Raw genomic sequence first — 72,089 nt, forward strand, 5'->3', positions numbered from 1 at the left:
GCGCGATATACAATGCACCGTGTAGGAGAATTAATGCTTATACTCGGGTACTTCATCCGAGCTATCGATTTTCCGAAATGCAGAATATGGTACGGATGACTCGTTTAGTGCCTTTCGAGCGAGTGGAAGAGCGGCTCCCCCGTGTCATTTCTCTCCCCGTTCTCTCTCCCAAACGGATCTGACATTTAATTATCGGAAATGATCGGCCGACGGTCCGCGACGCGACCAAGTGCATTCGTTTTCAACCCGCCCTTTAGCTGTAATGTGTAATGCATTCGCGCGATTTGACGACGCGCGACAAATGCTTTTCGAGTGCGTTTTATTCTGAAAAACATGCTTCACATGCAATACATTTATTTTTTCCTACAAATAAATTTATATCCAAAATATTTGTTACTACGCTCTGCATTACCTTATCTACGTTAAAAAGAAAATATAGAAAAAAATAGAGCACATCTGAGAAAGTTCAGTTTATGTTGGAAAAATGTTTAAAGTAAATTTAAAGTAAGTTTTCAATGCTCTCAATATTCGGAAAACAACGTAGTGATAATATCATATCAATATGAGATTATGATGAAAACTAGATGAAATAACGACATTGTAATCTCTTTTTATAACACAGATGTACCTTGTGTTCCCGACATTTATTTTTACAAAAAGAAGGAAAAAGCTGAATAACGCGTTCACCTATTCTGCACCCGTCATTACCCACACTAATTTCCCCTTAATTAACTCCGTATAATTACGCGCAAGCTAGACTTATCTCGTGAATTCGTAATTCCGCGCGAGATGTCCTCGAGGGGAGTTAATTAGAGAATTTCAAGCACCTTTCTTTCAGAGGCAGAGGAAAAGATATTCTAGACCAAGTCGCTTGTTGTTCCGAGGATGCTCTGGCCGACATAGGATTCGTTAACAGACTCTCAAGACTTAATGTAGGGTCATTAAAGAGAATGCGTTGCTCTAGTACCATTCTAGTATACTTTACGATGTCATATATATAAGTAACCGTGGTCTTTTGGTACACACAATAGTCGACATCCCCGCGTATTTCCTGTACGCTATTCAAGCGAGTAAGACTCAATTCTATTGAAACGAACCTGTAACCATAGTTGCTCACAAAGTTCCTTTCAGTAAATGAGCACCGACGTAAATTTTTTAACATTGGAATTGGGAAACCTTTTACCGGTTTATCGTGAGAGTTATAAATAAGTTCGAGGAACATTGAGCACGTTTTCAATCGCGCTGAACAAAAAAAGATAAATGGGGATTGCATTTCAATGAAATATTATTGATTAAAATCCTAAAACGTAAAAAAATGAAAATTAGGAACTTTTAGCGATTTGTAGTAAACATCAAGAGCGAAGAAAAAATATTTAAGAATCAATTTTTCGAATTTTTTACAATTCCGTTTATATATTTTTTTCTTTCGAATATTTTAAATTCTGTAAAAAAATTACAATAAAAATTGATGTTTAAAAATTCTGTTAAAAAATATTGTTGACGGAATGGAGTTATTTGTAGAGCTAAAATGAATTTTTACTATTTTGTGTTTAATTTGCTAAAAACAGTGTGTTTTCTGTTTGAATAAAACGAGTTACTAACCAACAGATTAATGGGTTTTTCTCCGTTACTGTGCCGTGGAAATTGGATTACCTCGGAAGCAGTAGTCAAGGAGGAAAGCTTGGGAAATATAGGATTAAAGGCACGTCCATCCATGGGTACTGTAAACAGAATGAAAGAGATGCATCGAAAATTTTCAGTTTTCCAAAAAAAAATGGGAAGAATATAATGAAATTGTTTGAAATAGATATAACTTCATGAAATAATTTAGCATTAATACAGAGTAAATCTCGTATCATAAAATGTTGAAATGTTACATCGAAAAATATAAGTATAAATATATGTACATATTACGTCATAGAGTTTATATATTCAAAATATAGTAAATTTCATATTACGATATATTTATACGACATAGAGAATTTTTTGTAGAAGCTCAATTCTAGACATTTACACTTTTTTGATAATTTTTAAAAAGTAAACAACAACTTATAAAATAAAATCTTATGTATCTTGACTATATCTTCGTCAACTTCTTATAGTCATATTTCTGATTAGTGCCGGATGTATGGGCGGATGTTGTGATTTAAAACGTCGGTCATCTTCTGCATTCCGGAATATGTTCTAAAGAGAACAGGAGATTCCTTGTCGGTGCCAGGATGTCTGGAGCCATCCTCGACATCGACCCGCCTTTCTCTCGAGAACCAAGGTTATTAAAATCAAACTGACCTATAATCTACTTTTCGACTCGTGCATGATCATATGTTCATATTGTCATCACGTATTACTTTTACTTTTATACCGCTGACATCTCACTTGAAACACCTATTCTTCGACAGACGTCCAATCCTCTGATAGAAGATGACAAACAGTTCTCTCTTTATATAGAGTAACGAGCAATTAGTTATTCCTATGGCCTCGGTATTCTTCATTAGAAATTCATGTAGTATTAAAAGAACTCAGTTTAGAAAGCTAATGTAAAATAATTAATCTTTTTCTCCTTCAAATTTCACATTTCTCATTGAACTTTGCTAGATTTAATCCTCAATCCTAAAATTTACTTTAACTTTAGGATCAAGCTAAGAAATTTTATCCTGTCGTTCGCGCAACTTATTTATGTAAGTTTAAAAACAACTTAGCTTCGTCCAAGAGATCTTGCGCGAAATTTCTGCAGTCTACAGCTTTCCTCTTTTTTTTCTTATTCTATGTTATCCCGGCGAAGCACTTGAAGAGTAACAATAATTATTATTTGTGCGTTGGTGTATCAGCAGTAATTCCGGTAAAGTGCCCTTTTATCTGGCATGAGGGTTTTCGTTTCGTTTCGTGTTTCCGAGAATAGAAACAATTAGTTTTCCTGTCGATGAAATACGTTTCTCCCAGAATAGTTACGGTGCATTTTGTTCTCCAAGCTTTCGTTGGTGCGTCATGCCTGGAAATCGCGCTGCAGAAAATAACAGGTGGTTTTCTCGAGCACTTGAATGTTGGCGTATCCGATTGCGTTCAACCACCATCTGTGCGCTAAAATCTGATAAATAATACAACGCTTTATTTCTACGGTCGTAGTTACAGTAAGAAAGGTTGGAAGCTTCTCCATATTTTTGGAGCATTTCATGAAATGACGTATAAATTTTTAATCACATATTTACTCTACCAATTTTACTGTGGACGTATAACGAAATGTTTCGTTCTCGTTTTGAAAATATTTATGGAACAGTTTCTTTTCCATGTTTGTAAAAACTATAATAGACGTCTTTTAATGTTAATATGACATACGATATAAAAAATATTTCTTTTTATGATAACGTATTTATTAATAAATCGTAATAATGTATGAAAAAGTATAACGTGTGTCATACAATCAAATTTATTATAGGATCATAGGATTTCTTTGGAAAATAAAAATTCTTTATTATTATGATGTGCTGAAACTAAGAAAAAAAATCGATAAACGACAACTAACAATACCGATAAACACGAAAGTATTTCGTCGGTGAGACGCCATAAATTTCAGGACAGTTACGTTCTTTTATCTCATCGCACCATTAAAAAGGGATTTATTGCAAAGAAAGTAATATTTCAATGTTGACCAATGCAACGCAACATGGAATACCGCGGTATCAAGTATCGCACAACGCTGCGCAGTATAAAACCCTTTATAGCCATCCGTATTGCTGGCAGAATTTTTATTTGTGCCCATGTCAACAACACGCGATGAAATATGTATATTGTACTTTACAACGAAAATTCTTTATTTTTTTTTCTTTAACGGTACTATTGTATCGCGGTAACAGCGATTGTAACTATTATATATAATCTCCACTCTCTTGAGAAATTGGAAATTCATGTATTTTACCCCGCAAGCATAACGTTCTTCTCCGTTAAACCGAGTGTACGGAAGTGTAAGAGAGGGGTACCGCAGACAATTATTCTCGTACGCAGCTGCCACAACTTCTGTATTTTATTAAGTCTCGCAATATGTCCCGCTTGCACAATGAAAACTCCCTCAAGGCTGCGTTAAATTATCTGCTGCCTTTATGACTTCAGTCGAAAATTATGAAAGGGAGAACTCAAAAAGCTCCCAACTCTCCATAAGATCATAAATTTAAAGCGAAAATTACAAGTATCGGGTTGACGCGTTACTCTACGATATTGATTGTTATTATTATCAAATGTGAGAAAAGTAATATACCGAAAAAATTATTTATTTTTACATAAATTATGATGAAAGATACTATATTCAACTGCTTCTTTAACTTCGCTTATGGCAGCGCAATTCAATATACATAAAGTAGATGATAGATCAGCAGCTTCAACAATATCAGGCGTCCTTCACTTTTCGCGTAATACGTATAAATCTTCTCTTTCATCCTCTCAGAGAAGGTTTGTTCTTTTTAGCTAAACTTTTGCACCGGTTCATCTTTTTTCTTTTTCTCTCCAGGATGAGAGAAAAGGAAAGAAGATGAACCGATGCAAAAGTTCAGCTAAAAAGAACAAGTCTAGAGATTCATAATTTACGCATTTTTTTCCGTGCAAAATATAATTGCTAGAAATGAGAAAAAGTTATCTAACCGAACGACGAAGCAACAAAAGATAAATAAAAAATACAGAAGTGTGATCGACGAGGAGATAGTTAAGAAAAGATAGGAAAAGGAGAGATCTCATGGGAAGCGAAACACGTGCAAACGAGTTAAGAAGATCAGCAATATAAATGCACGGAATATAGAGAGGTCGGCACAATGGCGGGCAATGTGTGCTTTACATCGCGTCACTCACTCTGTGCAATTCAAATTGGCACTCATGGATAGCTCAGTGGTAGAAAAGTTCAAGTATTTCTCAAAAGAAAAGCTTAAGCTTCTTGCAAACCCTTTTTTTCTATTCGGGCTGTAAACAATCACAGTTTAAAGTATTCATAATTCGCTAAAACATTTTTGAAAAATCAATTTTTTTAATTCCAGGTATATTCCTTAATGAAAGATAATCGAAACTACTATTTTTTCGAAACATTAAGTCGTAATATTTTCGCAACAATATCAGAGAAAAAATAACTCTGTATTTAACTTGATAATTAATAACTTAGTTGTGACGTAGTTATGAATATATATGCTATATTATTAATTGTTTTATAATAAATAATTATTAAATGTATTACCCATTAATTAAAGCGCGAAACATTAAGAGACCTTCAATTATTGTTCGTTAACAATAGAATATTTTCTTCAATCGTTTTCCGTTTAATTAAGTTTTTAAATGTTAACTGTTACTACATGTATATTAATACAAGGTGTTAAAAAAATTATTCAGCATTTAAATGGTGGATAGAACACACCATACTGAGTAAAAAAGCTTAGTGAACACAGGTCGAAAGCTCAATCGTTTCTGAGATATATAAAATTTTGTATATTAGTATCGTAACTTATAATTTTTTCTACTCTTTGCGTAAAATATGAAAAGAGAAATCGAAGTAAGTAACACTGATAGCTTATTTGGGAGAATTACAGATCCAATGAAGTAATCTCCTATAATGTTCATCCATAATGGCCGATATCAGCTTACTGATTTCCGGTGAAATTTTTCGTTATAAAGCGTGTTAGAAAATTGAATTGGAGCATTCAGAACGCGATTTGTAAACACAGAGATAAATCTTCACGTCGCATACAATGTAACTTATAGAAACCAATAAGTCAGTTATATGATAATAACAAAATTGTTTATCTTAGAAACAATTAAGTTTCCGATCTATGTTTACTCAATACAGTGTGTATTATCTATCATACGATGAATGTTTTTTTTGATACTCTGTACACATAAAATTAAATATTTTATATATCAATCTTAACCCTTACCGTACCATCTACAATTTGGTGCCTCATCCATATCATCAAGGGTCACTTCAAATCTCTTCATTTTTTCACCTCTTCAAAATAATTCAAAAAATCTCTAAAAATTCACCAACATACTTTCAACTTTCTAGAATAAATATTAACTCTTTATTTTGGAAAATAATAAAACGTAGTATAATTTATAATTACTGAAAGACTCAAAGAAACTTGCACGAACAGGAATCGCTAGTTACCCATATTAGTACGGTAAGGGTTAATACTGTTAACATATTATTCGACTAGAATACAGCACAATAAAGTAATTAGGAATTAAAAATCTTTTTTTATAAATAAAATTACAAGCATAATAAACGAATAAATCAACAAGTTTGCAAACTTACACTTGCAAACCATTAAAAGCGACATGCTTATATCTGGCTTTCACTATCAACAAAGCTTTGTTGTTTGATAGTGGTAGCATTAATCGCCGTGTGATTTCAATCTACCGAGCTCGGCGACAGCATTGTACACAATCGGATACTATTGTCAGTGTTTTATTCGTTGACGGCTGTCTTGATTCAAAGACTCCAGTCTCAAACACGAATGCTAAAGCAAGCAAAGACCTGCGCCCAGCTTGGTAGCTCGGTTGAATTAACAATAAGCAAGCAGCCTGAGGGACTTACCGTGTTTGACTTCGAGTGTCCTACCTTATGACGTTTACTAAAATCTTGCAATTTACGTCCGCGTGCAACTCTCCTTTGATAATCTTTCGAGCTCTTCTTTTTCCACTTTCCGAGGACTCAAAGCGTACGTGACACGTGAAATATGAATGTGCTCTAAGTAATCGCGAACGCAAATATTCATGATGGATGCGTATGAATTGTTTATCTTACATAGAAGTGCCGTTAAAGCTTTTTTTAAAAATTCTCTGCTTAAACCAACGCAGTATTTTAATTATTACTACGCAGCATACGCGATTTTATATTTTAAAATATATCCTGAGTCTCTCTGCTTCAATCGTCACTTCATGCAATGAACATAAACCTCACTGACAATATCGCACGTGCCATCTCGTTTATGGAGTCAGCACGATATCCGTAACGGTGAATCGATGTTTCGGAATCGCGACACGGCGACCTCATAAAATTCGCTATCGCAATTCGGACGTGAAAATCCTTTGATTCTAAAGTGGCAGTTTACATTCGTAAAAATAACATACGTATGGCGAAACGTTATGACATTTTAGAAAAATATCATTTCTTCCAATTATACTTTAATATTTGGTTTTTTTTTTATTGTAAAGAGCTTGACACATACACGAGTAATTAAGATGATATTATAAGTATTATAAATGGAAAATAAGGCTAAAAGAATACTCCGTGTAATGGGGCTCTTATTTAACATAATAATTATTTAAACAGATAGATAGATTTATTATTAATTCAAAATTTTATTTGTCATTGTTAATAATTGATTCTTTGATAAATGACACACTTGTCTCAAATTTTATATACATACTTTACACTCTAGAATTTTAATATAAATTAGGCTATAAATTAGGATATTAAAATTCTAAAGTGTAAAGTAAGGATATTAAAATTCTTAAGTGTAAAGTAAGGATATTAAAAGTCTAAAGTGTAAAGTGTAGGATAGGATCAAGAGATTTTCCAATACCTATTTCTAACTAAATCTGTTAATAATACGCTTCAGTGTACCACTAGGATACCGTATACTATTGGGTACGACAATGCAAAGTGTTCTAGGCGATGTAACAATTGTAATGTTTGACATAAAGAAATACTTCTACGATTTTAATTTCGTAATTAAACTGAGAAGTTAAAATGGGTTATACAGGGAAGAAAACCGCGCGTCTGTAAAAAGTTTTTATGGCACGATAAAAACATATATAGCGTCCTCAGTGCATCGAAAAGCGGCAGCTTTTGTCACATATCGCTAGGACGAAATAGGATTCGTTACGCGTCGAAAATCCATTTTATTGGAAAGATTCAATAAAAACGCGGATGAAGCTCGATTTTTTTAAATCTGTGCAAATAAATCTCGAAATTCTGAAAGCCATGTGACTTTTTTTTTGTTCGTCATACGTGATAAAACATTCGAAAAGTCAGGAAAAATTGCCTTCGGTGACATATATGAAGCGAGAAGAACGATATGGTCTTGACAAAAGTAGGATATATATATATATATATATAACAAGACATAAATTCAATATAATTAGAAATTTTTCACAAAAGTGGAAATGGCGTAATTCAACCGCAATGTAACTGACATAGTTATAGCAGAAAAAGAAGAATAGCTTTAGGAATGAAATATATAACTTTTGTGAAAAATATACTTTCTTTTAACTAACTTTTATGTCAGAAACTGTAAAGAAAAACAATGTAAATTATTATTATTTTATTTAAAATTAATCTAGTAAAAATTACAACAAAAAATGACAAAGTATTACTCTGTTTCTGTGACATATTATTTGTTAAATAATCTTTATTCAACGAATTCTCTTTTATTTAAGCATTCACGACAACACATTCTTTTTGAAACTGCACGTGAATGAAATATAATTGATTATTACAATATATTATCAGCATAGAAACAAAGAAGCGAACGAATTTATAAATTTGATGAATTGCAAATGTAGTAAATATGATTATTTAATTAGTTCGCGAATATATATTCAATTTTCACTCGTATACGAGAATGCATTCATTATACGCGTCGATGCAATTACATATTCCTTTTAGCAGGTCCTCAGGAAAAATAATGAGAATCTTGCATTTCCGCGTGAGATACGTTAGATATAATTATTTTACAAGACAATTTGCGAGAAGACAAATCAATTTTACAAAATTCTACTTTTCGTTATATTGTTTAAAAAAACATTGTTTAACAAAGTAATAGAATTTTTATTTCAAGAGATCTGTTTCTTCAAGTCTATTTTTCTCAAGTGCAATGCATTATTCCTTCAATGATAAAATTTTTATTAACGTTGAAATATTAAGATTAAAACTCTCCACTATCTCGCGTGATTCGTATGAAAGGAAACTCCGATACGGCATGTCAACATGTTCCCGCGAGGACATACGTGTTCCGACGTATTCTCATTACATATTACGACTGCATATGTTCCATATGCTCACTGTACACTCCTTCCGCACCGGAGGTGCTCTCGTCGCAATTTCCTCGTCGCATAACTAAATGGTTCTAACGTGTTCAGTCTGACGCCAGTCATTTACGAATGTCCCAACTGCTACAGAACAATGACGGCAACATATAGGACTTAACGAAGATTGAGGAAGCTATTCAAAATTTTGTCAAAGCAACTGTATAGAAAGCGGCATGTACGCCATAATAATATTTTAAATGACACCTTTTAAATTGTTTTTTTATCTAAAAATGCAAAATGAAAGCATAAAATAATATTTAATGATAACAATATATCGCAACATTCGAATCATGATGATGAAAAATTTATCAACTTTCTAAAAATAAAAAGAAAGCTGTATGTATCTCCAATAAATATATTTTATATTTATTGATAAAACTGTATGTATAATATATGCAAATTTGAAAACAAAAAGTATAATATTTTACGTTCTCAGTATAGTATTTCTTTGTTAGTAAATTCTGGTGCTAGTATGTTCTGTTGCTCGCGGGTATGGTTTCATTTCTAAAAAACATTGCATACAAAAATATTATGTGTTATTTATATTATAGATTTTCGTATACGATATAAATACAAGAATAGGCCCCATGGTTTAATTTAATACACCAGTGTCACCTGGTAATCGAGATACGAAACCGCAAGATGCTTATCGACTGCAAGTATGCTATATACGATTTTTCAATTTAAATTATCTTGTAAACTCACACTTCTGCAAATAATTATATCACGCTAAAACTATTATTTTTGCAAAATAGATATTTTATTTATTTAGTTGTCGTTGCTGGGTATAAGGAATTTTTTATGCGAAAAATTTTCGCGAATAAGAAGAAACTACGTAGAAACTTACTATAATAATTACAATATTTATTATCACAAACTATGAATTAGATCGTACACAGTAATGTAAGAAAAACCGTTTGACAATAATTCATTCCAGTCTCCTCCGTTAGCTCCGTCGCGTGGTAAAATCGCAATCGATATATGCAATACGATATCGCAATATGAATATCTATTAATATTAATAGATTATAGATATTCATAATACTAAATCTTTACTGCATAAAAAATTCGACTTCGCGCAAACAGGATCGAAACAATCTTTTGGGAATAGTGATTTACAATGTGAGATTTTCCCTCAGGCCTCTCCGTCGCTTATTTATTATTATACACGATATGTCGTCTGAAAATTTCACGAAGAAGGCACCCTTTGACAGTGAAAATTATACACTTAAAAATAGATAAAAATTATATTGTTTTCATAGAACTACTATATACACTCACAAACTAATGAAATTGTAGATGCTATAAAATCTTTATCTCGTGCTATCCTTTTTTCTCTTACAATTAGTTCATTTATCGTTTTACGCGCTTTATAAGTGCTCATGTGATCTTCGAAAAATTCCGTCGTAAAATATATTTTTGTATATAAAAAAACCTATATATATTTATATAGTTGTAACTATACATATAATTATACAGTTAAAACTACATAATTATAGAGCATACGTAACCATTTATATATATATATATATACTTTTCATTAATACATACATAAACAATTATATGCATATATGTAACATTATTAATACATATAATTGTATAATTATTTATATATATTTACGTGTGCTTTGTGTGATAATTTGGGACAATAAAACTACAGTTCGTACGTGCTTTGTAATTCACTTTTGAGAAACGTGTATATGCTTTGGAATGTGATGATATTAATGCAAATGATTCTAAGACGCATTTTCGTAAGCTGAAGCATAAATAATTTATAAGTATTCCCCTCTCTTTCTCTCTTTCTCTTTCTTTGTTGACTGGTCGAACAGCCTACCGAACTGTAGCATAAGCCCATCAAATTTCACGCTAGATCGAAATTTTCAATTTATTTTTAATTCTTTCTCTTCCTTTTCTTTCCTTTTTTAAAACGTTGCTCTCTTCTTACCGTCAATATTACGTATATATAAAACAATTACTTCAATTTGTCTAACGATAAAAAAAAAAGAAAACGAATTCTCAAACAATAACAAGGTATACCACGTGCTGCTAAGAATCACATAAATGCTCGGCGTTGCCGGTCGTCATCGTGTCTCGATATTACGATCATTTTCTTCCGACATTGCGAGAAACCGTGAACGCATTCTCCAGAGCATTGGTCTGTCAGAACAATATCGGTTCTCGTGTCCGCAGTTTGTGTCATCGGTCGTGTTTCAAAGCATGGTTTAATACCGGTGTCATTTCGCCGAGTACGATTTCCAACGTCATTGATATGCGAGAAAGGATCTTGTATCGAACGTCGCACTTCCATCTATTCACGAATAAGCATAAGACTAATAATTCTGTACGAGTTTGATATTTAAATAAACTCAACGAAATTGTACCGATTGTTAACCATTGTTTTGAAGACGTGTCGCAAACGATACGGTTCACAATGTCTCCAAAAACCTTCTCTGTTTGGTACAATCATAAGGAGCGGTCTTTCCATTTGTAAGAATGAATTTGTATGTACATGTTACACCGAATTGATAGAGATTATTCGTAAACTCGTCATAAGTAAATAGAAGTTTTAAAATTTCCAGCGGAATAGATTTTTTCTAAGCTAATCTTAATTATTGTCAACTATAAGCAATTTGTTTCGTATATCGTTAATATACTTATACGATAGATTTTCGTATATAATAAAATTGTTTAAATACCACGATATGGTCTCTCAATATATGGTCGCTTGTCAATTAATCGATTCCGCGTGGAATTCGTTGCATGAGAAAAGCGATTTTTCGTGTTGACGCGATTGAGTGCAAACCTGACGAGCAACGGGTCATCGTGAGTAGACATTCTGCATCGCATTTTGCAGATTTACTCGACATGTTCGACTACAATTAATAGGAAATTTACTCGACAGTTTCGCATTGACTGGATCTCCATCGACATTTCATCACATGTGAATAGTCGCGGCTGTGTAACGGGCTTCGCCTCTTCGCCAGCTCCATTGGCTCGGACGATACTGAAAGATCAATTCCGTGATTGATGAGATCAGTAAACGTAAAATTAACATCCGGTATTAAGAAACCAATAAAATCGATAGGCAAAAAATCCATATTTAATAGTCAATTAAAACGAAAAATATGTAATTATCAATATTTCAGTGATTATACGGTATATTATATATATAAAATTAGATAAATAAATAATCAATATTTAATTGTCAATAAGTAACAATAAAGAATCAATAAGAGGCAATAAGCAATAAATAACATTTTAATTAATAATGTAAATGAAATCGATGATAGTGAAAAAGAATTAATAACAGAGAGAAAAATCGATAATTATTTATTTATATAATGCTACTATAATTTAATGTTATAATTTAAAGAAACTCTTCTTACCCTTATTAGCATTTGTCCCGATGCGCTGTGAGGGTTACGATAAGCGTATACACCCCAACCCGCGAGACCTACCACTAAAGCGATAACTGTGAGAATGCCGATTATCCCTGAAACGCCCATATTCACTTTGTTCGAATCTAAAAAAAAATATACAGAATAAATTGCTTAATATGACAAATCTAATTGTCTTGGATTTCAAGAGAAAAGAGAAATTATTAGAGCAAATAATACAAAATTCGTTTGTTTCGATTCCGTGAATCGATTGTTTCGATTAACGATTAAACTTCGAACTAAAATATCGCGGAAATTATGCGAATTAATTTCAGCCGGTTTTAAGACTACATTAACAAATTGCATTTTCTGTATAAAATTTGAAGCTACTTTGTATCGCGTACGAATCTACATACATGTATAAATTTGTCAAATTTGATGATAATGACTCAATACCACTAAAAACGATAAACAAAAGTACTTACTAGGACTTTCTAAAGTATTGCCAGACCATTCTTTTTTTACGCCCATCTCATTGGTGGCAATCGACTCTTCTGGATGCACATGGCCATCATGATCATATTGATCACCCCTGTAGGTTGTAATTTGCGCTGGACAATTGTTCATCTCCTTGATATTATGGACGTCGCAACCCTTTGACAACCACTCTTGTCGCTGTCGGGACGTGCCGGTGCTGCATTTATTCAGCTCCGAGCACCACTTACAATCGAAGTCTGGCACCTTTGTCAGGCAATCTATGCAGTTGTCGGAATTGAGGCATGTGGGTAATGCTTTCAGGTAAATGACCGTGCAGTTCATTATATCCTGCCGATTGAAGTTAACACGGTGGTACTCGTAAATGGTTTTCCGGCGTACGACTGCAAAGTGAGATCGGCAAATTGAGTTTTGTGTATCTTTAGATACTTAATTTGTTAAAACAATAAACATAATTCGCGATATGTCTATTTAAATCACCACTTCAAAAATTTATATCTGGATTTTAATGTAAATTCGAAGATACTCTTTGATATCTACAAATTAAATAATTAATGAATAGAAATAACATCTTGTGCGTGATAATTTCATATCTTACATTGCAAATTTCTGGCTTTTATCACGGAAATGACTATGCAGATTATGCAAGTTTGTTATCATAGAAAGTTGCAAGAAATACCCTACTTTATACAGAATTTCTGATCACTTCTATGGTGTCAAGTTAGACTGATTATAAGTACAGTTAACACTATCCTCTATCTATATAGAAGTTTTTCTACATTCGATGATCAATAGTGATAAGATATTATTCCACGATGCAATCATGTATCCAACGAATAAACAGGAAAATTAGATAATAAATAAGAAAACACTCACAGAACACAGTTCGATCCATGATGTAGGCATCACTGAGGCCCACTTTGACGGGATGCATTGTGTCTGCGATTTTTTCAACCAGGACCGGTATCACTGAGTAGACGAACACGATGTCTCCGTTCTGATGCAAGGTCACTTGGAAAGTGAACGCGCCGGCTTTTGGCCTGTCCTGTAGTACAACCTTCTCCCATTCCACCGTAAACGCCGTACCTGTTGTACAAATGAAAAAGAGGGTTTAACAATCTCGCGTTGAGATCCGTGCACGACTCCGACTACGTTTTGTGCCACGTTTCTTTGCCACTGGTTGTTTGATGAGGCGTGTAATTACGATCGGCAAATCGTTGCGCCGATTTATCCTTCCTCTCTCACTCTCCGCTTCCCACAAAGGTTGCTGATCACTACTGACGCGAACGCTTTGCGACACGATCAATCCAACGAGGAGAAAGGATTTAGAAAATCAGCTTGGAAGGATTTGAGAAGACTATCGAACGTTTTGAAAAACATGCGAAATTATGAGAGAATTCACTTATCGTAATAGGATTTTTTTTAATTTTTGAACGTAGATTATTTGAAATATACTAGCCACGGTAAACGCGAAGAATCTCTTAAGTGGCTCGACTGTAATGGGTTCTGATTGGCAATGATTGACTTTTGTTCGGAGGGAAATGTAAGAACGAACGTCCTTCAGGTGGCATGAAAATGCCATCCATTCGAGATTCCGATGACTCACCATTGTCAGCGTACTTGACGTAGCTAGCGTTCGACAGGCGGGTATCGAAATTTGCCATGAGCGGTGCAATGTACTGGGTGGCGGCCAGCCAACTGTGTACGTAGTCACCGGTGTATAGAAAACCTCCCGTAGCGATAGTAATATTGCGCACATTATAGCCGTAGAATGGGAAATCAAACTTCAACTTAACGGTCTGTAACAGCAGAAATCATAGTTCAATTCCTATCCAGACTTATAAGGATTAATGATTAACTGTTCTCGTGTTTCTTACGTATAAGTTCAGGGAAAGAACAAATTTGCATTAGATAGATACATATCAAAAAACAATTTCATAAATCATCAAAATAATTGTATAGGAAATTCGAAAATGATGCAATGCTGCAAAAAGCTTTAACATTCTAGCAACCAACTTTTACATAATTATTTGACTAGTTCAACAAAATTTATTTTCAGACCTATATCTAATCTAGCTAATTCTTAGATATTTCAGCAAAACCATTTTTCCCTTGTTTTAAATAATCTTTAGTTATAATAGGGATCGAATATTCTGAATGTATATATCTGTATTTGTGTATCAATCGCCTTTTTCTTTGATTATTATATAAAATCTAAAAGGATCGAGTACATAGTACATAGTACATTCTATATCATTTCCAATTTTTTAGAAGAAAGTCGTTATAATACAAAAATGACAAGTGAGTCTCACCGCGGCGCGTCGATGGCTCTGGCTAAGTAGATGATTGACCCTAAGATCCGGATGATTGTCCATGTCGACCCAGTATTTTTTGCAGATATCGGTATCGACGATAAAAGTGCTGTTGTAATACTGATGTGAGTCGTACATCGTTTTAGTGATGTTGTTCTGTGTAAGCGTGGCGTTAGTCACATCGGAGAATTTGTTAAAGGAAATATCGCTGTCGTCGGATTTCATGACGTCTTCTGTTGTGTCCTTCACCGCCGACGATTCCGGCTGCTGCTCCTTGCTGGTACCGGTTATATTGCGATTTGCCAGAGTGCGATTTGTCCATATGTGTAGTGTCGCCTGCGAACAGGTTTTCAAATGGATGCATAATTGTTAAACAGTGGCGATTATACGTGATTGGCAACTCTTCGCATCACGCGCGAATCTAAACATAAAAATGATTGAATAAATCCATCACTGACACCTACCGTGTCGGTTGCAGGATTTACTGTCTGTGACGCCTTCTTCTTTGAGTCCGGCTTGGAGCTGGAAATAGGATCAGATGGCCGAACAGTAGAGGTGGTGGTGGTGGCTTCGCTGGTCGAATAAACTGTGGAATACGTTACGTCGGCGGATGCGTGGGTTGTGTTTGACGTCGGTTGTGTTGCTGACGCTTGCAGTGGCTGCTGCTGTTGCTGTGGTTGCTGTTGCTGCGGTGGTTGCTGCTGCTTCGGTTGCTCCTGTTGCTGTTGTGGTTGCTGCTGCTGCTGTGGTTGCGACTGTGCTGGCGGTTGATTCTTAGATATTTCTTTCTCAGTCGTCATCGTCGATTTTTCAGGCGTCTCTCGACGTACTCTGTCTACATTCTTACCGTCGATCAGTCTGATATTCGAAATGTAATGATCGAATGACGACTTGGCATTCCACCCGGCATAATTGTAGTAAGAGTCGTCTGAAATAGAGGAGAAAGCGTATTCTAGTTATGACGTCAAAATCTTGAAGAGTATTGAAAAGGAATATTTTCTAATACTGGAATGCATAAACATTGCTATTTTTATTTTAATCTTTCCTCGTCTTTCCAGAAAAGATATTATAATAAAAAAATTACATTAACAAATTTAATTTGAAATTTACAGAATAAATTTTAAATAATCTCAAGAATTAAAAAAAAAAAGAATAAATTCGGTGACGTCACGAAAGAAAATAGATACTTTAGAATCAATCTTTAATGGATCGAAGTAATTCATTTTATATGGGTCAAATTTTTAGAGACAATCTTTTTTAATTTAATAGTACGAACTTATAATCCATCCATTCGTATCTTAAGCGGAGAGAGATACGTTCTGTACATATCTTTCACAAACGAAAGAACTCGTTTCAATTTATCCTTGAGCTAGCGTTGCAATTACGATACTACGACTGATTATTGAATGATGACTAGGACCAATCTATGACACGTACATGACATAAATCTATGACATATGACTGTGTTGCATTCGTGCATTGTCTCCGGTTCACACAAGCTCACCGAGAGTGATTCCCTTCGAGGGGATCGGGTGTCCATTTAACCGATGCGTCAACGTCAAGCCCATCGCCGGTGTCCGAGATCAGTGCTATGAAACGCGGATTAACCTCGATTTCTACGTTCGCGATAGCCGCGGCGCGATTAATGGACAGTTCGGGGGCAAAAGTGGCACGAGACAAACTTTTCACAATTCATTCACACTAAATTCGTTATCAGGATCTTTCGCTGGAACGAGCAATTTACTATCATGCGTGTATTTTTCAAACATGCTTTTTGTGCTTTTTTAACATATTCTGTTTACTCCGGAGTTACAATTTATCGACAAAACGATATGAATCCCAAATTATCTTTTTATATGACATGAGTCATCAGAACATCAAAATGACTTTGATATGATTAATAAAAATAATTTTTTAATCATTACGATTCATTTTAATGTCATTTTGATATCGCAACTCGTTATTACTATTTTATACAAAATTTTCTTTTCGAAAAATCAGAAAATATGAAGAAATTTTATTTAATATTTTTATTTATTTTTTTTATAGAATCGATTTTTCTGATTGTATCGCCTATTACGATTAATTCACAGTGCAAAACATATTTAAATAATTAAAGTTGTAAACAATTCTATTAGTAGATAGATATTAATGAATATAACCATTGAATTCCGCATCATAAAAGAACGTGTTTAGAATCGTCGGCAAAGAGGAACGGGAAGTTAGGCGGCACGATCGACCGGATAGAGCAATAATTGACGATCCGACAAATCGGAGCGAACGTGCAAGCTTGACGTCAATGTAAAAGCGAAAATGGAAACCAATCGACTCAACAGCTTACTATCTTGGAAAGCTTTTTCCCTCATCGTTGCGAAATTATCTCTCTTTAATATATATAAATCTCTGATATCCCATTTTTCCCCTCAGGAAATTTAAATTCTGTTCCATAATTTACCACACATGATTTACATTTCAAAATAATTTTTTATCCTAGATATTTTTTCCTGAAAAATTATCGAAAGCATACAAGAAAAACTATTACCTGAAGTTTACGTAAAACATCAGTTTGAATAACAATCTGCTTATTAGCCACTAAACAAACAAAAATAAAAATAGAATAATTGTCAACTCACAAATTAGCTCTGTTGAAAAACTGCAATCAAAGCGAGCTCAGAGAACTTTCACCGAACAGATCAATTCTCAGGTACGAACGAGTTTCATTAACTGCGCACTAGTGAATCGACTCGATTTCTTAGCAGCAGCGGCGAATTGTAAAATCGCTTCGTCGAATTGTGCAAATCGTAAACGCAAGTGAATCGGGCAAAGCTACGTCATGTAAAGGTACGTCGAATTGTGGAAAGTTTTCCTCGAATCCAAATCGAGATCGGCACAAATGCGTTTTCTACCCATGCGAATCACGCTAAGTCACGTTGCACATCGCGAATTTTCGCGTTTTCGCGCATATTACGTCATTGCGATTAGATGCGGTCGTGACAGCCGCTATTCGCAAAGTAGCCGCAATCACTCTAAAATTGTATAATCGCTATCTCAGCTACATAATCCACAAATCGTAATGTAAATTTATGAGACTTGCGCGACCGACTTACATCTTTCACAGCATTAATATTCATAGCTCTGACTGTTTTAGAGTGATATCGATAATATAAGTATGACATGCATGAACAGCGTGTAAAACTTTCGCGTGAATATAATATGCATGTAGAAAGGTATTCCCTGAACAAATTATACTAAACAGAAGCGGAGAGCAAAGCAATCGAGCGCATAAAACGCTTACGTATTTGTGCCTCCCACGTTATTGCTTTAACTTTATTTGCTGCAATTATTGAGAGACTGCGGGTCACGAAGAGAATTGCGAGATACGCCACGAGTTACGACATGCGCCAGAAATATTTGTCTTAGTCCATAACGTTCAATTTCGCTCGTTTCACGCGAATATGTTTCCCATTCTTTTGTTCACGGTGCATTTTCATGCCGACGATATTCCGCGTAAAGATAAGACATGGCGTGTCAGACGTGCAGCCTTGGACGAAAACGTGCAGTAGTGAATATTAAAATTAAAATGGCACTATCGGTGAATGTCAATGCAGAGTTACATTGCGCATTTTAGCATAGCTGGAAGATAATTTCTTACGTCGTAACGACCTAACGACCACGAGTAAAGAGAATCCGCTTGCTACAGACAGTGTAAAATTCGATCGCAAAACTTGAAGTCGAAACTTGACATTAATTAGCTCGAGTGATAATACTCGTATAAAAAATACAAGCGACACAACGACGATCGGCACAGCCGCGTTAATTATACACATCGTAGTGCAGTGCACTGTGCATTTCGCACGATGTAAGCGCAATCAATATCCACTCATTAGACGTCCGACGCGACGTATGCGAGATATTAAAAGATAATTTTGTATATATTTATCCATTGCTGATTAAAACGCATGTCGCTTCGCCAAGGTAACTCGAGAACGCCTTGGCGCTCTCGATGCCTCCGCATATATGCGCGACATATTTTTAGACGACGCAAGTAAAAGGATGCTCCCACATCGCGATTCTTTTTACGCCTTAAATAAGCGAATAAATGACGTGTCGCTTGGAATTATTTAGCGATGTGAATGAAAAAATCGAGATAAGGTTAACAATGGATAAGAAAAGCAAGTAGGGAACTTGTAAACAAATATTTTTCCACGAGGCTCTTCTATAATACCTCACGGAATCCATCCCTTTAATTAAAAGTGTTTCTTTTTTTTCTTAATTGGTTTGGCGCAAAATTGTGCGGCAGATATGTGCCAATGGTAACAGTCGTCGTAAAATGATTAAAAACGATGACAATTACTTTTATCGCGGGGAAATAACAGTATTCTATTTATCTACCGGTTTCTACCATCACATTAACCTGATTATATTAATTATCATATAAACGTACTTATACATACCGCTACACTGACCTTATGGATCTCAAAGACACTTCTTTATCACATTTCTCAATGAAAAAGAAAAAAATTAATTATAGATGTTTAAAAGCAAAATGAAAAGTTTGACTGAGGAAATTTATTTGTACGATATCACACAACTGTAGTGAAGAATTTTAAGCAGCTTTAGAGAATTCCTAGATTACACATGGAAGGATTAATAGTTTGAGAAATAAATATAAACATTGTACGCGCGAAACGACGGACATCTTTTTCCCATGATAATGCTTGGCGATTCCGTAATGAATTGCAGATTGAATTACTGAATAAAATATATATATATATGGAATATAACTTTCATTAGATCAAATAGACGCGCGCGTAACAAAAATAACCCTTCTCTCCAAAGAGTTCGTTCACAATTTCGCGGGCAAGTACATGCATTCATGTCCTCGTTCTAAATCTTTTTAAGGAGATTCGACGACGAAGCTTGGATTTATTCACGATGATTAATCGATTTTAACGCAACAGGGAATAAATCATCCAATATTCACGAAGCTTATCAATTCTAATTTTAAAAGCAATTGACACACGCAATAAATAAACTATTCTGAAAGTTACATTTCTTCCCCTCAAAAAATAAAATAAAATACATGAATAATTCTTTTAAATATTTAATTCTGTGCAAGGCTTGATAATGATTTATTTTAAAATTTCCTCATTTAATATGTTCTTTTCAAGTTTCTGCATGTATATAAATAATCGAACATTAATGGAGCTAGAATATCACGTTATTATGATATAAAAACCCTGCAGACTTATCTTACTTGCATTGATCATTTCTCATGGCACACTTTGTTTACTGAGTCAGTAATAGGATGTGCGTGAAAGGTTTTTCATGTACGTTCGATAATAGGGCGTGCCATTAATCCCATTACGATCATACCTTTTCCGCTTCCTTTCACATTTTACTGCGATCCGCGATATCGGGACGGAAACAACGCGACGCGACAATCAATGTCAATGTTACGCACGCTGCCATCAAACCACCCACATCAGAGGACATTCCTTTCTTCCTTCCTTTCCGAGCGAAATATATGGATAATGCCATTATATAATAAAAGTGTTTTTAGTTTTTAGATTTTTGATTGCGGTTTTAGTTTCTAAGTAATTTCAATCTCAAATTTGTTGATGCCAAAACTGCAGATAAAGCTAATTGATGATGGATCATCGCAAATTGGCAACGGCACGAACGCAATGACTTTCACACGTCAAGCGGTCAAGCGGTCTGTTTTATATTTTTATACACTGTCGCAGTAACGCTACCGCGTCACTTGATAAACCATCATATTAAAAAAAAAACACCGTTATGTTATATATAATAAAAATGTGTCATTTCGTTATTTATTCTTATACAATTCATCATACATCAACTTTCAAAAATAATGCAAATATACACTAGATTTATTACATTAGACGTTTTAAATTATACATTTGTAAAATTAATTATGTTATATATATATTACATATGTGTGTATATACATATATATATATATATATAATACATGTTTCATTAAAAGGTTACTTCTCTAAACTTTATATAATGGCATATTTTATACAAGATAAGTAAAACAAACTAAGTAAATTCAGTATTATACTACAAATTCTATTCAAATTTTAATATTAGAATACCCGATCAGTAATTCATCGTTAATTTTTTATAATTAATTCTCTAAACTATTCGAATCTTTGAATTATGATATATTATATTTTACTATTCGTTTTCTATTCTCGAAATTAATAGCTCAGATTTAAATTAATAAATCGTCAGATTTTGTTTTTCGGACATTAATATTTGAATCATTCAAATAATTCGAATGTTTTCGAGTAACAATAATTATTTCGAATGATTTGAATATTATAATATTTGGATATTTATAGTCCCCTAATAGAAACATTGTATCAGATATAGAAAAAATGAATATGTAGAAAAAATTCAACTGTTTGTGACGTACATAATTAATTAACATAATAAATGATTAATAATACAATTAGTAAACAGCATGCTTATTAGAAAGTTGATATTTGATTCGTCAAACGTGGCAGTGTTCATTTAATAGTTCCAATTAACAACCAGATAAAACTGCTGATACTTCTTCATTGTTTTAAAATCTATTGGAATCTCTGCTGTATCCTATTCAAAAGTGAATCTGCAAATACAAACGAAATAAACAATAGATTAAAAAGTTGGAATATAGTTGTGATTAGTACCACAAAGTTAAATTTCTCACTTAAGTATTATTTTATAATCGTATCAAAGCTGGAATTCTTATTATTTAAATATTTAAAAAATTGAATGTTTAGTATCAAATACTATGGAAATAAAAAATGCTTGACTCTAAAATTACTTCAGTAGATAAACTGCCTGAATAGTTATTAAATATTTTAATATTAAGTATATTATAATAAATTTGTATTATTTGACCTTGATATTATTGACTAAATGGAATTACTTGACTGAAATATTGATAAAATTTATAAAACACGCATTTTAGATATTAGGGTCAAATTTTTATAATATCTATGATAAACAAATACTAAATATTTGATTTCTTATGTGTTTGTTTTATATGAGCACATATTAAAGGAGCGACTAAAAGAGGATAAAACACAAGGATTTATAATATTTACCGTCGTCATTTTTTTTTATTTTTTCAAATGCGAATGTGTCTATCAATCTGGCGAGAAATTACTCGTTATTTTCTTCCGATTGATGATTCGTATTCATGTCATTTCCTTCAGTACTTTTTTTAGTATTTTTCTTTATATCATCGTTGAACAAGTGGTCCGCTAAATCATCTACGTCATGTTTAAGTATGTCAAATTTCTTACAACATGTCTTGCATTCTACTAAGTCATTTGATGCATTCAATACGAAATTTTCCGATACCGACGAATGTTTAAAATTCTTTCGTATTCTCTCGATTATTAGTGGATGTTTTAGTTTCATATGTTTCTTTAAATAGCCTATTTTAAATCCTTGTAATAAGAAAGTATTGCAAATTTTACATTTTGAAACTCCTCTTCCTTCTTTTGTGAAATATTGCCATATTACTCCACTTTTGTCATTTCGTTTGGTTATTTCTTCGTCAGGATATATTTGATGAATATAAAATAAATGTGCTTCCAGTTCATTTAAATTGGTTCCACCATTTTTATGGCAAATTTTACATTGTGTCCTACTATTCGGCAATTTATTATAATGTTGCCATATATAACTTTCATTTTTCTTATCTTTTTGTATATTATTTTCGCCAGTACTTTTTTCAGTTTTCTTGTTTAAGCCATGCTCGTCCAAATGACACTCTAATTCATCTTTATTATTTTTCAATACATTAAATATGTAACCACAAATCTTGCATTTTAGGTTATGATCTGATGTGTTTAATATGAAATGTGCCGATATCCACGAACGTTCAAATTCTTCATGTATTTCTTCTATTATTTGTGGATGTTTACGTTCCAGATGCCTCTTTAATTGATATACCAAATATCCGTTGGAAAGAAATGCATCACAAACCTTACATTTAAAAGAGTATCTTTCTTCTTCTGCGAAATAACGCCATATCAGACCGTTTCTGCAATCCATATCTTCATCATGAGATATGTTATGAGCACGATATAAGTGTACTTTTAAAATTAATGTGTGGTTTGTAATGTAAGAACACATCTTGCATTGGATTTTGCCATTTCCTAAAGTATTGTAATATTCCTGTATCCAACTACTTGTCCTATTTCTTTGAAGTGCCATCACGTCTGCCCAGTATCTTCGAATGTGTATTACTAAACATGAGAATGTCTATACAATAGAGAAATGTTTGACGAAGGTCGAAAAGTAAGACATGTGAATTCAGTTATAATATAAATATTGATAATTTGAATATTGATTGAGCCTAAAGCCGAGAACACAGACTCTTGAATAAAGCATAACGCATTAGGCATATAAGAAAATCCAATCAGGATGCTTTATTTGCTTTATTCAAGGAAGGAAATAGAAGACTTTCATTGGTTCATTTTCTTATATATTATATGTAATATGTTGTGCAGGTGTTTGTGCTCTTAACTTAAAGCCTTACGTCCAATATAGAAATCCAAATCTGAGATCTCGGACGGAGAAAGAATTGACCAATCCCATTGGTCATGTGATCAAATTTATCAAATGTAATTTGTTATTTTTTTCTCTGTTCTAGATTTCGGTTTCTAGTATCGTGGACACAAAGTTGAACAGTCAAATAGTATCGTTCTACTTGTAACAACTCAATCATCGTAATTAAAAGAATTCGGAGTAAAATATAAATTAAAAAATGAAGATTTTTGTGCACTTAAGGGGATCCTAAAGCCAAGCTCGAACTCCGATGAAGTCACTAGAGGTCGCACCGCGTGCCGCGCATCGACATATCTTTATATACTACCACATCAATATCTCACACAACCTATGATACACGCAGTCGCACAGTCGTGTCAATTTTCATACAACAAATTCGTTGCGATAAAGCGTTTAAGTCTAATTCTAGAACTCGACGTTATTTGAAAACTACTTGTCTGCACGGAGAAATTTTTATATTTAAAATTACTATAATGAGGTAGTGTAGCTGCGGTCTTCATGTAAATTATAAGTTTAAATGCTATAGTTATTTTTTTAAAAACAATAACATAACGTAATTTTTACACTTTTTCATAGTAGAAATTTTTTATTACAAAATCAAATATACCTAGCAAATTTTGTTTGCGTACCATAGTAAAAATTAACTGTTTTCATGTTAGAATATGGCTTAACAAAATAATTACTTTATTTTTATGTGATAAAAATTAGTATTACCATAGTAAAAGTTAAGTCGGAATCGTGTTGTGAGAGTCCATCGGAAATACAAGACATAGTAAAGTGTAATTTAAAATTGTATTAAAACTTAATATAAAATTTTCTCCGCGTGGGGACCACTATTTCGTGCATACAGGTTGCAAAGCTTTCATATCAAGCAAATGTTGTCACGACTCGACAGCTAAGACGCCATCATGTTAGATTAAGAAATGGTAATATATCAATGAACTTAAAATTTTTGATCGTTCTTGGCATAGACTCCACTGCCCAGACACGTATTAATGCGTATACTTTAATCCTGGAAAAGGATTTTCGAATTGGTGAAAGAGGAAAAAAATATTTGATATATACAAAAATTACATGATTTAATCGGTAAAATAGAAGGCTTTAGGATCTCTTTAAACGGAAGAAAAAAATTAGATTGAGGAGGGAAAAGAAAAAGAGGATTATGAAACTCTTGAATTAATACACAAATGTCGATGATGAAATGTTTTTATGATATCTATATCAAAACAGCATTTTCATCGATGACTCCATCGATGACTCTATCGATGATTGCGTCATGTTGTAATTCACTGCAGATAAAACTACAGTTCAAATGCCAGATAACGAGAAACACCGCAAGAGATGAAAGCGCGCGCGAGTAAAACATTTCCCAATCTTTCCGGCCACGCTTCCGGTAAAAATATCCAAGAGATTAATAAATAATGCAAATCACACTGTGAATGTTGATGAGACATTATATATAATATATATTTTAGGCTCTAAAATTTTAGAGTGAGACTAATTCTGAAAAATGAAATCTCACTTTTAAAGATTGAAAATTGAGCCATTCTTTTTCAAGACTAGTTCAATTCTCACTCTTTACAGTGAAATTCCATTCCAAAGAATTTAATGAGTAGACAATCTATACATGGAAAGAACGATTTTGCTGAAGTATCTAAAAAAGCTAAATATAGAATTGGAAATAATTTTGTTGGACCACCAAAATAATTACATAGGAATTTCAAGCATCAAGAATAATGATGTAAAAAGTTTTAATATTCTAACAATTAACTAGAGAGTCCTACATAATTATTTTAATTCGATAAAATTATTTTCAGATCCACATTTAACTAAATTTTTAAATATTTCAGCAAATCCGTCCTTTCAATGTGGCTTTGTATATTCAATATTATTTTTCAATATTTCTCTGAATTTTATCTACTGTGACATGCATTAATATCCGAAATATATTATTATACAGTTTATATGACATTTTATGTCAAATATCTATCAAGATAAATAAAACAAGGCATGATACACCGCCGCTATGGAACAATTCATCAAAGTGATAAAACTGGAGATACAATTCTTGTGAATAATGGACAACCTATCTCCGCAAACTATATCCGAGATAAATTACAATCAATCACGCCAGCATGAGGATGTACGTAAATCTATATACTGACAAGATAACAGATGGGAATAATACTGAAGCGATTCGTAGCTTTTAATGATCTGATATACTAATAATTGCTAATTATATCTAGCTGACTGTTTATAGTTTGTCTACAAACGCACTGTTTAATTTCACGATATTTTAGTCTCTCGTTATTTTATATCTCTTCAAAGCTCTATCGTTTATTCTTTATTACCATGATAAAATTATTTAAATTTCTCATGATTTTCATTGTTATATTATAGGAGAAATTTTATTATTATAGATAAATGTCTTCAAGGTTAAAATAAGCGTAATAATATACAATCAGAAAATATCAATGATGCATTTTTAGATTGTATCAGAATAATTTTTCAACTTAACGAGATCAGCAATCATAAAAATTTGATAATATTTTCTATTTAATAATATCTAATAACTTAATGTATACAACGACATCTAATTTAATATGATTCTATACAAGACTAGCCTAGCTAGTCGCTTTCGAGAAGTGAACCTAAAATAGTATACTTGATACAATTTATCTCGAGAAAAGTTGTCCTAGATAAGGGATCCATTTTTGTGGTAGAAAGTCAAACGAACAGAATGTAGACGAAATCGCAGCTATGCAAATATACCGTGGTACGTGCATCTGTGGGCGCTCGTTCAAGATAACGCGCCTCTTCTTGTCTTTCTTTCTCTCTTCTTCAGCAAACAAGTAGATGCAAGTTGACTTTAAAGCCTGATAGCTGATAACGAGTCAAGAGGCTGAAAAGGTTTCGAGAGAATGCTGTTACGCTAAAGAGGGCGCGAATTGCAACGCCCGGAGTAATTCAGCTCAAATTGGCGAAATTAAAATAGAAAAATTGAAAGAATATATTTCGACAGGCATATTTCGAAAATGAAACATTGAAAAAAAAATTTATATTTTTCCGCAATCTTTATAAAAATAAAATTTGAATTAAAAGTTTCACATACGATTCACCAGAAATATTAAAAAAAATTTTGGAGCAAATTAAAAAAAATCATGTTTGTGTTATAACATGAAAAGTCTAAAATTAGAGTTGTTTTTCAATTATGTTATTTTGTAAGTATTCAAAGTGCAAGAATGGAAAATAGTTAATGATTCTGACCTTGCTTATCTAAACGATCGCATAACATATATATACATTTCGCTATCGAAGATAACAATGGGATTTTATTTATTAAAATTGTTAGTCATTCTATTCTCTAATCTATAAGAATGATAAGAGCTCCTATTATTATACAAACCGATGTCCTGAATATTCTAACGGGCAGAAGGATATTGGAAGACAGTACAAAGATAAAGCGAGTACCAGTCGGCCGCAAAATGCGTCATCTGCCGCCATTTGCTTTCGCCAATGCCAAATACGAGCCAGCCCGCATACATTATGATGATCACGAAGACGTGTTAACACGTAGAAGACGAGGCATATCAACGACTCGATTGAGAAACCCAAACAAGACGTCCGACTTCCAGACGTCGCCTTTAACGAGCAGAAAATACTTGCTGCAGGAGCAAAAAACGCTCGTGCATCCGTTGCGAGAATAACTTTATCGCGAATTATACTCCTTGTAATTTTACTTTTATCGAACATCTAATTACACTCTTATATCACGCTGTTATCGAGAAAATAATATTAGTAATAAACAAGTTGTTATTCTCTCATATTAATAGTACTGTGTAATTTTTACCATACTCGATTAATATCATTTTTAGTTTCGAGAATTGTACATACTCGGACAAAATATTCCAAAAATATTAAATATCAAGATCGTGGTTATTCATAAATTTCAAATCAAGTATTGATAAATTATACCATAGTACAATTTTTTTGTATCTTGTATAAATATCATTTTTTTGTTACTAAGCGTTAGTATTAAATGGCGAAAATTTTGAGGCAAATGCGAGAGAGATTCCAATATACACACATATATATGATGGATAAAACTTTTCAAACTATTTCTTTTTTTAAAGTTTGCCACTCAACAGATTTTCTTGATGAAACATGAACATCTTCCCATTCAAATTGTAGAATACAGTCAAAGAAACCAGTTTTTAAAACGTGACTCATGAATATCCCCTGTATCATAGGAGAAACCCCATAAAAATAGCTCGGTCAGAACCCGTTCTGGCATCGACGATTCGCGAAGCGAGAAAATGCACGGGTTATTTTAAGTTGCGTCGGTAGTTTCTAGACGTAGCAAATAAGAATATACTGGGTGTCCTAGATTCCATGTAACTAGCGGCCAATTCGACCGATTTGGAATTGAATTCTTGCGTCATCAAAATAACGGGAATCAAAGTATGGTTTCGAATTATTGAATGTAAACACTCGATATTCATGAAGTTAAAACTAAAATTACGTCTATATTGTCAATATTTTGATATCATTAATTCTATCAAACAAAGGAAATTGAAATACGATGAAAATATTAAATCGTTGCAAAAAATCTTATTTTATCACATTTCGTTAAATAAAGTTGAAAATAAAGTTTTAATATATAATAATCAGAGCAAGATTGTCATCACTAATTTCAATATACTTCTTCTTTTATCTAAAAAAAAACTTTTGAATTCTTTCAAAAAATTTTGGTTTTGTATTGTATTCAGTTTTTTTCTTTTTAATTATTTTAATTTTAATTTAATATAAAATATAATTTAAAAAATATTTAAAAGAATTTTTTACTATTGCATTAGTTTAATATCTCGGTTAATTAATGTAATTGTCATATGCAATTAAGATAATTTCATTCGTTATACATAAAATGTTATACTTGATTATTATATCTTTTATTTCGAAATTTTTATGATTCATCACGTGCTTATGATGAAAATATGAATGGTTTCGTAAAGAAAAGTATATCCGCAACACGTAATCGCCGTATAACGGCAATTATGCTATTTTTACACTAGCAGTTATGTTGGTGATACGGATAAAAACACCGAAGAAGTTGCGTAAATTCTATCATCCGGAAGTGATATGATAGACTCTAACATATCCTGCCTATATTAACATATTCTCTCTCTCTCTCTCTCTCTAATTCTGCTCGTTATACTTTTTAATTAATTTTCTCCTGATTATCTTTAAACTTTTTACAACAAAAATTAATTCTATTATAATAATACATTCTTTATTAATTAAAATAAAAATTTTTAGTGAAATATAATATCCAATGATCTACATAAAGTGTTATAAACGGTTTTCTCGGAAATTTTTATAGATAACAATAACATTACTTTGTAATGTTTTAAATAATTTTATGTTCTGCATTAAATAATTTAATGTTCTGTTGCAATTATTTTACGAAATTACGGAATAAACAATATTACTGCCGGAGAATTCTTTCGTTTTCTAAGTGGAAATATAAATTTTTATTCCCTCTTCTCTTTCCTTACCTTTCAATATCTCATTATAATATCGCAGCTTCCGCCACTGTAATTAAATTGTATCCGTCGTTTCTCGCATCGTATCGATGGAAGGGATCGTTAAACCGTAACACACAATGTAACAGTATCGCCGTGAGATATTACCATTCCCATTTCCTTTTTTCCTACCTCCTTTTAGAATCTCCAGTAAATTCTATGCAATTTAACGCTCTACATTGAACGACGATCGAGGAAAGATCTCATCTCAGTTCCGAATATCGTCAATATTGTCGAGGAAAGAAAAACGTTCGACGTAGCGAATATCTTTTACATCGCATTTCTAGTTCAAGTATTTTTTGTTGACTTGCAAAGTAGTTATATCAAGTGTCTTTGAAATTTATATATCAACAGTATTTTATTTCGTGAAAAAAACGCTTTTCAAATTTTATAAATTAAATATTTAAATATATTTTTAATCTTAGTAGAAAAAATATTAGCAATGGATAGAAACACAGCAATAACCCGCAAACCTTTTGGTATCTTTGAAGAAAGTCTAAGATAAACCCGTAAAAATCTAAAAAGCGTTAGTAGGAAACATTTGGAGTTGATTGTTTTCTGAACCATGGATCATACGAGAGTCATATAGTTTCTTATTTATACGATGTAGAACAAAGGTTTACAATGGCAGTCAGAAATATAACAGTTTAATGATACGTGAGAAATTCTCACAATCGCCCGTCCACGCTTCACTGCATACGTAAACGCGATGCTGGGGATATTTCTTCCTTCCTTGCGTGATGCTTTGCTATCCATCGATAGCTTCAGACCGGTAATCTTGAAACCATCAGCGAATCGAAAATCGGTCATTTCCTCACGAAGCAATTCAAAGTTATTAGTATCATCATTATTATCATTATTAGCACAAATACATATAATACTCCGTTATAATTTATATTACTGATATCAGTTTGATATATTAATCATAAATTTGACTTTTTAACCGAAAAGTATATTTAGATCTGAGGTTTGAAAAAATTAAAATTTTTTTCAAATTTCTTACAATCTAGATAGATTAAAATAAAATTGTTGAGAGAGAGCTTTTATTATAAATTAATCTAAATATTTTCTTTTTTAGTACTAGCTAAAATTTTTTTGCAATTTTTTTTCGTATTCCATAATTTTACATACTTTACAAATTGTTCTGTCCTCCTAATTGTTATTTGATATAACTGGTATCAAAGTTTCGTCTTGCGCTTAAAAAGTTCGCGTTATTAAGAAGACATACGTATGTGAATATATTTTCTTTGAATCCCTCTTGCATAATCGGTTCCGCTCGCATTTCGTGTGCAATTGGATCTATAACGATTAAACTTGTATAAAAAACTTGCAAACTGAAATAATAATAATCTCACAAATTAAATTCGATCCTCGATTTGAAGAACTCTTGAAGAAACGAGTTTCATTTCATTGTGTAATTGAAATGTGACGATTCTTTGACACGCTTGATCACACCTACACATTGCGAGCTATATTAAACGCATCCGCGACGGTGATATATAATTGAAGAGTTGTTAAGAAGAATCAAAACTCGCGATACGGTCAATGGATCTGCCAATGGCACGCGCATTTCGAACGCATAACGAACGTGTCATAACTTACAATGCCACTAACTATTACGACCATTGCGATCATGTGTAGGATGCGATAAACTCTTCGTAACGATAATATATATGAGGATCATGTTAACGAGACTAGCCTGCATCGTATGTTGAATTTTTGAGAAAGCATAATTCGCTATAATTAAAACAAGTTCTCAATTAACAATACCGCTTTTATTAATCAAAATTTTATGGAATAATTCATATATAACAGTATTTTATGTATTACTAATTAATACTTATTAAAAATTCATATAAACGAAATGAATATAACATAAGAAGAGATCCATATAATAACCAACTTTTACACCTAAATTTTTAATTAAGAATTTACAAAAAAATATAGGTTTTAGTTAAAAAAAAAAATTATATTTTAATTTATTCTTTTTATTAAAAACTTGAGTTTCTTTATACTTATTTTTTAATTTGTGTTTGAGAGCGTGAAACGCAGAGGAAAACGAACGAGTTTACAGTGAATTTTAATCTACATGCATAACTCGTGATCATCTTAATAAAGTCTTTAATTAAGCAATTTACACATATACTATATAATACGCAGTATGAGTCTTGCCTTTTCGCGATTAAACCTAAAAGTGTAAAAGAACGTTCAGCACTCGGAGCGCAGATTTCGAAGAAGAGATTTTCGAAATTAAAGGATGTGTACAATGTAATACCGGTTTAGTTTGCGAATTCCGAAGATGTTTTCAAGTAACGAACAAGGGTTTTGCGATTCGAAAAAAGATGGAATAAGTAAGTAATTACACCTTCTCAGAATGGCGTAATTTTCTAGAGATGAATAGATGAAAAATGCAAGACAAATTAAAGTAATTTCATACAATTTGCTTTATCGATTCGCTTCTGGTGTATAGATGAACAGCACATCGATATAAGCAGCATAAGTAGCATTCAAAATCGATCTTTTTTTACTGAAAATAATAAGTACTTGATTTTTATTTCGGTACCAGTTTTCCGACACCCAGCACACCGACATGCTAGAAGGATTTTCAGGCCAGCGAACGGCATAATGATACAAGCACGACGCAAGCGTCGTCATTGTCGTCATCGTCGCTACCAGCCGTTACCATCATAAAATCGGCCTCCCTTCCATCTCCTCTTCTCGAAGTACGAAAATGCAAAAAAAGGACAGAAAAAGAGAGATGTAAAACACAAATCGTACGAGAAGGGAGTAGAAGCGAGGGCCAAAGACCTCTCGCCTCTTCTGTTTCTCTGAAAGTCCATTCCTTCGCCCCTTCGTAAGTGTCGCGGTTTTCAGTGAAAGCGATCATTGTTCATCTCGTGTCTTCTTTCTGACCCGAGAAAAGGAACGGAACGAGGAGAAACACGGATTCCTGGCCTTGCACCAGAACGCGAACAAATCCAAATTGCGTGTTGCATGTTGGACATAGATTTAATACTACCATACGCGACTTCACGTAGTAGAGATAAAAGCTACTTTAGTAAATCGCAGTAAGCCAAATTATCTTCAAATTAAATTAAAAACCTCAACGCATTAAAAAAATTGTTCTATTTCGACGTTAATCTAATTTAAAAGTATTTTTAGCGATCTTATTTATATTTCTCTTGACTTATAATTTGTCGTAACAATATTTTTTCAATTTATGAATGTCGATTTCAGAATATATTAACCGAATGTAACAATATCATATATTTTTAATTTACAATGCTGATAGATTTCATTATATTTTATTATACTTTTTATAGCAAGGTGCAACATGTTTTCAATTTGTAAGCATAAATTGATTAATTTGGCTTGTTCTATAATTATACATTTTTGCACGCGGCACATTCCGAATTTTTTGTCTAGAAGCTATTTAAGTATTGAAAAATGATACCGATAAAGATATTTTTGCCAAAGAGAAGACGATTCGTTGCGACGAACGGGACGATGGTTTTGCGTCAATCGCGAGATGCTTACGTAAACGCAAGGACGTGACCGCGTGGTCGCGGAGGAAAAGAGACTTTTCAAGCCTGGCACACCTGTCGCCGGTGGTCTCCTTCGTCGACGACAAGGAAATATCCAAGCGATACGTCAGCGACACGCTACAATGATTTTTCCGACGCGCAATCGCGCTCGTTAGCGCGCGCAAAAATTATTATCGCGTTCATACCGACTAAATACTTAGATAATAGTGATAGATAGTCGCGAATTGCGAGATAACGCAACGTTTGGCAATGTATTGTTAGCAGTTTGATGCAATAATCTGACAAAACGCGAGGGGAATAAAGTAAATTTTGAAATTACTGTACAAATTATTTGTTCAATAGAAATAACTATCGTAGATACATTTGATAACACCTTGCCTACCTGTTATGATAAAAAGTATCACGCACTGAAAATAAATATTTTCTTATTGATATCCTTATCTTTAAATTAAATAATTGTTAATCGCGATCGAAGAAGAAAATGATGACGTATAATCTCTCAATGTCAAATTTATCGATAATATCGTAACATGACGTGTACATGTGGGCTGGAATTCAGATTTAATGATCATTAGAGGCAGGTGTTGCCATTACTGTCGAAATCATCGCAACAGATTACAATTATGGCACTAATAATTGTTTAATTAATGATACATCATCTACGATTCCATTGCATGATTACCGCACGGATAATACGTAAGTATTTCTCGCAGTGTTGCATAACTGAGATGACGATTATAAAAATTATTTTGATTCATCCATTTAATGGAGTCTGCAATATAAATCAGTAAATCTGCAGAAAATCTAAATAATATATTAAATATTAATTACATATATAAATTACATATTTATTATATATAATAAATTAAAGAGCACGATAAATTAAAAAAATATATAAAAAACTTTTGAAAGTAATAAATTAGCAATACTATATAAACGACTGCGTCTAATATTAGTTGCGCGATAACATTCAGTATAATAACCAGTGTTTTTTTACGAATACAGCAATTAGATTCGTATTTAATACTCTTTCGAAATTTCTACGTAGTAATCACGCACTCAATGGTAATTAGCCTTCTATTTATCGGTTTGCAAGAACACTAATGAATAAAGACGCAGATCGAACGTCTCACGATTCGTTCTGACGTAAAGGCGAGACACTGTCTTTCTTCCTTCATCGAGAGACGGCGAACGGTACATTTGCCCCAATTAATCAGACAACGGAATTGTGAGAGAAATGCAAATGACGTTCTCGTGTCTGACGTTAATTGCGAACTACAATGAAATCACCTTTACCTAAGAATATAATTCCTAATTGGAATAATTGCTCCAATGAGTAAAGAAAAATCGGTATATACAGTATATTTGAGTAAAATTATATTTATAATTATAGTTATAACAGAGCATATAATATCAAATACTGTATTTGCTATAATTATAATAATAGAATAGGAATAAAACTAATTTAAACGAATTGTGGAAAAAAATATACTTGTAGCTTTTATACTTGTAGTTTCGTTAACATTCTTGTAGTCAGATTGTATCTTTAAAGCCTTCAGATAGATAATACAGGTAGATACATATGCACGCACACATACACAACGGAACATATATCGGTAATGACTACATCTCTAGGATAAATTCCAAAGAAGTTTCTATCCGTATCGTAATTATCATCACGATGTACATATTTGTGTTATTTTTATATATTGCGATAGCAAAAAATGTGCAAGCAAACGTGTGCACGAGATAGTTCTATTTTCTTTTCTGCCTTCGTTGTAATTGCGTCCCATTAGTCATTCTTGGTCCTTCGACTGAAATTAATTACATCTTGGCAGCGCTTTAAGCATTCATTGCGACGTTGATCGCGCGATGTGTTCTGGCGTGCATGTGGCGTATCGGTCGTGTAAATATTTGCGTACAGCGGCTAATTTATCCCCGCGCAAGGAACTTCTGAATTCGTCGAAACACCGAACACGATGGAAACCAGAGATCCGTGACTACCCGACAAGAAATAAAGCCGAGTCGTCACGGCGAATTTCCGTCCACGGCGAGAGCGGTGAAAGCCGAGAAATGGACCGCAAAATGTTCTTTCGCTCGCAAAACAGTTAATATTTAAATGAATCATCTCGGAGAATTGTTCTTTCTAGAAGTCGCAGTTCTCTTACCATTCCACATTTATTTGAGAAAGTTATTAACAAGATACGTAAAAATAAATACATGTACGATATACATATATATAATTATATATATATGTAACAAAGTGACAGTAGACCTAAGTAATTTAATAATATAATAGTATTACTATACAATTTCATATTTTATTCAGATTTCTATTTTTTATTGCGTAATTCTTACATCATTCCAATTTATATTGTATTTAAGTATAACCTACATTTGTTCTTTTCCCAGTATATAACGATAAAATTAAACTGATTTCTTAATTTAGCATTCTACATAATTTAGAATTTTTTTCAGGAAACATAAGTCGAAAATGAGCAGGTCTGTTAATTTACTCATGACTTATGATAGCAGCGGTAGATCTAGATAGCAGCAAACAAGAAAATTGCAAGGAAGATTTGCTCAATGAGCAGATTGTAATAGAAAACAGAATCGTGAGCAAGAGTCGCTCGGCGAGCAAACACATTGTAATGTGAACGATGACGCTAGCTACTTTGCATCGCGACATACGTAACTGATCACCAGTGGCACGTGCTAATAATGACATCGTAAACTCAAGATCGCGCGGAGATAAAATCGAGAATAAAATTAGAATTTGTCTTCAAAATATGTTTACATCGTCGAGAGATATTAACATCACAGCACTGAGAAGAGGTCTGCGACAATTTAAATTATATTAAATTATTTATGTCTTAAAAAACAACATTACCGAGATGCCATTAGACATACGTATTGTGTAGAAACTGATGATAAAGTAACAGTCTTTGTCCCGCGAGACTTATTGATAAATCAAATTTTCCTTTGTCGTCCACGCTGACGAAACCTCTCCATTTAATGTCCATGACACGATGATCCATCCTATTGAAGCGAGTAATGTATTGCAAGGTACGCAATTCTGTTCGGTCAATCATTGAAAGGCCTTTTACCATTAACGAGGTCAATGGGGTGATATCAACCACTAACGTTCTTCGATGCGATGCTTGAATTGACTCGATCACGAAGAAGAATCCTCTCGATTCGATCGTGTTATCGATTTGTCTTTGTACGACATTCAGAATTATCACAAATGATTTTCATTACGTCACATTAGTATATAAAGTTAATCATGAGCATAATAGTAATATAAATATACACTAAAATATTACGAAATTAACTCTAAACAAATCTGATTTTTTTTTATATAATATTTAGTGAAAAATATGACGAGAAAAAGAGAGAGGAGAGAGAGAATTCAACCTCGTTACAATTCTTTTTATTATAAAATAAAGTGAATATTTTAAAAATAACATTTTTATATGCAATTCAATATTTTACGTTACGTTAAATATACAGCAAATATAGCTCTCTACATATTATGCACGCTATATAAAATAAAATTCTATTCTCTAACGTTAAATTCGAAATTATATACGAGAGTTGCACGAAATGCACTTTGATACATGCACATCAATTAATTATCTAACTATAATCCAGGTAAAAAACATTAATTACCCATGTCTCTAATTATCTTTTACAAGGACGTGGCAATGACTTCAATGTTCAACAATGATTTCAGAGTTCTAGAATTTATTAACCAATAAAATATTATTTACTTATTGGTAACTAAAAAACAGACATCTTATTTTTTACGTCAATCTTTGTATCAGAATTATTATGAATTACTTTCACATTATCATTACATAAAATTAATCACAAGCGATTGATTTACAGATTTAACTTTTTAATATTAATATTATCACATAAAATATATAAAAACTGAAATTAATATATATACTTTATAAAGCTTTCTAATCGACGTACTATGAAAATACTGAATTTAATTTGAGTTGCATAATTAAATGCACAAAATCTCGATCATTTTCAGCCGGATATAATTAAATATTTTCATGGTCAAAATGTTAATATTTCATGTCTCTTATTTGAAAGATGTATCTGCAATATACGTGGTCTATTCTCGGCGCGATCGGCGCGACGTGTCTGGTCGGATACAATCTAATAAAGTCGAGAATGAATTGAACCAATCGGCCGACACACCAACAAGAACTACATATCGCGAGAGTCGCGCAGAGCGCGACGAAGATGTACTTCGCGAGTCGCATGCGGCGCCAGACCCACTTATCGTCCTCCTCGCTGTGGACGTCATAAAAATACCAATGTAATAATTAACGAGGAAGCTGTATCGGATTATTTATTGTCCCGCCAATAACTTGCTGTATTAATTAGCATGTGCCACATAATCGAGTGAGCATCGCGTTATGTCCATCGTCTCCCCTCGTCTTCAGAAATTCCATTGAAGTGCCATGAATATTTTATACAAAAATAAAAAACAATTTTTAACACAGTAATTAAAAGACACTTTTTTGAAAGCTATATTTTACATTTTACAACTAGAGTAACTATAATTAATGTGCCCCCAATTTGTGTGCCTATTCACATTTGACTCATTTTAACATATAGTTACTAAAACAGGTAATAAATTTGAGCTAATTGTTTATGTTAATATTACATAAATCATTATTTCAATTATATTTATATAATGTGCCTATTCACATTTGACTCATTTTAACATATAGTTACTAAAACAGGTAATAAATTTAAGCTAATTGTTTATGTTAATATTACATAAATCATTATTTCAATTATATTTATTTCAAAGTACACTCATAACACAACGTTCTTAGCTCCAACACAAGACACATTAATAGGGACAAGATTTAATTAAAATCTTGCGGTACGTATTACTAAATTCACATAAATTCCTCATATCTTTCGAAAAATATTTAAAATACTTTAATACTAAAAAAAAAATTATCTTCGGTATCGTATGCATTAATAATTTAATTTAACAAAAAAAAAATATTTTTTCTTATTTGCTAGTTTTCTTTATGACTTATCGAAATACAAAAGCATATTAATAGGAACTGGCACAGTAATTGGGACAATTACCCTATTTCTCATATTGCCTATTTTAGAAGACTTAACTGTGATTTAAATTTTGTTATAACATTTTTTGTTTAAAATATTTTGTATAAAATATAAAATTTTAATGCAAGATAATATTGAACAATATTATAATAATATTTTGTGGCAAAACGCGACATATCATTAAATTATGTACCATCAATATTCAATATTCAATACACATAGCTAAAATATTTTACGGCAAATACGGCAAATTCCTGCAATATTTTAATGTAAATACGATATTTGATGCAAATACAATCCTTATAACACTTTAACGTAAACGCAATAGCGATAAATCGTTGGCGAGAACATTCTCGTGAAGGGACGGAAGGTCCCTACGGTATTATACGTGCAGCAGCATCGGCTTCCGGCGTAAAACGACACACGCGATGGTCACCACCTACGCGTGACCAGACGAGACGCGTGCACGCGTGCGTGCGTACACACGTGTACGTGCGCACGCACTTGTAAAGACAACGATCTTACGCGCTCGCGCTCGACTGAGTGCAACGAACTCGCAATTTCGCGCCCGTATCTGCATTCTTCCAGCGCGCGACGCGCGAATTGCTGTCCGATTGCAGCTCCTTATAAGTTCCAAAACGCGATAGGCGTATAGTAAACCTTAAGAAACTGATCGATCTCAGACGAATGTGAGAAGAATAGTCGACTATGATTGATCAGTTTTTGAAACTTAAGACTTCCTACATCTATTGTGTTTCGAGATTGATTCTTTATCCGCACCAAAACCTCTTCTTGAAATAGCTCCGTTCTCTCGAGCTGGGATAACTATCTCAGAAAATTCGAACACAAATATTTCAATCGCTCCAATATTTCGGTCTATGTAATTTCAATTTCGATATTTTTATATTTCTATTTATTTATTCATCACGTGGAATTCGACTGGCAAAAATATTTATCAACGAATACTAATATTTACGAAAAACGTCATTGACGTAGCATTGAATTTTTGTGTAAATTTACACGATATTATATGTATCTTTGTAAGACACTTGGCTGTTTGCTGTCCGACTTAACGTCGAATCATCCATTTAATAATTATGGGATAGCGAGTATAAGCGCGAGGCACGGACCAATCAAGCATAATCGGTAGGACCGTTCGCACAAAGCGGACGACTTAATGACCGTATAAAATGGGCCACGTGGGTGTCCGGTTATGTGCGACCGCGCGCTGCGCCCTTTCCTCACCACGCGCGAAATTTCTCCGACACACAATCCTTCGGACGCTTTTCATCGCTCTTGTTAATTTTAGAAACGAATTACAATCGCAGATACACGCACGATTACGTAACCCGCGTATCTTTCTAAATCCACATACGTATGAATTATTTAATCTTTGCAGAACGGGAAAACACGATTATAGTAGCACTGACAGAATTATATTTTGAGACAAGAAATAAATAAAAGATAATGGATTATAAGAAATCTTACTCGGGAAAAACTGTAAAATTTTAAAAATAGACCTTTGTCTTTTAAAGATCGATTGCCTCGTTTATTTTAATTTTAATTAGTTTTAAAAAAAATTTCTTGTTTCGATTGATCAAAACTCGAAACAAGAATATAACTTTAATTTGACAAAGTTTTTTAAAACTAGACTTAAATTATATAAATCTATAGCGTATTTCTATAAAAATATTTATAACTCCGAACTTGTTTTCAACTTTTTTGTGGGTACTCGATTGAGTAGAAGAAATAGATTATATTTATGTTTACGTTACATTTTAATCATGTATAAGATACCTATATTGTGTTAGAGATAACGTTGCTCCACAAAGCGTATTAAAGATATCTTTCATTAAGCAAAGTCATGTGATAAGACCACGACGCGTGGCGCTGGTCTTAATCTAAACACACGCAACCATGTGTGTATATATATTAGAACGCGAGCGGAATATAAGCTTACTTGAGAAACAACGGTTTAGAGATACTATGTCACGGATATCTATACTATTACATAGCCGATAAATTTCATGCAGATATAAACATCCTGTATACGAGACGTCCCAAATGTTCTTCTTAATTATGCAGTTACCCTACAGGCGTAGGTAATGATGCGTGAACGGTACCGTAGTATTATTTTTATGATACGTTTTAATTTTACAAAGCTATTTGAAAGACGCTATATTTGCCACGCTTCGATCGCTACGCAGGCATATACGTACGGATTACACCACGTTACAACGTATCGAGCGACCTATGTATCGGCGATATATGTTACCGAAACCGGATACGTGCGGGCGAGCGTACGCATCTTCGTCAGCGAGCGAGTATGGTGTGCAATATGCACCAACAGTCGCCCATAAAAGCGCGTGTAATAAAGGAAGTTAACGCACTATCGACATGTGCCAGACTGGCGAGAGGAACGTTACATTCGAATAACGTGTAATGTTTTTTACGGGTTTAAAAAACGGAATTTATTGTTTTTTTTTTAATCTATTTCACATGATTCATTTTTAACAAATTCTATTGTTAACAAAATTCCATTCTTTTTCATATCTCGCGCATAAAACATTTAAAAAATTGAAACGTGACGTAGGAATAAAGTTTTGAAATATATAGATATATATATAAAATATACACATATATTTATAAATATAACAAAGTGTAGAAATGTAATAAAAGCAGAAGTGCACGATAAAATTATAAATAGAATTCTATCGCGAATTCTGACGTGAGAAAATTGTAGCGTCTAAAGTAGCGATTTAAATAACGGACCATTTCTAAGTAAAGCTAATGTCTGGAGCAACGATAAACAGAAAATTATACGACGTATACGAATGTGCTTTGCAATTTAATCTAATTGTCGGTTTTGTCTGATAAATCATGATGAAATCATGAGTTTAATTTCGCAGTGTTACGACAAGCCAAAAATTGATACCTTTTCAAATTATTCTAGAAACATTAGCGAGAATCAGTCATATCTAAAATAATTTGTTTCTCAATCAAGATAATTCTTTCGGGATCGTGTCGTGTATCGTTACGCAAGCGAGAGATATACATGATGTGCTATATGTAAGGCCAAGGTACAAGGAATTATACGGTTTCCAGATAGGTAAACATACATCTTGTGTGTGTTACGGACATACAACTTCCTTATCACGCAGAGATAATTTTCAATTTATATTTATTCTTTGTAACGATAGAATAAATGAAGAAAAACTACTATTCATAAACTTAAATTATTAACGCTCTAAATTTCTTACAGTGAAATCTCACTCCAAGAAAGTGAAAATACAGCCATCTTTCACTTTTTGAAAAACATGATAATTTTAATATTTTTAGAATGAATTTTCATTTCAAAGGAGTGAAATCTCACTTTTTTGGAGTGAAAATTGGCACTCTTTTTCAAAGGGGTGGTTGTATTTTCACTCTCTGGGAGTGAGATTTCACTGCAAGAAATTTAGAGTGAAGAGATTCATAATCTAAAAACGCCTCTTTCTTCTGTATGCTTCTTCTGCGAATTACAGTTTCTCTTGAACAATGAACATTACCATCAGCTATCGATCTCAACGGCGGGGACACTGACTTCCTCGGTTTACAAACGCATCTTCTATAGAACGAACGAGGTCACCGCGAGTGTAAGTCCAGCGGAACGCGCTGCGTTAGCGAAAATAGAGCAATTCGAAGCCGCAATTGTACGAAAGGTGTAACGGCGAGCAGTGGTCGAGGAGAGTACGTTGAACTTTCTACGTCGATGGAAATATGACAAAAGCCGTGACTCATGGATGAGCTGTCGACGCACGTTCGTCCGTCTCATCCGTCTGCCCATTCGTTCGCTACGAATCGCCAGTGAAGTGAATAGAAGCGACCCGCATCGTGCGGTTTTCTGCTATCTCTCCTAATCCTTCGGGAAAAAATGTATCGAAAGGAAAATGTAGACAAGAATTTTGTCTGAAAACGATAACATAATACAATGTAATGATATACAAAAATTTTCACATTCTACATCGGAATTTCTAGGGTACAAAAATTAGAAAAATCTTTTTAAATTTATCAGAATTTGAAGAATCGGTTTTATAATTTTATTTATCTCCGAGAATGTTTGAGAGAAATATTAATTACATTGTTGAGAAATCGAGTAATGTTTAATTACTTGCAAAGTTTATTTCTAAAATTTTTATGAGTCACATCTTCGTACATCTCTACAATTTTTTTTTAGTATCTATTTAGACACGCGCAATTTAATTGTTTATATCACCGGCGAGCGTGTATGCAAATAATAATTTTGTAATTTATATGCATAGACAATTAGAAAAACCCGTGATTGTCGGACTATGCAATTAAGAGAAATCTAGAAGAATCTAATAAAACGCCTATGTAATTGCATCATATACGTAATACAAACAGAAAGTAGACAGAAATACTAGAAAATTACTGGAAACCGAAATAATTGCAATTTTCGTAATTTCGTTTATCAGCTTTCCCTCCTCCTCGTCGAGAATCGAAACCTCAATATCGCAAACGTGTCATTTACGTCGTATTATTTAATTCCTCGTGGACGCGTTGTATTGGAAAAAGCGAGATTATGCATGCGAACGAGCCAAGTGTTACGAGGACAAATTTCTACACTTCGTGGAGAGCGTTTCCGCGCTCACTTTATGAGACTACCGAGTGTCGTGAAAGTCTATTCCATAGAATTTTATATTTTTGAACGACTAAAAAACAAAAAAACATGTCTTCGTCTTCGCGCGAAGATTGATCGTTTCAACTCGGAAGTTTCCTTTATGAAAAGAAGAATTTTTACACTTGACTAATCACCAACCATTTCTTATGGAAATTCTTTATGGAATTTATCTAGATTGAAAACTCAGATTTGTAATGATTTGATAAATCTATCCTAGAAACGTATCTTTTATCTAAAAAAAAAATAATGGTTCCTATTTTGAGAATGTAAAATATAATTTTTTTTATAAACTTGAGACGCTGTATGCTTTTCGTAGAAGTCTTATAAATTACAAATTATATGAATTACATGAATTATATGAAATGACGTGAATATATGCAACAACGTTATAATTGGACACGGGAATAATTACATTCGCGAAATTTAAAAAGATAAATTACGTATGCCATGATTTTACATTTTAAACTGAACCAGCTGAAAAGAAACTGCTACTTGTGGCTAACTCGTTTTTAACATAATTTAGTATAGCTCCAAGATAAACGCCCGTCTTTCGTGGCCAAGCGTTTTCATCGGCGGGATTAAAGTGCCATGGCGCACTTTAAAATTGCATTCGCCGCCGTGGAATTACGCGAGATCTAATTACGCGCTTAACTGGACGAGGCGTTTCGCACTCATAGAGCGAATTAAATGTTACCAAGGCAAACGTCATGAATGATATCGCGTTGTGTCCCACAACTCGGGCGATTACTTTTTGCACACGTTAAATTAGAATTTTCTAGACGTATCGCATCTATCCGTATCATCGTTCACTACTTCCCGTCGTAAACCGGCTTCAACGATTTCTTTATACTCGAGAGACTCATAAATGGGACGCACGTTAGTCGAAATCGATTTTGCGAATTATAAAAGATCTCGATCGCAACGAGTCGAATCACCGATGCAGATAGAAACTTTAGAGTGTCGGACAAACATAAATATCCAACAAATGAAACATAAGATATCAATTCTTTAATGAGTTTTTTAAATACATCTGTAATAATACGATAATCGTCGTTAAAGTAAAGTGATATAATATTGAATTGACAGCACGAAGTTATTGTGTCAAGTGCGTTATCTCGACACACGTGTATATTGCACACACCTTGGATTGTGCAAATTCTGAGGTCACGGGCGCTTATCTAAATGTATTCGCACTGCTTTGTTTATTACTGATACTTTCCTCCCAAAACGCGAATACGAGATCCATCACGATTAATCAGTGATAATCAAACGCGACAAGCTATCAGATATACAGCATGTGTAAAAGAGACAGCAGAAGAACACATATATCGTATATTCTTCTGAATTATTGATCATCAATGAGCCGAGTCTCACAAGAATGCATTTACGTTTTATCTTCATTTATTTTTCTTCTTTTTATCTTTATCTACGCACCCTATGAAATATCACGGATTTTAATTTTAAAAAATATTTATACAAAAATGTTAGGGAAATCTATAATATACATAACATAAAATAATATTTTCGTACATTTTCATGTGATATTTTTCTAGAATACACCGCTCTGATTATCTTCGTTATTTCGATTTAATTTGTGCGGTCGTATTGCACAAATTAAAGTTTAATAATAATAAAAAAATTAAATAAAAAATTAAATTACTTTTTACGAATTTATAATTTTTTAAAAATATATAATAACGAATATATATATGACAAGGAATCCTAAATGCATTTGTCACGAATTCGAAAATTGGATTCGTTATAAGAATGATACTTTAATATAAATTTGATTCTTGTGGTGTTACTTTTCTCAAATGTAACTCCAACCGATATGACATACTCTGAAAGTATCTCATCGCGTCACAAGCTCATCTATCGATTTCCGTAAAATACTCCGCCCGCGTTTGCATTATAGATGCAGCCGCTTGTTGCATCGCACAACAATAATACTTGCGGAACAAAGTTCACTGCTATTCACGCATTATAAAGTATTTTTATTATTGATTCTCTAACTATAAGACAAAAAGATGCCTTAAATTTCGGAAGCAGCAATGGTAATATCGCATAATTGCACAAAGTTCTTTTGTAGTTTTTGTAGAAAATTTCTGATAAAAATATGAAGAAATAATTTTATTAAAAGATTCTCGTTAATGAGAAAAACAATTTATTTCTGATATTTCCCTGCAATTTAATTTAGGAATTCCGCGACTAAAAAGAAAAGGAAAGTCATTCTATAACATTCATCATGCAAGCTTAACAATTCAAGTATTTTATCATCTTTAAGGCTCCTAAGCAGTCACCACAGCCATATTGAATCGTGACGTCAGAAACGAGAAATGACACATTTTTATTACATGCCATTTATAAATAAAAGCAATTTGGATAAAACGAAATGATGAGATTGCTTTAAAATATTTGTAAAAATGGACGAAAACTATACTTATCCCCCTTGACAGTCAATAAAGTGCTTTTATTCAATGCGTAGCTTATTTTCACTTACACGTGTCTTTTATTACTTTTTACGGTTATTTACTGACTGTCAAAAGGGATAAGCATAGTTTTCGTCCATTTTCACAAATGTTTTAAAGCAATCTCATCATTCCGTTTTAACGAAATTGTCTTTATTCATAAATGGCAATATTCATAAATGGTAATAAAAATTAACATGTCATTTCTCGCTTCTGACGTTACGATTCAATCTGGCTGTGGTGACTACTCAGGAGCCTTAATAACAGTTTTACTTCGCACAATCCAAGAATCACTTGGGATAAAATCGCCGATTTGCGAAAGCGTAACGCGTTCGTGCCTGTAACACACGATGTCAACGACTAACATACAACAGTTTGACATTCCTCGACGTTCTGGTGATACCAACGATTCTGGCAACGTCGACAATAGCTCAGCCAATTCCAATGAATCCAATGTCAGTCGCAATTCTCGCGATTCCCACTGTTGAAGGTACACGCGGCGAATAAAGGAGCGCACATCGAGTGACGGCTCCGAGCAAGTGGCAAGTGGTTTCGCAATCGCGAAATCAAGGCGCGTCAACGGTATGCGAAGGGTAACCCCGAGATAACCCTGCAAGCAGTCATTCGTGAATTCTTCATACCGTTATCCCCAGCAACGAAAGTCAGAATGAAAGAGGTCGCAAAATTGTCGCGTGCGAAAATTCCTTTTCTCTTCTCATTCTTTTTTCAGGAAATTTACAACAGCTAGTAGTAACCTTAACGGGAACGATAAGAAGATGTATCATTCATATAGCATAATGTATTTTACAACCGAACAACGTATTCTAGCGACGAGTAATTGTGGCGATACCAGTAATTATCGCGTGACGCTTGTAATTTCAGTGGAAAAATGGCTTACTGAATCAAAGGGCTCTGGATAACGGCGTGATAAATGACACGACAAAATAATTACGTAAAGCAGGAAAAGAGGTTTATACATAATACTTGTTCACGATGTAATTCTTAAAAGCTACGACACAAAAAGAAACTTAAACAGCAAGTAAATCAATATTTTGAATTATGTGCTTATTGTATTATGATTATTGTCTTAAGTCCTGTTTACAATGGAAGTAATATTGGGAGCTTTCCAGCAGAGGCACAAATAAACGCAAGAGTAATTCTGTCTTTGTTTCTTATTGATTATCAAAACTTGTGCCAATTTGTGTCTCTTGCTGAAAAGCTCTCGTTACATAGTAAGCAGCAAGAAAATGTAAGAAACCGACCAATCATAAATCGATTGTTTCCCTTACATTCAATTATGATTGGTCAATTTCTTATGGCTTACAATTTATTATTACTTACACAACTTATTACTTTCACTGTGGACAGTTAGACAGTCCTTTATAGACTTTCTAAGTCATAACCTAAGCCTTAAGTCATAAGCTATAAGAAATTAACCAATCGTAATCGATTATTCTTCTCACATTCGACTGTGATTGGTTAATGTCTTATGATTTAAGACTTAAAACATAGCTTATATTGTAGAAAGCCCATTATAATTGACCGAATCGCTTACGTCTTACTTGTCTTACATTGTTTTATATGTCATAATCTTAAAACTCGGCGAAGCTCTCGCATTTATTCCTCCATTTATTTCTCGCATCGATTTCGCATTTATCCGCTAATTACGGAATTTTCTAATTATTCCGTGCTCGCGACATCAGTCTCGTTCTCTACGAACGTAACAATCGCTCGGTATCTTTGGCCGTGAGCGCGAGCGCGAGCGAGAGAGCGCGACCTTATTCCGACGACAAGTTCCCGTCTTCCCGATCCCGTTGCATCGGCGTGGTACAACGCGAGGACGACCTCAACGAACATCACGGAAATCACTGTAGGGAGCGACGTCAAAAAAATTCTAGGCTTGGGTGCCAGAAGTGGGATTTCCCCAACCGGATTTTTTCTCTCCCTTTCTTTCTCTCGTTGCCCTCCCCCCTCTCTCTCTCTCTCTCTTCGTTCGCCTCCTTTTCCTTCTTTCTCATTCTTTACCTGTCCAAACATCTGCGTCATCTGTGATAATTCTTTATTATCTGACATTTCACGTTATTTCCTTTTACAAGGATGAACGTTGCTTTACAGTATTCAATTTTAGACGGTCGTCTCGAAAAAAAAAAAAAAAATACGTACAGTGTTTTAAACGTTAGCTGTTCTCCCTTATTCGCTCCATCGCGCCGTTTCTCTTTCTTCAACGAGCGCGACGGCCGCTGCTCACGCCGTCTCACTCGAGCCTTCCCCGCTTCGAAAAGAATCCTCCGTGATACGCAACAGGTTATCGAAAGGTATCCGTGTGCGCGCTCGCCGCGGCGCATATATACACAAATATGTAAATGACATTTGTATACACGCGCGCGCGCGCGTACACAGACAGAGGCACACACGACGACAGACACTCACCGTGCTCGGCGACCGCCAAGGATCCAGCCAGGAGAGCGCACAGGACAACTAATAGCAGGGAGATCCACGTCGACCTTCGACATCCGTTTGCACCGTCAAAGTAGCACCACCGTTCCTCCTTACGCGCCATAATTGCGTCAACTTTGACACGACGAAGGTTTCTAATCCGTCCCGTCTTTCCGCTTTACGGAGGGCTTCGCTCGAAAGCTACGAACGAGCGAGCGTCGTGAGTTCCCTCGACAGCGCACTCGCAGACGAAGCGAGTACGAAGCGGAGCGCGACGGAAAAACGGTGAACGCGCGCGCGCGCGTACACTTACGACGGCGGCGGCGGCGGCGGCGGAAGAACGTGGAAGGATGGAGAGACGCACAAAGGTGTGGGTGGCGAAGGGAGAACCGGATGGAGAGGAAAGACAGGGAATATCAAAGGGTGACTCGGAACTCGCGAAAAAGAGAGAAAGAGAGCGAGAGAAGAAAACGGGAGAGCAGTTGAACGCGCCGCCGCGTCAACGAGTTCTCGTCTCGCGGGAAGAAGAGGATGTTCCGGAACGGAATCGGGTAGAGCGCACCGCCGGGAAAAAGCGCGTCTCCTTCGACCGATCCGTGTAAATTTTCCCTGTCGAACGAACACGGGGGCGAAAGCCAAAAGCGATTCGTTAAGAGTTTATTACAAATTACGCGACGACACACTGACGACGACCCGAGCGAGAGTCTCTACTCGAACTCGAACGGTTCGTGAAAAGCTGGTCCTGAAGCGCGACTCGATCTTCAAACCGGTACCATCCGACGGCGGACCACGGCGACGACGACGACGACGACGACGACGACGGCGGCGGCGGCGGCGGCAGCAGCGACAGCACTCGCTTACGACGCGAACGGCATGCTCGCTCTCACTAGTCATTCGCCGCGCTCGCCAGTCTCTCTCTCCGCTCTCGCCCACTCCGGAGCGACCTCGAGAGTATCTAGATAATCATCTAGGTAGACGCGCTCTTACATGCCAGATAACGCGCCAGAACGCTAGCGCGATCGACTCGTCTCGATTAGCACCGTTCAATAATGATCGCGATGTCTATGGAAGTCCTTAGAGATAAAACAATGAAGAAATTTTATTAATTGAAAATTCATTGAAACGACAAAGGCATAATTGAAAAAATAAAACAGTTAACAATGAGTTAAATATTCATGAGATATATAAGATAATTTTTTTTCTTTTATATCTCTCTTGATATATCATATTTATAGACGCGCGTGCAGATTTGAATCAATTATTAGTGTCAAATAAAAAATGACAATTCTACGCGTAACTCGCCGCGAAATTTTCTTGTCGACAAGGAAGACAACTATTGTATCGAAGCAAGATAATATCAGCTGATCACAAGAAGAAGATATTTTATTGCAATTGAGTTTTTCATATATTAACTTAATATATTTATTAAATCATTATTTGATGACGATAAGCAATGCACAGATTACCGATTGAGACTTTCGATCATGTAATTGTCTGTGAACCGGCGTTCATAGAACAAGGAACTCGTGGAAGCAACTTCGAGCGAAGATAGAACTTCTTTGCGAAATGAATCGGGGGATGACACTGGTGATATTGGCGATATCTCCGTAAAATCGCTTCGAAAATCCTTTAAACACGGAGTGTCGATCAAGTGATGTTGTCCAAAAATTGCCTGAAAAAGTTATAAATTCTTTAAAAAATTTAAAAAGTTATAAAATTAAAATATGAAAGAGTCTCTATAGCCTTTAAATAAAAATAAAACATAAAGAGATTCCCGATAATTAAAATAAAATACTAATAAAAAGTTAGAGTCAGCGCAGTAAGAAATACATAACTTATAATATTAAATATATGACCTCTCATACTTTGTCTTTTTCGTCATTGATGATGGCTCCAATGGAGCCAAAAGGTTCGAGTTAAAAATAATAAAATTAAAATACCATTAAAATTCAAACAAAACTCCACGTTAAAAGTTCTCTCTCTCTCTCTCTCTCTCTCTCATTCTTTAAATCCCCTGATTTTACCGTGACGTTCGTCTTATCCGAAAACGTTCGATAGCATTGCTTGACGTCAGCATCGCGTGGGAATGATAGGGTCGCCTGCACTTGTTGCCTCTGTCGAGCTTTCTTCCGTAACATGTACGATCTGTCGGTCGTACGACGAATGCGATCTACATCGTCCAACGCTTCCAGGGTCGGCGCCAACTTGGAATCGCGTATCCTCGCGAGCTCGTCTTTCTCTAAGATCTCATCTGCTCTCTTGGCCATTGCAATAAGCTTTTTCTGACGGTCCTCGATTGAAATGCCCCATGAATGATGCCACTGCACCATGTGAACGATCAGATGCGCGTCCACGCTCAATGGGATGACGCCGGTCTGCTCCAAATATCTGCTAAGCTCCGTCCACATCTGACCGAGCTTCAGTCGTAGATACATGTCGGCGCAACATAGTGTTATCTAAAAAAATCCGAACACAATGATTCATTCTGATATTATGTAAAAAATTTAATATTACTATGTTTGAAGAAATGGTCTGATCAAGGATAATGTATCTTACGTGATCTTTTGTTGGCAATTCCTCAAGTAGAATCTTATAATGCTTCTTAGCGATTTCGTATTTGTCGCCGTCTCTCTCAATTATTTTCAAAATACTAAAGATTTTTGATCGTACCGAACCAAGCATGTCAGCTATAGTGGGACTAGCGTCTTCCGTAAGCTGGAAACGATAGGTGTCTATCCACTGCTTGGTGCCCATCTGAGGAAATTCAGGATCTAAAATTACGAACGAATTCAATTACGTATAATTAAAAAAATTTGCTTAACTTTTTGTTCCAATTTATTCCTTAATTTACATAAATAATTAAAAAATGTTTAGATAGATATTTCTTAAATAAAGAGAGCTTCTCTGCTTTCCTAATTATCGAAAATATTCCGTATTTTTACGTCCAGAATTTTAAGCGATTTTCAAGAATTTAAGAAATGTTAAATTAAAGTAGATTTTCTGTGAAAAAATGTCTTCGTATATGAAGCTCGACATTTTGATTCGCGAGATTATACCTGCTATGGAACCGTCGGCGCGTCTTTTAATGCCGATCCTGTCTTCTTCTTCTCGCCAAATACTCATGAATAAAGACATCAGACCTGTCTTCTTATCAGCGCCTCTCCAGGTGCAGAGACATGGTCCGCAAAAGATGCTATCGCACATATCAGTCAGTGCACCGAGATACAAACACCTTACAGGGTAGCTCGCGACCTCAATGATGTCCAACACCGAGTACAATCCACCGCCGTTCAAGAAAATTTGAAGATTCTCAGGACATCGCACTATGCATTTCCAAACGTAAGCGCCTATTGCTAGCAACAGTCTGTCGAAAAATGATAAAAAAATTATTTGTAACATATTTGCTTCTATTTTTCATTTCAATATGTAAATTCTTTCTAAATTCAGTACGTACATTTCTTAAATTTTATAATAGCCTTAATATTTATAATCATTGACTAGTAATTAGTTAATACAATTTATTAATTAACGTAAGAAATTAATTAAATAATTAATATAGAAAATTATAATAAAAACCATCAAAGTAATATTTGTGTGAATTGTATTTGTGCAACGTTACCGCTGATCTATTTGAAAATCCTCGTTTCTTTGATGTAGACACTTTGCGAATATTTCTAAAATAAACTCGACGCTTCGTCGTTCGCACATCTGTTGAACAGACATTTGTTTTTTCATAAGCCCTTCTAGGGAGATCAGTAGCAATGTTAGAATTCGTTGCCTCCTCATCGTAAGCTTATCTAAACTCATTATATTGCTGAATAATTCTAAAATTAAAAAAGTAATATTTTTTATTAAGAATTCAAAGATCATTGTAAAAAAGTTTACATCAATTTTTATACTTGTCTATGAAATAACTTATAATATTTCTTACTAATTAATAACGGTATCATTCCGTGTTTTTGGAAATCCTCCAGAAGAAAGATGTTGTCCTGCAGAATTATCGAGCAAACGGATCTCGTAAAAATCATCGCAAGATACTCGTCGAATTCCACGTTCAAAATTTGCTTGAGCATCATCAGTAATCTGTGAGTATTAAAATTTATTTCATTTGGCTCCACATTAAAATCCAATTAATTTTTCTATGTTTTTTTTTACATAAGAGTGCCTTTGCGCTTCACAAATTCCGTTTCTATTCGTGGAGCTAACAGTGATAAGATATGCATTGCACGCTCCAAAAGAATTAGCGACGGAGAAGATCCTTTATCTTTTTTATTGTTCATGCAGAATTTAATGATCCGAAGAATAACTGGCATAATCATCGCTTTGTCCATCACCTAAAAAATTAAAAAATTATCTGTCAATACATATTTCTTAAAATTTAAAAATAACATATGTTTTTGTTAAAATAAATATGTTTTGAGATTGAATCTTCAATCCTAGAAAAATCATATTTAAAAAATAACAAGTTCAAAACATCTTTTACTTTTTCTTGATTAAAAAAAAAATTTTTTTCGTCTAACATTTTTTAAATAAAATTGATGCGAATAATTTACGAAGATGTAAACGTCGATATCTGCGAGGTAAGCGATGATCATCAGTAGGATCTTTTTGAAGAAGAGGTCCTCATCACTGTCGGAGAACTTAACATTTTCTGACCATATTTTAGTAGTGCCAGATTCAATTGTAGATAAAAGATTGACGATATCTTCCGCGATACCGTTACTGACAAGATCCCACGATGGTAAAGCCACGATTCCAGCGAGGATCAATGCGGCGATGTCGTTCCTGAACCTCAAATTGACGGCACAGTATTGACCGCGAAGTATCTGCCGTTTGAAGGAATACCTTAAGCCCCTGTACTGCGTCAGAAAACGTATATTTTATGCTTGATAGCTCATCTCTATTAAAGAGGAAGCTAAAGAATAATATCTTATAAATTAAAAAAAAGATAATAATGTGTCTATATAACAACCCTGAATAAAATTTATTTTATGATTATTTTTTTATCACATTTTGTCTTTAAATTTTTAATAGCTAATCGATTAAAGCGTGCTATCAAATAATACCACATGGCGCATTGCTTGGGCGATGGGAGGTCCTTCAGGTGTTCTGGTAGCGTTTTCGAAGATAACACCGATCTCATGAGACTCCACAAGAGTTTCATTATCAAGAGCATGATGTCCCACGGATATTCCTCTCCCTCAAGGGGTATGTCCATCGGTACGGTGCAACACGTAAGTTCCGTCGCGTAAGGAAGGTCCATCCTGGTTAACAACGTGTTCAGTATCCCAGCCTGCAGCATTCTGTGACCTTTATTCATAAATGTAAAGTTGTAGTCTATGCACGTAAAACAAGAGATGCCAGAGGTATTCTTTGAAGACCATCTTTGCTTTAATGTCCCGGCATGCTTGTTATTCCTCGGAATAATATTTGAATAAAATATGAGCTTATAATGTATAAGCATTCGGTATAGTGTTCTACTAAATTTCTTTTCAAATTTTTTGTCTTTAAGAAACTCAAAATATATATTTTTTTAAATATTCTTTCTGCTCAAAATGTTTAAAGAACATTTGAGAAAAATTTAAATTTAAATTGAATTTAATTGAGAAGAGTAATGTTTTTCTAATTTAAACAATATATAAAATATCTCGATTCGAGATTACTCACAACATTGATTTGAGATCGAGGCGACCATATAAGCCAGTTCTAAGATCTTCGGATATATTTTTGGCATAGCAGCCTCCAGCAGTTCAATGATGATAATCGGCAATCTAGAATTCTCCATAGCTCGACGACGAAAATCTAATTTCACTGCCGCAACGTTTATCGGTTTCATCTGCCTAATTAATAAACAATCAAGAGCCTCGTGGATCTGTTGGACATCTTTATTAGGCAAAATTGTTAGGAGATAACCAAGAAACGTAAAATAGTGTTCTATTATGACAGAACTAGTGAGACTCTCGGAAGCTTGTTTCAGTAAAGGCGGCTGACTGCATAACTGCAACATCCTATCCAAATGCTCCTGATAGTCGTTGGTTTCTTTGCTTTTCCAGGCCAGAAATTCCAATATCTTCATTATGGCCGGCAGGTGTTTGACTGGCTGTGAAAGGTATCTTTAAGAAAACACACTTAGAAATGATTAGAAAATATCGAGTAAACTGGAGCAAGTGAAAGCAAAATAGATACAACAAGCAACAAAGTATAAGAAATTAATTTTTAGTAAGCTATTATTAATTCTTAAATAATGCTTTTGTTACTACAATATTACTTAAGGCCTCAAAGATATTTTTATTAATTAATTATCCTCAAAAATTAATATAAATTTTACGTTCCTAAATTATAATTTTTTAAAAGCAAGTAAAAAAAGTGTAACATTTCCTATTTTGTCACATAAAAATTAGCTGGCTTTAAGGAGGTTCTCATGCTACTTCCTAGTCAATAGACAGTTTATTTATAATAATATGTAAAACAATTAAAATAATGGAATAAAAAGATTACTAACAATATCTTACGCCATTATACATAATTATTGTCATTTTATATGTTACTAAATATTTTTTAAATGACAAAATAAAAGTTGATTAAGATGCTCATTTGATGTATAAGCATCGTTCTCGAGCATCATCCATTTAACATATATTCTAGCTTTTTTCATTGACGAACATAAATTTCTTGTAAATTGTACAATCAGTTTAAATAAAACTTTACGAGAACAAACTTAAATGTTTATTTTATAATTATAACAATTTTTACATTGCACTATCTTGTATGCAGGTGTCTCAATTTAAAAGAAAATATAATTACAGAATAAGGTTACATCTCCAACTTGTAATGTAAAAAATTCTATAAAATTAGAATTAAATATCTTCAAAATGATACTATAAAAGTTAATGACATTTTTTCTAGGTATTATTGATATTATTAACATTTGTATTACGTGTATATTATAGACTTGTCTTATATTTCATCAAATGTGAGAACCTCCTTAATAATTCTCAGTCAAAAAGATTCTTATTTTTAATACGTGTAAATTAAAGGATACATAACCGTCGTCGCCGATTTCATGCAAGTAATCAGATAAAAGTCGTGATATCCGCTGGACATGATCATTGGTGACAGGATCCGACACGAGTTGTCGCAATTTCTGTACAGTATAATCCACATCTATTGGGCGACATTTTTCTGCATCATTCAAATATAATGGGGGACAATCGCAGTTCACGTATTTCGGACAGACCGACTTCTTGGCGGCAAAACGACGATCTTGCCGTTTCCGTTCCATTCGTGCTTAATCAAAAAAGATGGTTATACAAATTACATAGCAATCGTCGATCTTGTTTGAACATTAATCATACATTGATAATAAATTAACTTCGCGTTGCAAATCGACTGTATCTTGTTTCGCTCACGATACACTTTTTCTACCGAACGCAGCATGCGATGATTGCAAAGTTGTCAGGTTCGTCCGTGTGATACATTATTATATTATATCGATAAATTAAGACAGCCCGAGTCTCGATGAAATGAGAAACGCACCAAAAGAAAGATCCACGCAAACCGGTAACACGTGTTTGACGATTAATGAGAAGCGATATTCGCATTAAAATAAGTGTAATCATCTAGTAATAATTACGTTAATCGGATTTATTAAAATTTAAGAGGATTATATTTTACAGAAATGAAATAAAATAGTGAAACAATATTTTATGTTTCATTAATTATTTTATTTAAATGTTTTATAATGATATATAAATTGTGTTAAATAGGCGTGAAAAGATAAATTAATGAAAAAATAACGTCTTAAAAATAACAAAAATTCTGATTTACAGAATTTTATGTAAAATATAAACATTATATATAAATATTGTTTGCACAAAGGAAGCGGCGTAGGTAAAGATAACAACCCACTAACTGGCGCTCCCTGGACGTCAACACGCCAACTCACAAGTGAATGAGACGGGCCTTTCCTTTCTTCTTCAAATTGTGCTATTCAAACATATTCTCTTATGATTATGCAGTCCAATGTCATCCAAATCGTCCAATAAATATGGAAACATATCCTTATAAATCGACACTCATTATCAATCAGTATTTGTACAGTAATCAAATTACAAATTTTTTTCACATCTCCACAAATGTATGTTAACACGTGTTTAAAAAATTTAACTGTAATCGGCAGGTGTCTTCATATATACACTTACAAGTAATAGGTGTCTTCACACACACCCACTTACAAATAATAGGATTCACTTGATATAGGATGTTAAAAGAGAATTACAGATACAAATTTTATTCTTAGATTTTTTTATCAAATTGACATAAAAATTTTATTAAATATTATTTTCCTTTATTTTTTTTTTTAATTTCTTACAATTCCATTAATTGAATAATTGAATTGATTTCGAATAATTGAACACTGTTTAAAAATTTTGAGTAAAATCTGTTTTGCGCATGTAAAATTAAACAAATTTATTACTTATGCACAATCACACAAACTGTCTCGTGAAAAACCAATTATCTTTACCGCTTATATAATTCGAAGAGCGAGTTTTTCTGAACCAATCCTCTTAAGAAGAATTTTCCTTCCTAAAGTTTGTATCTGCAATTTCCTGACACCCTGTATACCGAGTATAAGATTCTTGTCTCAGATTCAGAAAGACAAGAGAATTCCATATGCTGACGGCGAAGCATGCGCGTTTCGTTTGATCTTTCCGCATTCGTATTTTTCCGCACAATCGCTTTTCCGGAAAGCGGGGAAATTTGATTTACAACCGGGAAAAATTAACTTCATCTTCTCTCGACTCGATCCGTTTCATTTCGCGTCGCGACATGTTACTTACTGATCGGCGAGACTTGGCCAGATGCGTTGAACAGACAATCTGTCCTATGGCGGTTACAGTCACAATCGTGTACACACACGCAATTGTCTACACGCACGTACGCATGTGTGTACTCACGCACGAGCAAGTGAACGTGCGCTCAGGGCCGACATCAAGCTGGAGTATAAATGATCGCACTGACTTATGCATAATACAGATATACATATATTCTATAAATAATAAGTAACGAAATTATCTTGAAATTAATCTCGTTGGATTAAGGCTCAAAATTAATTAAAAAGGTAATGATTATCTTATAATTACTCTATAGATGATAATTAAATGTCTGCTGATTAGACTTAAACAATAAAAAAGATTAATTAGACATAAGGACAGTCTTTGTAATTAAATCCTATTTTTAAGACTGTCTTGAATCTAATATTTGATTATTTTATTAGCTGGATGGGAGACTGGACTTGAAGTGATTTTAAATACAAATAAAATAAGAAATAGAATCATGAGCCAAAACGAAGATTCGTCTATAATTCAAAATTATATTCACATAATTAAAATTAGAATTGATATGTCAATTCTAATTCAATTTTATCTGCTAAGCCTTAGATAGATTAACGATTTTAATCTTAAATAAAGGATATCGTTACGAACATTGTCCATAATAGTATAGATTTAATTATGTAGACTACATAATTGCGTAAATATTAATTTTTTAATCGTATGGAAAATTGAAAACGGAAATAAATTCAGGATTGAAGCTCCAGACGAGGGTTTCAAGAGCTTCGCCTACATCACTATAGCCATAACACAGGTGTGATCGCGCGCACGCGCGCATCGCGGCCGCGTGTAAAGTCGAAGACCAAAGTAAGCGAGCGGCGAGCGGCGACGACGGCAGTCGCGACGCTGACGCGAGGCGGTGTATCGCGCGGTGCGCGAGTTGGCCTCGCGATTTTCGACTCGTGCACGCGAACGGAGGCAGTATCGCGGTTCATCCGAGTGCTCCAGGTGATACCGAAGGTCTAAATTGTGAAATAGACAATTTTGCACGGAGATGTGACCAATTGTTCAACAACGGCGACCTTGGCGGGACGGTGAGTGACCTCTGCGACGCCGCTCTTCTTCCTACTCTTTTGCGCTGCCACGGAGCACACGCGTGTGTGCGAAGCGTCTTCTTCTTCTTCTTCTATTCCTGCTCCTTCTTCTCCCCCTGGTTTTGCACCGCTGTATAGGTATTTTCCCACGGGAAAAGTGACCTTTTAATTGCCACGCCGGTTGCCGGTTAACGAACCGAGTCTCTCATTAACGAGTCTCTCTTTCCCGCGTGGTTTTTCCACCGATGGGAGATACACGCGCGCTGTCAATCGATGATGACATGCTGCAGACTGTCGGAATAAACTTGTAGAAAAGTACTGTACTATTAAAAAATGAAAATCATCAAAAGTACATTTAATTGTTGTTTATAAAATATACGAAAAGTTTATTTACGAAAATCTAAAAATGTGAAAATTTGAAAATTTTTTAAATACGAAAAGTTGATGGTTTGAAAAATTTTAAGTTTTATTTTAAGAAACTTTTTTTAGGACGAAGAAGCGAAAGAAAAAGGTTCTATTATTTTTATTATTTTATTTATACAATTTCAATTTAATCACTACAAGTATCTTGTATTATTATCCTTTAATATAACACATGATATTTATATGTTATATAAAATAATAAAAAATTTATCTCTAAATTATAATTCTCTAAAATATAATTGAAGAAAGAATTAGAGAAAGAGAGTATTATAGTAAGATTATTTTATTGTTTTATAAATTTACTTTGATAAATATTTAAAAAAAAACATATCTTAGAAGTCTCATCGCTAAGTTTGAAGTTGTAGGAATTCAGAGCGAGAGAATAAAGTAAGTTGATTTAAAAATCTTACGATCCGACATTGTATTTAAATCGACATTGAACTTGCTTTATTTTTGCGCTCACCCTTGCCACTGAAATCTCTCTTTGAACTCGAAAAAGAAAAAGCCCTTGAAAAGACTTGACCAGATCTCGCCCCGAGAAGAAACGTGCTGTCTCGGAGGAAATCCGATTTGCAGAAGACCTAAAACGAAAGGCCTGTTCTCGGGGAGAAAGCCTCCCTTGATACGACACGCGTTGCGACGCGTGCGTTCCTCGGGCGAGCGAATCAATATTTGGAGGGTAGGCGTTTGCGTCCCGACGAACGGCGTCGAGGCCGACAGAACGTGAGTCACTCACCCCTGTAGCTGTCCGAGAAAGAGAGAACGAAGCAAAGAGAAAGGGGCTGCTGACCTCCCTTTCGCCCCCTTTTCTCGTGTCCGATACGCAGCAGCCCTCGTTACGAAAGTCTCGTTTTTTTTCTCGCAGACTTAAGCCGTTCGCTCTTTTTTATTTTTATTTATTTTAATTTTTAATTTGTTTTCATCTGTTTCTATAGTTATTAATTTGGATAGTCGTAGATTTTCCGAAAAATTATTTTTTATGAGTGTAACAACACAAAGTAAATATATTAAATGTTAGAGATGTGCGAACTATTCGAACACAAACTATTCGAAAATTTCGAATTTATGGCGGATATTCTTATTTTAAGACCATCTTAAGTAATGTCTTAAGATGCAGCTAATGTTTATAACAAACTATAATATCTTAAAACTGAACTTAAGGCAGTATCAAATATAAGAATCGATTATAAATACCGGCCTAGATGTTTAAATATAAGAATCAAATACATATATTGACAATCTTAATCATATACATACACTAGGTGTTGATCAATGAAATTATAAATATTCTAATAAATTTTGTAATTTTCACCTTATTCAAAATACACAATCAACTCTCAGATTCGAATCGGTTCGATTCGAAGTTACAAAATCTTGATTCGCCCATCTCTATTAAAATGCATTAATTGCATCAATTTTTGTTTTTTGATTGTTATTATTTATTGTTATCAAGATCAATTATTACTTTAACGGAATTCATCATTACTAGATTCACGTTATATAAAAAAAAATACAATTCATAAAATATAATTGAATTTTTTTGTATATATAAAATTATGTTGAAAATTATAGAGATTAATTTCTAGAGATTCGAAAATCAAATTGAAATTCTTTAGAAAATTTCAGTCTGCACAACATTCTGTAAATGTAAGGATATTATGTAAATTCTCTCGTTTTTCCAGTGGACTTTGCCGAAAGTCGATGCCGCAAATCGATCCATCGCACATGAATACCTTCTTTAATTGAGACACTCGTCGGGTTTTCGGATGTCCCGGTCAAACGATCAGCCAGCTGTTATGAACGCACTAATTTACAAGCAGGCTTCGCAGAAGCGTGAAGCCAAGTACGTGCGGGCCTAAGTAAACCCATTCGTGCGAGAGACGCGCATGTACGTACATATACACACGGTGGGAACAGGTTCCACATAAAATCAAACGTTCTTCCGTGGAACCCTTATCCATGCCGGACATCTTCGCTGCACTGCACGCTGCCGCGCATCGATACGGGCCGTCGCGTTGGGAACCTTTCCGGATTTTTCAACCCCGAAACGATTCCGAGATAATCTCGAGATGTACGGCTGTATCGCATAAATCTGATTGAATCAACGAGATATATCGAAGACTATCATTAGGTTTTATAAATGACTATAAAAGAGCCAAGATCTCTTTCTAAAGAATATATAAAAATTTTATAATATAAATCAGATCTGCATATTTTTTATATTGCGTTACTTATACTTTACCATACAGCTCAATTTGGAATTTATGGATAAAATGTAAGTAATATCAAAAATATGCAGATTTCTGATTTATCGCAGAATGTCTACATTTTCCTTAAGTATTAAAAATATTTAGATTTCTGATTGTGTCAAAGGATGTTTATAAAATAATTCCATAATTAGATCCGTACATTTTTTATATCGCACTACTTACGCTTGATCTATAAATTTCAAACTGAAATATTTTGCAAATTATATTTTATCCATAACTTTGAAATTTATGAATATTGTAGTATAAGTAATGCAATATAAAAAATATGCAGACCTGTGTGAATATCGAAGAATTTTTGCATATTCTTCGGAAAGAGATGCCGACTCTTTTATTACCACTTACAAAACCTGATGATAGTTTTCGGTATCTCGTTGATCTCGTTATGTGTTTCCAGTTAAAAAACTGGATAATTAAAAGGTTGTAATATCGCTTGCGAAACAAGTAAGATTTCATAAGAGATTATTTTTGCATGCATATTATTAACCGTACTAATATGGGTAACTAGTGACCGAGCAATTTCCTGTACGTGCAAGTTTCTTTGAGTCTTTCGGTAATTATAAATTATACTACATTTTATTATTTTCCAAAATAAAGAGTCAATATTTATTCTAGAAAGTTGAAAGTATGTTAGTAAATTTTTAGAGATTTTTTAAATTATTTTGAAGAGGTGAAAAAAACGAAGAGATTTTAGTGACCCTGATGGTGTGGATGAGGCACCAAATTGTAGATGATACGGTAAGAGTTAAAAATTTTAACCCTTAAAATGATAATTTAACTTAAAATTAAAATACTTATACTTGAAATAAAAAATATTTTATAATTAAAATACTTATACCTTTAATTATACTTAAAATAAAAAATATACTTATACTTTTAATATTATACTTAAAATAAAAAATATTTTACAATTAAAATACTTATACTTTTAATTAATTTAATTTTCATTTTAACTTAAAACGATGTTATGCGGAAAAAAGAAGCTAGCCGCCGAAATATGAAATAAGTATCTCTCGTCGGCGCCGGTGATATCGATGCGTGTTTCGCGAGGTGCCGCGCACCGTCGCGTCGTGTCGCATCGCGTCGCGTCCCGTTGGCGACGAAAAACACCGCGACTGCGATCGTATACACGTTGCAAATCGATTCCGATCGCATTTGCGCGAATTCACTCCACGCCCAAGCAAATCCGACGACGATCCCGTTTTCTATCTGGCCACCGGTAACGAGCGAAACGAATACCTCGCGGTAATCCTCTCTTTCTCCCTTTTCTCCGACCTTACCGTTACGCGAATATGGTTTTGTACTCGGGTTTTGTAACGGTACGGATTGTGACCGCCACGGAAATAAAGAGATTTCTCCGCAAATGTTGCGACCGTGTTGCCGTTAAAAGAGTGCAGTCCACATCGCATCCGTTTCAGACTCGAGACATTGCATGGGTGCATTCCTTTCCTCGCCCCCTTTTTTCCACGCTGTCATTCGCACGTCTTTTCCTCCGACAATAAGTGGAGTGTTGGCGAGTTAACTTCGCCGCTGGAAGCCACAGCTGGAAAATTTCCTCGGTGATTGTGTCTATTAAGGTCGTCAAGTGAATCTAAACACGCAATATAGATATATATTTCTTCATTTTGGATAAATCTGTTCGTTGCTGCAATCGTATATTAAAATTTAAATTACAGATAATATTGCAATCACTCAAATTTATTCGTAATGTCCGGGTGTAATTATATTTAGCGATGATGATTAAAAGATAAAAGAACAATTAATGATTTACACGACTTGATAAATCTGATAATGATGCGAGTTGCGTATTAGATACGCAACTCGCCTGATCGCGTGACTCTCGGGCCTTTATTTCTTCTTCAGACTCGCAGATTTTCTTTTATCAATCAAAATTAATGCCTAGAAATAGGACATAAATCCAAGAGAAAAATTACGCGGCGTTTACATGTAATTCTGAAACCCCAGTGGAACCCAAACACGCCATCGCGATCGATTGCGTGACTCTCTAAATCGCTATATAATTCTTTTTTCCTTTATTTCGTGAATACAGGATTCCTCTATTATTTCCCCTACTATATACTATTTTACTCGCCTTTTCGAATGATATATAATTTATATACTATTTGAAAATGTGAATAAAATAATATTTATTATTTATATTAATAATAATAATTTATAATAATATTTATTATAGAGGAAGATATTTATCAAGATATACATTATACAATGTAATACACATTTCTGTATTTTAAAGTAAAGATATCCCGATAATAGAAATTTTAGTCCTACTTTCCACCTCTTTCAACCTCAATTAAACCTTATAAACTTGTTTTTTTTTTATACTTGTACAATCAATTAGGATTGTATCTCTTTTAATATTACTTAATCTACAGCTTCTATTTAGAAAACTTCTTGAACCTAAAAATAGGAAATCTTGCAATAATAGCTATTTACAGGCTCAACGTAGGAGATCAATTCATTAGATTAAAAGCTATTATAAATCTTTAGAGTCTACATACGTCCTAAAACTAAGGTTCAAGGTAGAAGAAAAATTTCGACTTGGCATTTATCTAAGTAATGCCCAACTCTGGACCCTAGCGCGGTCGATTGTGAAGACTATCGAACACTGTTAAATTTTATAGGGTCAAATTAACTTAATGCGAGTCGCCACTGCTCTTACTCAATAATATCGTTATTTTTTTACTAAAACAATAGTTATATTTGACACTATACAGTACCAATTTAACATTATAAAGTGCCAAATTTAACCCTTACCGTACCATCTACAATTTGGTGCCTCATCCATATCATCAAGGGTCACCAGAATCTCTTCGTTTTTTTCACCTCTTCAAAATAATTAAAAAAATTTTTTTTAATTCACCAACATCCTTTTAACTTTCTAGAATAAATATTGACTCTTTATTTTGGAAAATAATAAAATGTAGTATAATTTATAATCACCGAAAGACTCAAAGAAACTTGCACGAGCAGGAATCGTTCGGTCACTAGTTACCCATATTGGTAAGGGTTAATTATCATTTTAGTTACAAATAACGATATATATATATAGTAGGAGCAGTGGCGACTCACATTAAGTTAATTTGACCCTATAAAATTTAACAGTGAAGTATTTCTTTTTCTCCACAGTATCGTTCACGCATACGATACTCTGTCAGCTCGATCGGCATCAGCGCGATCCCTTTCGCGTCGCTTGTTTCCCAACGCTCATCGTTCGCGCCATCGGTCGAGTAAACTCGCTTGCTCGACGAGGACTCTCGTCTTGAAAGAATGGAGATCCTCTAACCGAGTCGAGTCTTCTCCTCGAGAGATCTCGCTCGCCGGTCTCTCTTCGCGTCGCGACCTTGAGCGGGAACCACGTACACCGGTTATTGTAATAGCCAGGCCGGGGCCGTCCCTCGCGTGTTCGCGTTCATCGAGCGGACGGACCAGCCGAGTCGGTGGTTGCAGAAGAAAGTTGGCGGGCGTAGAGAAACAGAGAAAAAGAGGAGGAAAGAGAGAGGGACGAGCGAAGGAGAAAAGGAGAAGAAGAAGAAGCGGAGGGAGAGTCGCTGACACCGGCCGCCAAGAGGAGGACGCCTCTGGCGATTCATCAGAGTCGACCGAGACGTTTTTTTTTCGTCGAAATAATCACCGGACCGATTCTTACCGATCCCTGCGTGCCTGATCTTCGCCTACCTGCTTGCTCGTCTGCTTTTCCTCCTCTCGCCCATCGCGTTCGCGTATATGCAATCGTAATGAGATGCGGCCTCAAACTCCTCTCTTTTTGGAGCCGTTTATTACAGCACAGGGGATTATTTGGGGGATAAAAATTTCGTTCGACGAAATTTCGCTTCGCGAAAGGCGTGCGTTGCGCCTTGGTTGGTAATGTTGGTATCTCGCTCATCTTCGCTTATATTATACGAAGCGATCGTTTACCGCAAGAATATCGTTAATCGAGGAACGCGTATGCATGGTATGCGAGATCGTTCATAGGCTGTTCCACCAACGGGAGAAGAGGATACGACGACCGCGCGACGCGCGCGCATGCATCTCTTCCGCATCGCATTCTTCGACAGGAGGCCGATCCATAAATCTGGTGATCGTTCAACGAGTTTCCTTTGAACTCGCACGCAGATTCCCCGCAGAAATAAACTATATCTTTGCTATCTTTCCTTAGATAATAAATACAGACACCATGAACCATCATTATAAAGATTCCCTGCTCTCTTCCCAGTATCTGACAAATCAGAACTTCGAATTTCTTGGGAATTGAAATAGATAGAAATAGATTTGTGTAATTATTACCGAATTCAAAGTTCTGATTTTTATTGGGAAGACAGCAGGGAATCTTTATAATGTTGGTTTATAGTGTTTGTATATGTTATAAATATATTATAGATATATTTATAAAACTTTAACAAGCAAAGCAGTCCTCTAGTCATATATAGGTTTCGATTTAATTATATTTTAACTCTAAGGAGAATCTAAGGAGAAAAAAATAAGGAGAGGCAAAAAATTTAGTTACTTTGGAAAAAAGTTAATTACTTTGAAGTATTTCAAAAACAGCTGATTAAAAAAAAGAATAAAATTTTTAATAGTTGCATAAATAAAGCTTTCATATTTATATAGGAAAAGGAACTTATTTTTTATTTAATTATGCCATCAAATTTATAGATATTATAATAATAGAATAATTTAGATATGTCAGATCTAGCTACCTTTTTTTTTTACAAAAGAAAACGATTGGGAAACACAGATAAATACTTTTATAGTCGTTTACAGGCTAATACCTTTGGTAGTTTACACTTCGACGACTCCGGTAATCGCATAAACGTCCGGAAAACCGGTCGCCCGCGCTTAAGTATACATGTCTCTATTAAAACAGAGAAATCATGACGTTTCTTTCGTGGTAGACTCATCCGAGATAACAGGTTTAGCTTGATTCACCGAAACAGTGTATCGACTCCGATGTATACGTTTTGGAACCCGAAAGCATTCAGGCGCAGCAGTCGGAACCGGATTCTACTACAAGTTTAGATCGTTTTCGATATAATTAATAGTTCCATCGTAAGCCACTTTCATTTAATAACGAAATAGCTGCACGCCCTTCGCGATGACCTGAAAAAAGGATAGATAATTTTATGGAAAGTATATCTTTTGCGTATACATTATAACTTATCTACAACCTTTGGAGAATGTTTTGAAGAAAATATCTTTTTGGCGGAAGTAATCTATACTCCGATTAAATTAAAAAAAATAATATTTTTATTAAAACGATTTTGGTTTAATTAATTACGATTATAAAGATTCTCATTCGTCATTGGAATAACGTATCATACGAAAAAATTTCGAGATTTTTCATATCAATAATTATCACTATTATGAGCATCACGCACAAAATGACTGTATAATCATAGCATAAGCTATAAGCTTAAGCTGCATAACTTTACGCTATGATTATGCAGCTCACGGTGGAAGATGCCTTATACGAGTTGACTCACCTGTCTTCTTCCACCATGATGCAGCTTGTGTTATTTTGTGTGTGATAGCCGATGGCCCTTAGACTTTTATATCTGACAAAAAATAGACGGTGTTGTAAAAGATCAGTCGTTTGAAAACTGTAAGCTCAGTATCTCACATAACGGTTAACATCGCCGAATAGCCTTTGACTGAAATATTTTTCAAGAAGATATATTCAAGAATATTTATCAAAAGATAACCACGCGTCTAAGAGCTTTGAAAATTCTGCTTGGTCAAGCGGAAAAATTAATGTCCCCATTTAAGATATCTCAATAGGAATGGTGCATCGCAGATAACAGCATTTAATATATGAGATAGTTTATAGATTAAGGCTTTAACGGTTTCTTCTTTTGATGTTACTAACAATTATTTAAAAAAAAAACCTAACCATATGAATCTTTAACTAATATTAAATTTTAGTGTTAACATTATTTTTATTAAAGATAATAAGATAGCAGAGCTAAAGATAGCACGTCCTTCGTGATGGCTTAACAAGAGGAAAATTTAACAGAAAATATATCTTTTGCGCGTGGGTATGTATTATATTTACAACTTTTGGAGAATGTCTTCAGAAATGTCTTCGATGAAAATGATCCCTTTGTTCTCATTTTACACTGAAAAAAAATATAGTCAATTTTAATAAATATTTAGTTGAATACTGTCAACTAAATATTTATTAAATATAAAGATATATTTATTTGATACAAGAAATGTTAATTTGATTTAACAATCATTTTTTTTACTGTACAATATTTATTTACTGTAAGTAAATGTTTAGTTGGCAGTATATTGAACTAAATATTTATTAAAATTGACTATATTTTTTTCTCAGTGTACAAACATTACTTATTAGAACAATTTAGCGTGTTTTCTCGTATACCAAAAAAAAAAAATAAAATATATAGTTGATAATTTTTGGATTCGCTGATTTTAACAATAAACATTCTAGCTCAAAGAAGTGAAAATTAAACAAATCTGTTGCTTTCCATGAGGAAAACGTGTCACGCTCGGATTACTCAACGATATAGTATTCGACATAGCGGTCTTTTTCTCTTTGCCCTTTCTTCATTTTGTTTCCTGCAAATAAGTTTCTAACCTTCGCGACGCGGAGGCCTGGAGGCTCGATTGGGTCCATGCCGGTACGCTGACCGTGGATTGGCGAGAACCGGATCGTCTAGATCCCCCCGAGCGACGAAGAGGACGATCGGTCCGGATCGGCTGGACTTATACCGAAGTAAAGTATCGGACTATCGCGTTCGTTCTCGGCATGATCAACTCTAGTTGCCGTAATTTCTCGCAAGGACCGACGAACGGAATAATCTCGCAGCTGCACGAAACGGGAGGATGCGCCTATGCACCGCGAGCGTCGCATCTTCACGCGATTGCATGATGCATTGCATTGCACATTACGGACTAAAGTTTCTCGGCTTAATCTACTCGATGAGTTGCACGCGAGATGCCTGCACATAGGCATTTCACCACTTGAATATTTGTTTTTACGCTCATTTAGGGTGCAATAGCATTCAGTGGAAAAACTTAACGATTCAATGTTGAAATCAGATTAATCAGATTAGATTGATGATGAAGAGCGAACGCTTTTTTCTGAATTATCTTAAAATCATACTTTTTAGAAATCCACATATCTAGAGAATTCTAGAAAGTTTTCTGTAATTACAGAAGTAATTTTTTTATCATTAATTTATATTTGAAAAAATATAGAATTCGTATATAAATACATGTTTTACAAATAAACTCTTCAAATTAATGCTTTTTTCTTTAAGACCCGTTATTAGTATCGATCAGATAAAGTATTAATTAATAATACTTAATTAAAGCAAATTAATTAATTAATTGGAACAAATAAATTTTGTAATGTTGTAACTACAATATGTACATATCTTTGCCAAAGTTTACTACATTTTTCCCAACAAAAGTTTCTTTTTTCTCTCGTAGAAAAATGATGTTTAAAACAGAAAATTTCCTTATTTCATATTTTGTATTTAACTTATTTAATTTTATACTTTGAAATGTATATTTTCTCAACTTCTTTGAGTCTATAAACTAAAAAACTGAGTTCTGTGTACACAATCGATTAACCGACGAATCGTTATTTTCCCTTCTTGGCTCGCTTAAAAAGTCGTCGCGTTAACATCGATACTGGCAGCAGCAAATCAGTTCGAGATGCGGTTTGCGGGTACTTGTTACAGGAATCGTTGATCAAGAGACTCAGCGATCGAGTCTTGTGATGCTCGAGTACATAAATCAACTGTCTATGTTTATTGTATTGTGAACGTCAATCTCTTCTCTCTTCATTTAGGAATTTTCAAACACGATTTAAGACATTTTGAGAAGTCCGATAGTATTATAAAAAATTTACCAGTATTATATTCATCCACTTATTCGATTCTGTTACGGTTGATTTTTTCATATCGATTCTTCCATTTTTCGTTTTTTTATTTCCATTAATTTGTGCTCTCGCTCGTCCAGGATTTTACAGTTATTTCTTTAAAAATATACGCTCTGAAATCCAACGGCTCGTTAACTCTCCTGAGGTGTTAAATTAAATTCCCAGCTATGTACGACAGGTACAACGAAGCGAGTAAAATGGTTGGTCGGTATTTATATCCGGACTCATCCTCGCATAGCTTTGCACTCGCGTTGATATCAAGCATATCGCATTATGCGGCTTAAGATGTATTCGATGTTTAAATAAGATCCAGTTTTCAACAGCAACATTTATCAAAACAGGTAATGCAAATATGGACGAGAAATGTTTTTATTTATCGATTCTGTATCGCATGATATATTTTAAATAACAATTCAGAAAGTTCCTCCCACATTATGCGTTATGCAATTTATTATTCCTTTTCTTTCTTTTTCGAGATTTTATTAAAATAATTTAATTATTTAATTATTATTCTTTAATTTTTGTGTGTATAAACATTTGCAATAGAAAGTTAGTAATTATATTAGTAATTATATTTACACAATGTCTTAATTATTATGATTTTATGAAATTATTCTCGTTTACGAAATGAAAGAAAAATCACCGCGATGTGAAGATAATTCTTTTCTCCAGACAACCTAGAATTATTGTGAGAGATATAATTAAAGAAAGTAACTCTTTATCAAAGAGAGATAGATAATTATCTGTCCTTCTTTGAAATATTTTGACTTGAAAATTCTATTATCATTTGATATAAAGAGAACGTTAAATTTTAAATTGTATGAGAGATAGAGTATGTGCTGCATAAGCAGACAGCTGTGCAATGAGAATCACGATGAACTCAAGATAAAGATCGTAGTCTTCCGTTCTTTCGAGCATGACAGCGGACGTCGCATTACTGCATATTAGATCCCATTGTTCCTCAAAGTTAGATGTCAAGGGCGCATGTTTTGAAAAAAAAAATTCATACACTAAACTTTCCCCAACATTGTTGTATAAATGTCCATATATTACTCACATACATAAAACTATTATCTGTTAATGTACTAATTACAATATAATAAGAGTTGTAACAAGATTATCGTGTGAAATGACTAATTATCCCGCCCGACTTAAATCGGGCTGAAGAATTACAGCAACGGTATCTCATATATATTTTTCCTACAATTGGAGAAATCTGCTCTTCTTTACAAGAGACGAGTATCGTCTTAGTGCGCGCGATTCCGTTGCTCGCGATCGACTTTCTCAGGATCGCACGCGTGCGCGCGTTGAAGTCGAGCGTGAAAGAAAACAGCCCGGAACTCGAGAAGCGATGAAACGGCCGATCGAGTTAAATTGCGATAAGCAATGTAAGCATGCGTGTAATGTGAGAGGTCGGCAAATTTTACAGCCGACGAAAGACCGGTATCTTTGGGGCAATTCACTGCAGGGGCACGACCGGAAGTAGTTCGTTTCCCACGTTTTGCTGGCGAAGGAAGGTCGCTTCTCGCTAGGGGGAAACGTGTGCGCCTCGAAAATCGCCGTCTGTACCAGCAATTATGGTACTTCGCTGTAGCGAGAAAGCAATTAAACTCGCCAGAGCGAAATAAGGCGTAAGAACGAGACACTCGTCTTCACGTCCTTATACACGCTGACTCGTCCTTACTCGTGCGACCTGTCTTCCAGGTTGAGTTAAAGGCTGCGCAAGGAACAAGAAGAAGTCCACGCGAGAGATTACTTTCAGTCGCGATGTCATCCATCGTGATTACTATCATCCTTTGCTTTTCCCGATTCCGATATTTTACCGAGCTTGTAGCAAGTTACCTCGAAGTAATTACTTGAGGTAAATAAATGACTTTCCATTCGTTCTAATGGAATGAAAAAATTATCTGCATTATTTTAATGTATATATAATGATTCAGTAAACTTATTTTAGCGATAATTATCTTAAGTATCATCGATCTTAAGTGTAATAACTAGTTGCTTTACGGTTTCAAAACAACTTTTTCTTGAAAAAAAAATTTTAATATAAATAAAACCCCTATTTGCTTAAAGCAGGTTTGATGCCTGATAATATCTTTGTGTAAATTTTACAATTCCTATTTTAAAGTAAACTTGATGAGATCCATTATTTGTCGGTTTTAAAACACAGTCTTAGATTGAAATTGAAATACGTGATACCACAAATTAAATTAATTAAAAAAATTTAAGATCGATATATCTTTTTTTAGATGAATCCTGGTGCATCGGTGTGTTAAATTCGCGAAGGATTCGCGAAGATAGACGATCATGAGACACTTAGGAAGAGAACAGCACAGACCGCAAGATCGCGCGGATTAAGTGCGTGTCGCCATGGCAAGGTGGAGATGGATGCTGTTGATCTTGACGACCATCTGGACGCTGGGCGATGGCTACCTGACGGTACTACCATCCAGCACGCCCGTTGGCACTGTCGTCTTCGAGGCAGGAGTGCCACAGCTGGGTGGTCGTCGCAAGTACGAGGCGTCCAGTGAGCGCACAGCTTGGTTTGCTCGGAAGCTCCTCAAAGTCCATCCACATACAGGCCGTGTAACTCTGGCAAAGACGCTCAGCTGTGAAGGTCTCCAGTATCCGCGCGTTTTCACCTTCTACGTCGACTCGACGAGTTCCCGCCTTGGTAGACCCACTATCGATTACTATAGTTTACCATTGAGGATCCTGATTACTGGATGCGGTGGAGAGAATCACGACCTGGCGGCCACCAGAGGCTGGATGGCGGAGACTCTGGCCTCTTACGCGATGCCCAGCACCGACAGGTTGGAAATCGGCTGTTAGATGTAGATAAAAATATTAACGAATGTAGATACTGACTCGTAATATCGGAATTTAATTTATTTGACGAAGTATAAATGTAGACAAATTCTGCACATAAAAAATATAAATAGATTCCTCATAAAAAAAAAGAAACTGTTCTGGAAAAACAGTGTGGTCAGAATGGTACATTAACCCAGGTGTAAATTAACTTAGCTTAACCAACTTAGATTGTTATATTTAACTATATAAAGTAAATTTAAAAAAGAATAACTTAATGCTTAGTTTTTCAAAGATTAAAATTCATAGCTAAAGATCTAATTACATCGATAGGTTTACCGAGGTATGCCTACGGACGTCTCAACTGGTGGCAGCTCTCCGTGATTTTCTACCTCAAACGACATTGAAGGAATGCGAAACGAGATGGGGTGGAGTGGCAGATCCCAGGTTCCTCGTGGAAGGTGCCGCCGGGGACCTGGTTTCCGCTACCGAGCAATGCCTGGTCGATCCATTGTGGAAGGTCTCAGTTAGCATGAATTTGCGCTGCACCGGCGACTCACGTCTGACCGATGCCGAGCATCGGTTGAAGATTGTGTTTCATCACCATCAACTGGACGACACTGATCTTGGTAGAAGGGTGAGACGAGAGCTCAAGAATCAATCGCCGTATTTCGAGCAACATCTCTATCTCGCCGCGGTGGAAGAGGAAAAAGAGCCGGGAATGTACGTGACTTCAGTGAAGGCTAGAGACCCCGAGAACGGCGCCGTACGATATTCCATGAGCTCGCTGGTAGATGCGAGATCGCAAGCATTATTGGCTCTTGATCCAGTAACTGGAAGAGTGACAACCCGTGCCAGGTTGGATAGGGAAAATGTCGACGTGCACTATTTTCGGGTGCGTATCGAATTCCAAAGTAAAAAGAAAAAAAATTAGAAATATAAGCATTGCTCTAACGATAAGAATAAATTTAATAAAAAAAAAAACATTATTTAAAAGACGTACGTCTCTCTTCTGTTTAAAAGTAATTTATTAACGTTGTAACGTGCAGTTAAAACGAAAAATAAAAAAGTTCTAATATCAA

At 34.4% G+C, this 72,089-nt stretch overlaps 4 protein-coding genes across 6 annotated transcripts in view; 2 read left to right on the forward strand and 2 right to left on the reverse strand.

Annotated features, from left to right (window-relative positions):
* Window positions 1-10,680: 10,680 nt before the first annotated feature.
* On the reverse strand, window positions 10,681-48,653 carry l(1)G0289 (plexin domain containing lethal (1) G0289). The gene is made up of 8 exons (XM_018512934.1): window positions 47,652-48,653; window positions 15,709-16,172; window positions 15,245-15,580; window positions 14,539-14,731; window positions 13,809-14,018; window positions 12,923-13,315; window positions 12,447-12,583; window positions 10,681-12,064 (listed from the first exon to the last, which is right to left on the reverse strand). The coding sequence occupies exons 1-8, from the start codon at window positions 47,779-47,781 to the stop codon at window positions 11,996-11,998; spliced, it is 1,932 nt and encodes a 643-aa protein (XP_018368436.1). The 5' UTR covers window positions 47,782-48,653; the 3' UTR covers window positions 10,681-11,995.
* Window positions 48,654-49,119: 466 nt separating this feature from the next.
* LOC108764570 (cilia- and flagella-associated protein 69) lies at window positions 49,120-55,023 on the reverse strand. Its single transcript, XM_018512853.1, has 11 exons — window positions 54,700-55,023; window positions 53,325-53,757; window positions 52,724-52,967; window positions 52,211-52,511; window positions 51,813-51,991; window positions 51,589-51,740; window positions 51,277-51,481; window positions 50,714-51,021; window positions 50,214-50,428; window positions 49,682-50,113; window positions 49,120-49,329 (listed from the first exon to the last, which is right to left on the reverse strand). Exons 1-11 carry the CDS (start codon window positions 54,937-54,939, stop codon window positions 49,120-49,122), a joined length of 2,919 nt encoding a protein of 972 aa, XP_018368355.1. The 5' UTR covers window positions 54,940-55,023.
* Window positions 55,024-56,486: 1,463 nt separating this feature from the next.
* Window positions 56,487-70,526, forward strand: LOC108764571 (uncharacterized). The gene is made up of 3 exons (XM_018512854.1): window positions 56,487-56,566; window positions 57,303-57,582; window positions 70,449-70,526. The coding sequence occupies exons 1-3, from the start codon at window positions 56,487-56,489 to the stop codon at window positions 70,473-70,475; spliced, it is 387 nt and encodes a 128-aa protein (XP_018368356.1). The 3' UTR covers window positions 70,476-70,526.
* Window positions 70,521-72,089, forward strand: part of stan (protocadherin-like wing polarity protein stan) — a 14,009-nt gene continuing 12,440 nt past the window's right edge. For all 3 annotated transcript variants that reach the window (XM_018512920.1, XM_018512922.1, XM_018512919.1), the window contains exons 1-2: window positions 70,521-71,012; window positions 71,341-71,902. In XM_018512920.1, coding sequence (XP_018368422.1) covers window positions 70,570-71,012; window positions 71,341-71,902 — 1,005 coding nt within the window. In that variant the 5' untranslated portion in view covers window positions 70,521-70,569. The remainder of the gene's footprint in view (window positions 71,013-71,340; window positions 71,903-72,089) is intronic.

The sequence above is a fragment of the Trachymyrmex cornetzi genome, unplaced genomic scaffold (assembly GCF_001594075.2).
Source record: "Trachymyrmex cornetzi isolate Tcor2-1 unplaced genomic scaffold, Tcor1.1 scaffold44, whole genome shotgun sequence".
Lineage (NCBI taxonomy): Eukaryota > Metazoa > Arthropoda > Insecta > Hymenoptera > Formicidae > Trachymyrmex > Trachymyrmex cornetzi.

Excerpts from the sequence above, each read along its gene's own strand:
- LOC108764570 (XM_018512853.1), bottom strand. The coding sequence starts at position 54,939 with ATGGAACGGAAACGGCAAGATCGTCGTTTTGCCGCCAAGAAGTCGGTC. Across the intron at positions 51,992-52,210 it reads ATATCGACGTTTACATCTTC|GTGATGGACAAAGCGATGAT; the intron begins GTAAATTATTCG and ends TTAATTTTTTAG. Across the intron at positions 50,114-50,213 it reads AATTGCCAACAAAAGATCAC|ATAACACTATGTTGCGCCGA; the intron begins GTAAGATACATT and ends GGATTTTTTTAG.
- LOC108764571 (XM_018512854.1), top strand. The coding sequence starts at position 56,487 with ATGTTACTTACTGATCGGCGAGACTTGGCCAGATGCGTTGAACAGACA. Across the intron at positions 56,567-57,302 it reads GCGGTTACAGTCACAATCGT|GTGTGATCGCGCGCACGCGC; the intron begins GTACACACACGC and ends GCCATAACACAG. Across the intron at positions 57,583-70,448 it reads ACGGCGACCTTGGCGGGACG|ATGAATCCTGGTGCATCGGT; the intron begins GTGAGTGACCTC and ends ATCTTTTTTTAG.